We start from the raw sequence: 72,089 nt of genomic DNA on the forward strand, positions 1-72,089 counted from the left end.
GTCTTTTCAACTAGCATCAACACATAGCAGGTAGTCAACTCTTTAGTTCAGGAATTAGTATCCTTTCTGCACTCTGGTGATGTCTTTAATTCCTTAGTCTGCCCTGTAATCAGAATGCCTAAGCTTCTTAGAGCATCCTTTTGACTATTCCCCTCTATGGTAATATAAACTGTTACAAAGAAGCAAGAAGACTAATCATAACCTACACGGAACTTAGAGTAATAAAATGTTTTCTATATGACTAGAATATGAGCATCATAACATAAATGTAATTAAATTTTTTGTCTTTAATCAACATTTTCAATATATTTATGTATTTGTTTGTTTGTTTATTCACTTATCTACATTCCAAAAGCTGCTCCCAGTCCTGAACCCCTTTCACAAAGTCCCTCCCTCTATCTCCCCTCCCATTCACCTCTTACCCTCCCGTGCATTCCCCCACCCAATTGGATCAAGTCTCTGTATTATAAGGCATATCCTCTCCTAGTGAGGCAGGACAAGGCAACCCTCTGCTACATACATGACAGGGGCCTTGATCCAGCCTGTGTAAGCTCTTCAGTTGGTGGTTCAGTCTCTGAGACCTCCTAGGGATCCAGTTTGTTGACACTGTTTGTCTTCCTATCACCTTCAATCCATCCTTCTCCCTACTTTTCTATAAGTGTCCCTAACCTCTACCCAATATTTGGCTGTGGATAACTATGTTTCAGTCAGATGCTGGGTATAGCCTCTCATAGGGCAGTTGTTTTCAACTCCTGTCTGTAAGCATAACAGAGTACCATTAATAGTGTCAGGGCTTGGTGTATGTCCATAGAATAGGTCTCTAGTTGGATCAGTTATTGGTAGTCCATTTCTTCAGTCTCTGTTCCACCTTTGTCCCTGAATTTCCTTTAGACAGGACAAATTTTGAGTCAAAAGGTTTGTGTGTGGGTTGATGTTCTTATTCTTCCACTGAGGGTTTGCCTGGCTACAGGTTCTATGTCTCCACTGTTAGACATCTCCTCTAAGGTCACCTGCATTGACTCCTGGGAGTTTCTCTCATCCTATGTCTCAGGAACTAACTCTATTCCCCCTATGTTTCACCCCCACAGCAGCAGATTTCCATTCATCCTCCTGGGCCTCTGGGATGCTCTCTTGTCTCTTCCTAACCTGATCCTGCTCTGCCCCCTTTCCTCTCTCATCTCCAATCCAAGTCTCTCCCTCTCTTTGTCTCCAGTTACCATCTTGTTCTCCTTTCTAAGTGGGATCCTCACATGGGCATCCTTTCTTCTTTAGCTTCTTTGGATCTGTGGACATGGATATTCTGGAATTTATGACTACTATTCACTTATCAGTGAACACAAACCAATATGTTCTTTTGGGTCTGGGTTATCTCACACAGGGCTAGACTTTCCACTTTCATCTATTTTCCTGGAAACTTAATGATGTCTTTGTTTTTAATAGCTGAATACTATTCTCTTGTGTAAATTGACAACACTTTCTTGACCCATTTTTCAGGTGAGGGAAATGTGGGTTGTTTCCAGTTTCTGTCTATTATGAATAAGGCTCCTAAAAATAGAGTGGAATATATGTCCTTGTTGCATGATAGAGCATCCTTTGGTGTATGTCCAGGAGCACTATAGCTGTGTCTTCAAGTAGAAATGTTTCTAATTTTTCTGAAAGATCATCATATTGGTTTTCTGAATGGTTGTACAACTTTGTACTCCCACCAGCAGTGAAGGAGTGTTCTTCTTTCTACACATCCTCATCAGCATGAGCTGTCACTTCTTAGCCATTCTGATAAATGTAAAGTGAAATCTCATAGTCCTTTTGATTTGCATTTTCCTGATGACTAAGGATGTTGAACATTTCTTTAATTGCTTCTTAACCATTTGAGATCCTCTGTTCGGAAGTCTCTGTTATCTCTGTATCTCATTTTTTAATTGGGTTTTTTGGATTATTGGAGTCTAACTTCTTGATTTATATATATATATTTTTTTCAATACAAGCTCTCTGTTGAATGTAGGGTTACTGGGAAAAAGCCTTGAATGCATGGGTACAGGAGACAATTTCCTGAACAGAGCAGCAGTGGCTCATACTTTAACATCTACTATTGATCAGTGGGATCTTATGAAACTGAAAAGCTTCTGTAAGGCAAAGAACACTGTCAATAGGAAAAAATGGCAGTCAACAGATTTGGAAAATATCTTCATGTTTTCAATTTTAATGAGCTATACCTCTATGTCATAAAATACTTTTGGATTTCACAAATGAGTTCCTGTAGTAAGCCCTTGACTTTAATAACAAGAGACCTATCTTTTGCTAGAGCAAAGAACATGATAGGCTAAATCCTTGTGGGGCTCTAGAAATAAAGATCCTTCAGCCCCGAGCTGATTTTCTTCTGAAATTCAACGCCTTATAAAATAAGAGGTTAACCTCATGCCATTTCTAATAATCTTTAAATAGCTAACATAATGGAGACATTAACATTTAAAATGACAAGTCTATGTAGAAAATGCACATTTCATTTACTTTTACTTTTGCAAAAAACTACAATTCTATTTCAAAAATAAATAGAAGAAATCAAATATTAGAAATAGCTTCTTTTCTTTATACTTCTTGTAGTGACAATAACCAAGAAGCAATGGGAACTTTTGACAAGAGAATTCTATTGATTTTTTTTTTCTCCAATTACATTAGGCAGATTGGGTCCACCCACTCTTCTCAATGGATATGAATATGAATTGTCAGAGGTGTTTTTTAACAAGGTTTCAGGGAAAGGGTTCCATATATTGCACCAACAGGATTTGCATACAGTTGACAGCTGCAGCCCACAAATTAAGTAACATGTTATCGATGTGCTAAAAACATGCCAGTTACATAAAATACAGCAAAGTCAATGCTTTAAAGAAAAAGGAAAGAGCAAACGCCATCCTTAAATATGTATAGTCCATACTGGTATAATATGTATTTGTTGACTCTCATTTTAGTTTTGAATTTGTTATTTCAGTAAGGAAGGAACAAACTAATTTAATGGGGCCATTACAAAATAAATGTTCTTAAATCACACTTTGAAATGGGCTCCCTGGAAAAGGAGTTTAATCATAAGGAAGAAACCATTCAGAATACAAAAGGACATATATACTAGTCTTGTAACTATTTTGCTAAATATTTTAAGTGAATGGTAGACTACTTTCCTATTTTTTTCTGATTGTTAAAATATATGGTTCCAGAAAAAAAATGGTTTGAAAAGCTGTAGCTAATCACTGTTGGGTTGAACTCCCTTGATTATTTTATAGAGCATTTGATATGCCCCAAGTGAATTTTAAATATAATATATTTAGCTGACATAATTATAGTTCTTTTTCCTTTGTCCTCATTGTCTGTCTGTCTTTCTCCTTTTTTCTTTTTCTCAGAATTAAAACCTGCTGTGCTTCTTTAATGTGCTTCTTTTTAGCCTTCCCTCTCTTCTTAACAGATGGCTCCTCTTCTATTGCTTGCCATTCCTCTTCTGCAACCTCCTACCCCACCCCTTATTTTACTTGAGCTTTAATTTTAATTTTGGCTATATCTTCTGGTTTGTTTTGCTTTCTTTGGTCTTCTCATTCTCTTTATCTACCTTTTAGTGTTTTTTTTTTTTTTTTTAGAAAAATTTGAAAATGTAGACTCAGTACAGGGATCATATGTATTCATTTTTCTGGTTTTACTAATGTCATTCCTGTTAAATTTATTATTTTTATAAAAATATAGAATACTACTTCATGACTATAAGGTTTCCAAATGTCCTTCTAGTTATAAAGTTATACAGGTGTATGATGATTTAAAACAGAACAAAATCTTAGTCCCAGAAAAGAATGGTTTCCATTGGAAATATCAGCAACCGGAAGGGTGGTGATCACACCCCTTCCCTGCATTTGCTGTCATCTCCTATGCTTTCAGCACTTTCTTCAAACATGACCCACGCTCCTATCTCAAGTGTTATGATCTTGTATTTTATGAGTCAAAACAGAATTCTACCTCAGTACTGAGCAGGACTCTTCAGTGATTTCTCCAAATAACAAATCAGAAATCCTTTGTTAGGACAATCTCATCATGTGTTGTAGTTAACATAGTCAGTGAAATACTCCTGTGTTTCAGCTGAACAAATGACAAAGCATGGTGGTTGTATAGAGCTTCCTATCATTAACCTAAGCTATGTACATGTCTGCAGTTCAAGAAAAAATACATTGCTAGTAAATGAAGAAAATGTCTTAATATTAAAACTGATATATAATAAGAATAAACAGTCTTCAACACAACTTGAGACTAGTACTACAATGATAAGACTGATAAGATTTGCTCTGAAGTAACACACTTGATTGAATGATAGAAGTTCAGTTAATGGACTTGATAGTTCTTATTTTATAGCTAATACATTTTAGAGAGAATAATGCAGAAAGCATCACACTCAACTTCTGAACAGTCAAATATAGGGAGCAATGATTTAGCAAATCTGTTTACTCCAGTTGTTAATTAAGCATGATGCATCTTTCCCCCACAAAGGAGACATGGACACTTCTATTTTTTCAATATTTTTACTAATATAATACCAGCATTACTATTTGCAATGCTTCTTATATTTTGAAGTATCACATCAGAGAACTGTGTACCACATCTGGATTGTCGGTGTGGTTAAGTAACTGTTAAGAATAAGGGCGAAAGCCGGACGTGGTGGCACACACCTTTAATCCCAGCCCTTGGGAGGCAGAGGCAGGCGGATTTCTGAGTTCGAGGCCAGCCTGGTCTACAAAGTGAGTTCCAGGACAGCCAAGGCTACACAGAGAAACCCTGTCTCAAAAAACCTAAAAACAATGACTAAGATATGCTGGTGTGATGATGGAACAGATCTGTCGGGGTAGCGAATCAGTAGCCAATTTGACCTTCTGTCCAGTCCCTGCAAGGGACTCCATATCTGACCCTGACAATGTAGTCCACATCACCCAAGTCTCAATGATTGTGAGACTAGATTTCCCAGGGACCTTGGAACAAAATCAAACAAACAAATACTTTGGCTCTAAACTTTAAAAACAGTACCAATAAAATAACCCTAAAAGACATTCTTCTAAACTCTTCCATTAGTGCTTTCCTCAGACAGCATCAGAGAAACTTTCTCATGCAGGAGATGGAAACAAACACAGAGGCCCACACCTGAAAAATGTGCAGATAATGACTTTTGGAACACACAACGGGATGACTCCATCAAACCCTCTCCTCAATCCTCTGGGAATGATATAGAACTTTAAAAAAACTGAGGCAAAAGACTGTATTAGCTAATGTGAAAGGCAGACACCAATACAGCAGTGACTTCCAGTCACAAGAGGACAGATGCACATGTGAACTTATACAGATTGTAGTAGCAAGCTCAGAGATGCACAGGTCCAAGCCTTGATATGATGTCTGGTAATTTATATGAATTATAGCTGCATACTAATAGTGCATAGAAAGACACATGTTATAACATAAATGTAAACAAATTTTATGGGACTCAAGAGAAGGGATTGAATGCCTCCTTGAAATAAATCTTTGCAAAAGTGTCTAGTAAGTGGTAAATAACAACAAAAAATTGCTAGAAATAAAACAAAATTCCATTATGTGGGTGGATTCTATCACCCTGCAAAGTATTTTTCCATTTTATTTCTGTTGAGCCATGAGCTATGATAAACAGGATTTTCTGATCATCTTTGCAGCTCCCCTGCCACCTTATCAGGAAGGAGTACCACTGAGTGTTTCCCTCTTTGTGAGTTTTGCTCTCAGCTTGAACTCTGAGAACTCCAAAGCTGCTCTCTGCAAACATCACTGGTACACTTGTAAATAAATAGTGTGTTCCTTGCTACCTATGAGGCCAGTCACGCTCTCAAGCTGCTTCCCTACAAATACAATGTCACAGTGGTAATTTGTCATGAGCTCAGTCCCTAATTCCAAGGTGGCCATGCACAGTTTAGGAAAAAATCATGAAGACAATCACTGAAAAAATCCTAAAAATTAATGATGTAAATGTCCCTCAGTCGGTTAAAATGGGTATCTCTTGCATTTTAATGAGAATGGGGATATGATAGATGTGTTAACTGAAACACTGACACATGCATTTGTATTGAACTTTTAAAAGGACTTAAATGAAACATATTCAATTGCCAACAGAAATACATACATATTTGAAAAAGTACTGACTGAGCTATAAAAGATCACATCCATAGCCTAAACATAGGCAGTGCTGAAGCAGTTGGGTTATAAGTTCTGACTTCTGGGCTTCATAATGAGACCACTTTGCATAACTAAAATAGATAATAGAGTCTGGAAAGTTGGCTCCATGGTGAGAGCACTTGCTCTTTAGAGGACCTACACTCAGTACCAAGCATGGAAATGGTGCCTCATGGTGGTACATTTATGATGCACTGAAATGCATGTAGGCAAAATATCCATACATATAAAATGAATCTAAAACCTTTTTTAAAGAGATAAATTTGTTTCTATTATAAAATTAACTTACATATAAGATTTAAGTAGGAAATAATAAATCAAATGTAGAAGAAAGACAAAACCAACACCATGCAAATAATAGTATCTATAGAATAGAACATTAAATTGTCATTATTTTCAGGTGTTTCTTTTTGTTGATTTTAATCTCATTTTTTTTATTTTTTGAGGAATTTATATAGTGTCTTAATCCTACACTGTTTTCTTATCTCCTCTCAGATCCTATCCCTTCATTCCACATCATGTTCTGTCTCATAAAACAAAAGTATGAAACTAACCCAAAAATAACCCAGAAAAGAATTACAAAACAAAATGAAATAAAGATGTGAATTTTGATTTGTGTTTCTAAATATTCCTGAGGTGGGTGGGGCTTCAGTGTAGTATGGTTATAGATAAAGACTATCTATATAGACTTCAGTGTAGTATGGTTGATAGATAAAGACTATAACTGACTTTCCCTTTTGCCAATTATCAGTTGCAAATAGCGTCATGATAGAGGTAGGATTTGTGCTTAGTTCCATTTCTCACTGCTGGGGAAATGTACAATTCCGTGTAGAACTTGTGTAGGTCTACTGTGTGCTGTCACTGTCTCTGAGTGCACACGTACATGAGCCTTGCTGTGTCTGGAAAAGTTTCTTTGGAGTACACCAGCACCTCTGCTTCTTACAGTCTTTATGCCTTCTCTTCTGCATATCCCTGAGGTCTAAGAGTAGCAATTTCACACCGAGTGTCTCTAAGTCTATAACCTCTTCATGTTGTCCACATGCTGATGTCCCTGTTAGTTACCATACTTCCAAATGAGAGCTGAGAAAAGAAACTGTTATTGCTGTTTTTATGTGACTTTCATAACCCTTCCTTAGATTTAGACCTCATTTTCCTACCCCTGTACTCCTCTATTTTAAAACCACTCCATTTCTTTATTTTTGTGTTACATTTTATCGGTTACTTTCTCTCCATTAACGTGTTAGATCCCTTCTGAATGCTACTAGTGCTTCAAGTTAAACACATAAAGCAAAATATTTGTAGGTACAGTGCACATGGAAGAGAAGCTGCAACATTTGTCTTTCTGGGCCAGGTTACCCCATTCAGTGTAGTTTGTCCCTTTTCATCCACTTACCAACAAAGATCATTGTTTAATTTATCATTACAGGAAAGTAATATTTTACTGAATATGTGTACCATATTCTTTATTAACCCTTCTGTTGACAGGCATCTAGTTTTAATCCTTTTCTTAACTATTGACAATGGAACAGACACAACACAAATGTGCAAGTGTGTCAGTATCATATTATAAAATGCTCTGGGTATATGCCTGTGACTGGCTAACGTGGCAGTTATTATTCTAGAGATTGAAAATTTCAAAACTGATGTCCAAAGTGGCTTCATTAATTTACTTTATTACCCACAGTGTTTAAGATTTCTCTTTTACACACCAAGTCAACTATTTAAGGAAATATTCTTGATGATGGCAATTACCTGGTGTGAAAAGAATCTTCATAGAGTTGTCATATTCACTCCCATGGTGGATAAAGAGGTTTCACTTTTTAGTCAATTCCTAGACATTTTCACTTCTTTCCTTGAAGATTTTCTGTTTGGAACTACAGCCCATTTTAAAACAGGTTGTTTATGTTCTTAACACTGTGTCTTTAGACTTCCTTGCTTTGACTAATTATCTGTCCAATGAATTGCTAGCAAGGATTTTCTCCCATTCATTGAGCTCCTAGTTTCATAAGATCCTAGAGGTTAATTGATGGTTTTTCCTGTGCTACCAGAATCTTGTTCAGAAAGTTCTTACTTTTGTTTATGATTTATTTTATTTTATTATTCACTTTGCATCCAGATGGCAGCCCCCTATTTCCTGTCCTCTGAGTCTGACCCTCACATTCCCTCTCCCCATTTCCCTTTTCCCTTCCTTTTAAAGAAAGGTGCCCCCCCAAGGTCACCTACCTTTCCTGAGATATCAAGTCAAAGCAGGGCTCCGTCTTCTCCCACTGAGCTCATACAAGTCCGACTAGCTAGGGGAAAGGGATCCAAACTCAGGAAACAAAGGCAGAGATAACTCTCATTCCAACTGTTATGGGACACCCCCCTCCCCCGAAGGCAAAACTGCACATCTGCTACATATGTGTAGGGGACACAGGTCCACCCAGTCCATGCTGTTTGATTGGTGGTTCAATCTCTCTTATATCCCATGGGCCTAGGGTAGTTGACATTGTAGGTTTTCTTATGGTGTCATTGTCCCCTTCTGCCTCCTCAGTCATTTTTTCCACTCTTTCATACAACTACCTGACCTTGACCTGTTGTTTGGCTATGGGTCTCTGCATCTGTCTCCATCAGTTGCTGGATGAAGTTTCTCAGAGGACAGTTAAGCTGGGATCCTGTCTGAAAGCATAACAAAGTATCTTTAATAGTGTCACGAGTTTGGCTTTCTCCCATGGGATGGGTCTCAAGTTGGAGCAGTCATTGTTTGGCCATTCCCGAAAACTCTGCTTTGTCTTTATCCCTGCATACCATGTAGGTCAGGCATATTTTGGGAGGAAGGGTTTGTGGGTGGGTTGAGGTCCTCCTCCCTCTACTGGAAATCCAGCCAGGCTACAGAAGATGGTCACTACAGGGTCTATATGTCCCTGCTGCTAGAAGTCTCAATTAGGGTCACCCCACAACCTCACAAGGTCCTCCCTTATCCCAGGTCACCAGCTTCACCCAGAGATGTCCCCAGCAGATTTCCATTCTCTATCCCTGCCTCCCTTCTACCCCCATCTCACCCCACACCTGAACCCCACCCCTGTTCCTATTCATATCCCTTCTGTTCCCCTGTATTCCCTCCTGTTTCCTCTGAAAGTTTCAGGTTATCAGACATTATGCTTAGGTTTCTGGCCAATTTGAGGTTATATTTGTGCATAGTGAGAATTAAAAATATAATTTCATTGTTCTGTATAAGTTTATGTATTTTCATTGTCTCACCATTACTAGTTGAAAATGTTCTTTTCTTCAATGTGTAGATTTGTATTTGGCATGCTTGTTTAAAAAAATCAGATGACTGTCATTTCATGGACTTACAGCTGCTTCAACAATTGTAATTCATTTATCTTTATCTGTTTTTTTTTTTTTTGCCAATAACATCATGTATTTATTACCATAACTCTGTAGTTTAACTTGAAATCAACTCCAAAAAAAACCAAATATACCAATGTCATTCATCTATTCATAGATGTTAGAAAATGTGAGAGAAAAGAATGATAGAAAAGAAAACAATAGAAGTAAACTTAAATATAAAAGTAATTGTTTTAAAAGAAAGTGAATGGTATCCACTATATTTTCGGCAGCTTTTCCAGCTTTTGAATTAAATTCCATCCATTTGTGCCCATATAAAATGTAAACCATTAAATCAATTGTCCTATACATGTTGAACTTTGTGTTGAGTCTTAATATAAGATAAATTTTAAAGAAGCTTCCTAGTTAGCTGAGTGTAAGAATTATTTGATAATTGGGTGTAATATTCTTCAGATATCTGCTAGGTTAATTAATCAATGATATCAGTAAAGATTGTGAGGAGAAAGTATTATAGAGGTGGGCAGGGTGGATGGAAGGAAGATTAAGACTAGGAAAGTTTTAAAATACTTTATGGAAAACTATTATTTTATGAGCTTAGTAAAAATATAATAACAGAAAAACACCAGCTGGAATATAGGTCTTCAACACAGCTATGAAGACAGTGCTCCACTCTTAAGAGAATTTTACAGGAAAAAAATCACTACTATCCATGATAACTCCTTTGAGATGCTGGTGAGGTGGACTCAGATCTCTACAATGTTAAAATCTATTGTCTTTTATATTGCTAATTTAATAGAATTGATCTTAAAATAACTTTTGCTCACGATACCACACACATGGGTAACAGGATATGAAGAAATAAACCAGGAACTACCTTTTATTGTTAGGACTAGCTTTTATTGCACAATGATATTGTATAGGAAAAAAAGCATCAACAGGTTTACTCAACTGTGGACCTTGCATATAACAGTAAAAACTTGATTAGCAACATAGATCATTTGGTAAATTTGTACCATGAAGGTAATGGGAGTACATATTCATAATTTCATACCTAGCTAATCTACTACTCATTTCATCAAAACTTTTTATGATTTGTAAAAATTACAGCATTAGATTATAGTGACCTTAGGTTAAAACAAAAGTATATTTTAAAATTGTTTCTGATATTGTGTTTTTTCAACTAATAAACAAAGAAGCAAATTAATAAGCTCTTTTCTACAAGATAGAAAATAAAGACCAACAGAAAAAGTACCTATCTTTTTACTTGTATAATAGGCACATTTGTGTGTGTGTGTGTGTGTGTGTGTGTGTGTGTGTGTGTGTGTGTGTGTGTATTTGCATGTGTGAGACAAAGTAAGAAACAGAGAGAATGGGTATATACCCACTAAGCAATGTATGATATTTTCTTCAGAACACCTTTGGAGTAGTTTGCCAAATGATTATTTTCTGGAAATGTATATTAACACTAAGTACTTCATACTCTTTCAAGAAGATATTTGGATCAGAAATCTCATCATCAGAAATTGTTTCACAATTTAATTTTGTTTTTAACTCACCTATTACTTTATTACTGCCAGTGTAAAAGTTATGACAAGCTCTGTTCCTTAAATGAATGCAGTTGTTCTACTTACAGTCCTTGGATAAAAGAAGTTTATAATTAGTTTCCTTGGTCAAAAAAAAATGTACAATCAAAACTGATTCTCTCAGACTTCTCAGAAAATTTATGTGTGTCTTAGAAAGAGGAGACAAAGAATGTAAGAGCCAGAGGGTGGAGAAGGCTACCATGAAAGAGGGGCATCCTGACATTTCAGCACATTTGCTAACATGAGAACAGAGCACTAACTGATAATGGCCTGCGTTGGACTCCTCCGCATTGCTTCTGGATTAGAGGAGTGACCGATGAATTATCAGGGTTTTCTGAGGAGCTTCTGACTGGAGATTGTTTATAGAAGGGAGTCATTCCCTTCAATGCTTTAGCCACTGGGTTCTTGGTGGAAAGGAATTCAGGGGGAATGGGGTGGATAAGAGGTTAGTGAGGTTGAATATGTTCGTAACACATTGTATAGGTTTCTGAAACTGTCAAAAAAAAAAAAAAAGCCACTAAAAGGTCCAAGCCACTTTCCTTGAGATTATTTCCTTAAAGAAAATTTATTTGAAGTTTTATTAAAATGTCGTTTAAAACAACAAACAAAAAGCAATAAAAATGTTTTCACTGGGCATGGTGGCACATGCTTTTAATCCCAGCACTTGGGAGGCAGAGGTAGGCAAATTTCTGACCTCGAGGTCAGCCTGGTCAGCTCCAGGAGAGCCAGGGCTATACAGAGAAACCCTGTCTCGAAAAACAAACAAACAAACAAACAAACAAAATGTTTTCATGGAGAGATTACTTTCAAAATTAACTTTCACCTATTAAGATAAACTCAGTACTGACCACAACAGCAAACTAATATAAATGATTCAGATTAAAAAAAGATGCATTTTAACATTATAAAGTTATATTACTCAATATGTCTGTTAGCTAGTATATTTAGTGTCTAACACATAACATAACCAACATGTGATTAGAGTAACTTTAAATGGTTTCTTCTCTATAATTTGGCATGGTTATTCTAAATCCTTTATTCTTCACAGTGTGCATATATCTAATATATATATATGCATATATATGCATATATTTGTACTTATTTTTATTAGTGTTCTCTGTGGTTTTTATAAAATGATATTCATAGTAATATTTTAGATAGCAATTCTTCTTTGCAAACTCTAAAACTTGTTAGAAGTAAACTACAGAGAAGAGAGAATGACATTTGAGCAAAAGAATATAGATTAAAAAATTGGTTGTGACCATTTTCACAAGGCACTATGGATTAATTTGGACTTTCACATCATAAACTTTATATCCAAGTGGAAGAATTCATTGTGTTGCAGGTTAGGCAACATTAAATTTTAAAATACCACCATGATTTCATCCTATGAGTATTTCAGAAACTTTTATATTTTAGCCTAGTTGCATATTTAATGGGCTATACTCTGCTAGGCAACAGCAGCGTTATGAACTTCTGAATAATTGAGGTCTATGGGAGTGACATATAGGAATATTATTAGGATTTTTCATTTTTTATTACAGTCAATTAGACACTGATATGCTAATAACTTTGGAGATTATACATTTATCTGCTTAAGAGAGCAGGCAGCAAAAAAAAAAAAAAAAAAAAAAAAGTTGTGCATATTCTCAGCTATTGAACATGGAAGCAGAGCCAGAAGTTCCCACACCAAGTTCACTTGGGAAATTAAACTAACTCGGTGACAAGAGGGACAAACGGTTTGTTGTTTTCACCAATCCCCTAAAACATCATTCACAGATGCAACATCTAAGCTATTACTCCTAGTAAATTTGTACTGCTCTGATGCTGTGTGTCCTTTTAGGTAAAATATAAGCATGTAATTTCAAGACTGAATGTAAGGCTCTTAATTTCCATAGCCCACATCTGTAATCAGTCTGTAAGACCCATGAATCAGTGCTGTAAAATGTGCTATTGTGTCAGTTAACCACTGAAATATATGTTGGGAGTTTATAGAAACAATTAACCTTTATTCATCAGAAATTGCCCACCAGGTCACATCCTGCTGCGGCTATCTTGAAATATTATCCTTTCTGGCTATCTTGAAATTAAGTCCAAGTGATTTAGGTGTTTAAATCTTACATTCTGTTTTCTTGCCTATGATGCCTTCTTCTCTCTTTAATTTCTTAATAACTCTGGCCACTACACACACATATCACTTCATATAGGAAGAAATATATTTTAGTTAATTTAAGAAAACATTTCTCAAAAATTCTGGTAGCTTATCACTAATTTGTGTTTCTCTATTTATTCTAAGTAAAGATTACTGGCCCTGGTTGATTAAATAGATGAAGATGATTTTGAGATTCTATCCCCAATTTCCCCATTTTTCAGGTGTTGGGAGTTATAGGCTTGGATCATTATTCTCAGTTTTATGCAGAACTAAACATATAACCCATGGGATTATGATTGATAGACACAAATCCCATGTAGGACCCATGAATCAGTGCTGTGCAATGGGTAACCTGACCTACATCCCAAGACATTTAGTACTTTGTTTCACTCTTTTGGAAGGCTCCGTTTAACACATTGAAGTAGACTTCTTTATTATCCTGTATCCCAAAGACATTTACTTAATATTTTTTAAGGGCCAGTGGCAGAACCCATGTTTCCATTAATGCCAAACAAACAATCTACTACTGATAAATATGACAAGCCTTTTTTTTTTTATTCCAAAGAAAACAAAAACAAAAATACTTGGGACATTATTCTTCTAAATGGCCAAGGTGGCTTTTTTAACTTGAAGCCTTCCTTCAGCCTTCTCCCCAGTAGCAAGAATGACAAGATTTTGATGCTAGACAAAGCTGCCTATCATGATGTAGATGGGCACATCCTCCTCAACTTTAACTAACTCTCCAAAACCCTAATTTTACCCTTTTGAGGTGCTCATTGCTATGACTTTATACATGCAAAGGTTACTGAAAAGAAGCCATGATGACCTGAGTATACAAACTAAAATTTAAAATGTGATTAAGATTCAGCATGTTAGAAACTCATGAAGATATATAGAAATTAGTCATAAGAAGCTAAAGGAAGCTGTCTCAAGATGGCTTCATATGTGCATATTCAATTCATAAACTTTGCCAGGACAAGTAGTTAACAAAATCTATATTCTCTTGAGGAGACAGACAAAATCAGCCAATTTTCATTTATTAAATCACATTTTAGCTGCTTTTATTGCAGTGAGTCCTGTTTCCCAGTTTGCCATCACCTCTCTCTCTCCTCTCTCTCTCTCTCTCTCTCTCTCTCTCCTCTCTCTCTCTCTCTCTCTCTCTCTCTCTCTCTCTCTCTCTCTCTCTCTCTCTGTGTGTGTGTGTGTGTGTGTGTGTTTCCCTCTAATGATGTACAAATAACAATTGTATCTGCTTTCAAATGTGCTTGGTTTGGATCTTTAATCTCGTTCACATTTTTCCATTGTCCACTGTGCATTTTCCAAAACTTTCTTCTCTCTCATTGTAGACTTGAGTGAGACCAGGAATGAGAATCCATGCCAGACTGAAGACCAGCAGCAAAAGCTGCACACCATATGGTCAAATTTACCACACTTCTTCATACAAGATGTTTTCATTACTTTGTCTACTGCTTTGACAAAGTGCCTCAAAACAATGCAACTATAGAAAATGTGTTTCTATTTTGGCCTTCAGTATTTAGAGAGTAGTCTAACACCATGGACAGGTGTGAAAGAGCAACGTGATTGCTGGCCACACCACATCCCTAGTCAAAAACAATGAAAGAGGAATGTTAGATAAAAAAATTGTTTTTTTTAAGTGTAAATGTATGTGTGTGAATGTATGTATATATGCATGTTGCATGTCTCTGAATGTATGGACTATATATATATACATATGTATGTATTCGTGAAAGTATGTGCTCATGCATGTGTCCCTATCCAGATAAGATTGGACCATAAAGAGAAATTTTTCCTGTTATTGTTTTTATTTCCTATTTATTGTTTTAATTGGCTTAAATGTTTGTAGATAATTATTTTCTTCTCATAAAACAGTTTTTAATCCTAAATATTCATAATATGTAATATCTTCTTTAAAACATTTAGGGAGAGTTTTAAATATATCCCTTATTGATCTTGTCTGGCTTTTGGAAAGTGTGTTAATAGTATCACAATAAGTAGCTTGTGTGGCATTTAATGATATTTAATTATTGTCAATTGAAAATACAATAATTTATTGTACATTTTATAGATACATGTATATTTTAATCTAAGTTTAAAATCTATTTCATACATTTCTTTTAAATTGCTTATATCTGAAAATAAAAGCAGTTTCAGTATTTCTATACACTTTGCATATTTTACTTCATTTATCTGTGGGTTTTACAATGAGCTATGAAATCAACCTAAAATATAACCTGGCATCTTTTCTTTGCTTTTGCCCTTTCACCACCAGTTATTATTGTTATTAGTTACTTTCCTTGTCATGATGACAAAGTACCTGAACAAGTGAACTTCAGGGAAAAGAGGCATATGGTGGCTTACAGATTATGATGTATAGTCCATCTTAGAGAGAATGACATGGTTGCTAGAGCAGATGATTCTAAGTTAGCAACAGCCTTCCATGTAACTTGACAATATGTTTATTGATTAGGATATTAAGATGAGACCAGAAACTAGACCAGAATATATTCCTATCAAGGTCTATATCTAAAGTTAAGCCCTAGTTCCCAAGAACTTGATAGCCTTCAACCCTGGTAGTACAACCAGGCCCTAGAGAATCAATAATAAAACAATAGTATGCATAAGATATTTTAATTTCATTTTTTAAAATATGCATTTTTAATTTTTCAGAAATATTTTCTATATGTGTCTTTATTTTTTATTGGATATTTTATGTATTTACATTTCAAATGTTATCCCCTTTCCCAATTTTCCCTCCTTACCCCCCCCACCACACTCCCCTCGCCCTGCTTCTATGAGGGTACTCCTCCCACACACACATCCTTCCTCACCACTCTGCCATTCCCCTACACTGGGGAAATGATCCTTCATAGGATTGAGGGCCTCTCCTCCTATTGATGACAGACAATTCCATCCTCTACTACATATGTAGCTGGAGCCAAGGGTCCCTCCATGTGTACGCTTTGTGTTGCTATTGTTGTTCCTCCTAAATTGTTGCAAACCCCTTCTGCTTGTTCAGTCCTTTATATAACTCCTCCATTGTGGTCCCTGTGCTCAGGCTAATGGTTGATTTTGGTCATCAACCTCCGTATTTGTCAGGCTCTGGCAGAGCCTCTCAGGAGACAGCTATAACAGTCAGCAAACACTTCTTGGCACCTGTTTCTGGGTTTGGTAATTGTGTATGGGACGGATTCCCAGTTGGGACAGTCTCTAGATGGCCTCTCCTTTAGTCTTTGCTCCACACTTTATCCATGTATTTCCTTTTGACCAGAGCCATTCTGGGTGAAAAATTTGGAGATGTGTGGGTGGTCCCATTTCCCAACCTCTGGATATGGTCTCCACAGGTTCTCCCTCCCCTTTGATGGGAATTTCAGCTAATCTCATCCCTGTTGATTTGTGGGAATCTCTGGCTTTCCTGGCATTTGGGACTTGCTGGTGGCTTCTTCCAGTTCCCTATCCCCCATTGCTACACATCTCTGTTCAAATTCCTGACCCTCTGTATATCATCCCTGTCTCCTCCCATACCCTCCCCTTCTTTCCTCCCTCCCAATTACCTCCTATCCTCTTGAGCTTCATATGGCATATGAATTGTATCTTGGGTATTCCAAGCTTTTGAGCTAATATTCACTTATCAGTGAGATAATTATTTTGTGATTGGGTTACCTCACTCAGGATGATATTTTCTAGTTCCTTCCATTTGCCTAAGAATTTCATAAAGTTCTTGTTTTTAATACCTGAGTAGTACTCCATTGTGTAAATGTTACACTTTCTGTACCCACTTCTCTGTTGATGGACATGTGGGTTCTTTCCAGGTTCTGGTTTTTATAAATAAGGCTGAATGAACAGAGTGGACCATGCATCCTTATTACAAGTTGGAACATCTTCTGGGTATATGTCCAGGAGTAGTGGTATAGCTGGGTCCTCAGGTAATAATATGTCCAATTTTCTGAGGAACCTCCATACTTATTTCCAGAGTGGTTGTACCAGGTTGCAAACTCACCAACAATGGAGGAGTGTGCCTCTTTCTCCACATCCTCTATAGCATCTGCTGTCACCTGAGTTTTTGGTCTTAGCCATTCCTACTATTCTGACTAGTGTGAAGTGGAATCTAATGGACATTTTAGTTTCAAACTGTATCATGCTTTCGAAGTTTTTTCAACTTCGAAAGTTTTGATTCACGATCTTTTGATTCACTCAGTTTTGATTCACGATCTTTCTTTCTTTCTTTCTTTCTTTCTTTCTTTCTTTCTTTCTTTCTTTCTTTCTTTCTTTCTTTCTTTCTTTCTTACAGGGTTTCTCTGTGTAGCCCTGGCTGTCCTGGAACTCACTCTGTAGACCAGGCTGGTCTCGAACTCAGAAATCCACCTGCTTCTGCCTCCCAAGTGATGGTATTAAAGGCGTGCGCCACCACAGCCAGGCTCATTCATAGTATTTCAATGCAGCCCCTCTAGGCATGTGACTGTTCACCTACTTTTGGCATCTACTTTTGTACTGAGATTACAAGCCTTCCTAGCTATGCTAAGCAAATAATCATTCTTCTGATACTCCATAACTCAGCATAATACTGGCCTCAAATACTTTAATTAAGAATTTTATTACTTAATTATTCATACAAAGCATTTCTTTAGGTTGAGTTCACTCATACATGTATTTTAAGAAGAGTAACCTCTTTTGTGATCTAGTGTGTTACCACAATGGTCACTCTTCTTACTTTTCCACTTCTTTGTTGGCAATAGCCCACCTGTGCTTTCCTGGTCATTCCCCTTTAAATTCCACATATGGGAGAAAGTAAGCAACATTTGTCATGGGAGTGCTGTTTATTTCACTAAACACGATTATCCCCAGTTCTATCAATTTTTCTGCAAACAACATAATTTCATTCTCCTTCACGGCTAAATAAAACATCATTGTGTATATATATGGTATTATTCTTAACCCATCATATACCAAAAGATACCTAGCATGATTTTATAGTCTGGGTAGTGTCAATAGGGTCATAATAAACAATAGAGGAATCTGCACATAAGTAGATTTCAGTGTAATACTTTTGGGTAAATACTGGAATAATTATAACTCTGTTGCATGATAGTTTACTCTTTTAAAAGAAGCATCATTCATGGTCACTGTAGTATTTCTAATGTACAGTCTTTTAACATTATATAATTTCCCTCTTATTTGTTCCTTTTATATTGTTTTACTGACCATATATATCTGAAAAATACTGACAATCTCAAAGTAGTTTGTGTGACTGTGTGTATTTCTGTTAATTTGTAGTGTGTGTGTATGTGTGTGCACATGCGCACACACACATAGTTTTGTATTTCTGAGTGTCTTATATTTTGCAAGTATCCTGAATAAGGTAATATGATTTATAATTAACAGTACATCGACATATTAGAGGTATCTTACATGTTAGAATAATACACTATTTTATTTTTTTTCTTATTTATAACATCTTTAATCACATTTAATTCTGTATTTTATTATTTGACATTATTTTAAATACTGATTTTGCATTTTTTTCTCAGTGATTCAGACTTTGAAGTTTTTCATTGTTTTTTTTTTTTTTTTTCTATTACCTGGAGTGTTTCTTTCTTCTTGTTTCATTATTCAAAGTTCCCAGAAAATATATACAAATAAATATACCATATTCAAAAACAGGACTTGATTAACTAAGTAACAGGTTATATTAATATAGTGAGACTTTCACATTGCCCTTGGCTTTCACAATATTCAGCATGTGAAATTACTAGGCTTTACAGACAGTGATCCAATCTTAATAAGGTGTTTCTAGCTGTTACCCAGAATGCAGGAAGGAATAATATGTTGCAGGCCTTGCTCATCACTTACACTGTGTCTAAAAGACCAATTCCCTGATAGTGCCTTCCTTAAGTGAAATACCCTAACATCTAAACACTGTCAGCTACTAGATATTTTTTGTAAACCTGATATCTTGATATTGGGAATTTGATATGGAAAACTATAGTGAGTTTGACATTGGTTATGAAGCATAATTCTCTGCCTCTAACAACCAGATTGTTTCCACTAAAATCTCAATCTGTGATGGGAGATTAGTTTACTAAACTTTAGTTCTAGTTAAGCATTATTAAAACAGAGTTATAAATAAAAATATGCATATTTATAAGTAAATATATATTATTGGATAGTATTAGCCTACACACACTGTTGATTTTTAAATGAATTTCATCCTTTTCTAATATTGGCTACTGCCTGACAGGACACAAGCATCCTCAATGATTACTTTCAACATGGTTTATACTGACAAATATGGAATAGTGACACTAGAGCCTGAAATAACGCATTCTCTAGGACTCTTTATATAACTCAGTTAATTGTGCTACGTTTGCTAAAGGTTGATGGTTGACTGACATATGTGCCAAAGTTACCATCCACAAATGTAATTAAAATCTATAAATACAAACATGGGATGAAATAGCATCTACAAAGATAGTATCCTTGCAAACTGAAGCCTCCATTCTGACAACATTTGTGATCCATGTTATTTTAAGTTTTTCATTTCAGTGCAGGAATCATGTCTTGGTTTATCTAAAATTAGCTCCACCCAAATTCTTGATATATGTTTTCCATTTGTAGAGGGAATGTCCAAGTATGGTGACCTTTAAAGTATAAGAAAATTCCAGACCTCAATTTTAAATGATGGCAATTTTCCTTGAGAGCTTCTGAAGACTTTTCTTTGTGCTTTGCAAATTTGCCTTTCAGGTATAATGTATTTAAATATCTTTGCCATCCACTGGAATGTAAAACTGGGTTACTATTATAGACTTGTATTTCTAAAGAGTAACACCTGAGCATTTACTGAGAAATGTAGTTGCATGGAGGTATGAATACACTCTTAGAAATTGTGTTAATGTGAGCAAGGGAAAAGAAAGGTTCTTTGTGGTAATAGTAGAAAAAGAAAATTATTATTAAGAGAAAATTTTCGAGGGCCCTAGGGAAAACATTACTTGGTGAGCTTTTTCCAGTACTGAAAATTGTGAAAATTCAGTAATTACTATATTGCAAAGTTGTTACCTGATCCTTTCTGTGAGCTTATCATTATTTATACATAATTTTCTTATGTATTTCTTAAGATACTAATATGAAATATCCACTATAGTTGCCAAACATTTGCAAATCAGGGCATAATGTTCTCACAATATCCAGCACTCTACATGGTTTTACACATTCACAAGTATGTGTGTATGCTATGAAGCCAGATGATAAGAAGCATTTATTATTTTTAAAACATATATTATTAAGTTCCCATGTATGCTTTAACAGATACATTCAAAGATATAAGTGAATAATCTTATAAAAAATAAAATGTTTTTAAATAGCACTCATTTGTTACAATGCATACCATTTTTAAACAACCATTAAAACTATCTAATATGGACCTGTTCAAGCAATAGCATAAGGGCATGTCCATATATGTTTCCAATTAATGTGAAAATGAGATTTGCACAATGTGTGCTCCAGTTCTGGTGTTTTTCTCTACCATCAGTGTTCCTAATGCATAGAACAGAGCCAAACAGGCACAAATACATAAAAACATTTTCTCCAGAGTTCCATTCTTGTTTATCAAACGTTCAATTTACTTTTTGTTTCACTTCATTTGATTCCATTAGGCGTCAGCTGTAGCAGCCTGGGGAAGATTGCCAGCGGTTCTTCCCTGTGGCTGCTTAGGTGTGATGGATAAAACAGGAACAGCAATGGCGGAAACAAAATACAGCTATGGAAAACAAAACAAACTGAAACTTATTCCATCTTACATTTTGCGTTGTTGGTTTTGATGTTGCTATTTCCATGTGAAATATCCCCTGAAACTAAATTTTCTCAGGATATTAGTACTTAAAACTGCTTTGGTCCGATAAACTGTGGCCCAAAGACGTTCACTAAAAGAACGCGGAGAAAGAAAGCGAGGAACAAAGATCCGCAACAGAGGAATTGCATTTAGTTTATCAAGTCACCATATAAATGAATGTGTTTACTCTTCCACAGAATAATATGTATTTAATTTGGGGAAAATACAGAAATAAAAATGAAAATCATCATACTTGAATAATCAGTTTTTATTTCGCATCTGCTCAAAGAGAAGGTGAATAGGCTGCCCTAGTGGTTCCTCAGCACGTTCCTCAAGACCTGATGTCAGAATTTTTTTAAGAGCAAAAATGTTGTAGAGATGAAGATAAAGATGAATTTTCATATCAAGAATGAATGTACCATAAAGTTTGTGTTATGGAATTCATGAAAGTAATTTTACAGCAAGACAATTAATAGATCCTCCTTCTTCCTTTTGTTAGCAAAAGGGCATGAGGAAGAGTACTTTCTTATGGTTTTGGGTCTTACTAAATTCGAAAGTGGTCTTGGGAAAGGGTGCTAATAAGGCACAGAGCTTGCTCTAGCAAGGCCTGGAAGCTGACTGCAGCATGTTTATCAGTTGCAGTTTTCTGTATTTGTCTCCATGTGTTACAAAGAGAAGTTTCCTTGGTGAGTAGCAAGGAGTGTACTTCTCTGTGGGTATAAAGACAGATATTTAGAATGTGGTTAGGATCAATATGATTTGCTACATATTAGAATGTATTAAGGATTTATTCTAATTTACTACATATTGATCTTTAAAGAAAGACTGAAACAGATAGGCCTCTCCATCTCTCTGTTTTGCAAATAAGTATGAATTTCCCTTTTTATAGATAATGTTGTATGTATTTTTCCTATTTAAATGAATTCAGCACATAGAAAGTTAAGGAGTCATGAGTTTGTCATTCTACCAAATGGAATCCTTAGTCTAGAGGCAAAAATCCCTTTCTTGTCTCATTTCAAGTAGGAAGAATAAATTAATCTCCATGAGTCTGATTTAAGTATTTGCCATCTTTACTTTGCTCAGTCTTTAAAATATTTATGCCTTCCTTTGCCCTGAGTGATTTAACTTAAAACCCATAATCTAGAAACTCATTGGATGCTTGTGTTTGGGATGAACAGCAAATTGAAGTTAATTCCACTTTCAAATGTAATCTGTCAAGAGAAAAATCCCAAGTGAAAGTGTCAAAGAGAGATGCTGCCTGGACAAAGGCCAAAATATACATGAAAAGTCTGTATTCAAGGATGGAAGCCTGTGGAGATAACCTTGAGAACAGGCAGCCTGCCTCAGCAGTCAGAGATACTCTAGGAGTGCAGTAAAGGAAGCTGGAAGCATGCATGAGTGCTAAGCCTATACACCTTTGTCCTGCTTAGGGTTGCTCTTGAAAAAAATGAAGGATAAGGATATCTGGTTTTGTTTTTCTTTGGTTTGTTTTATTAATTTATTTTGGAAAAAATATTTGTAACTCTATTTGTAGTTGTAAAATTCAAGCACAGCTTTAGACCTGTTTCTGCATCCAGTGTACGGTAACCCAGATCCTGAGAGTGAGGTCTGCCCTTCTTCTACTCTCTCATTGGAGGTCTTCTGCTTGGGAAATCTTTAGAGTTTATATCTCAAGGGCAGCCTGTGAACTAATGCACTGATCTTCATGCTGTCATATTTTGCTTTTCTATAAAACTTCTCCTATACAATTCACTTTCCTCTAAGTCAGTAAACTTGAACTTATTTTAAACACTCTTCAACTTTGTACATTGGTCATCACAAATATTGTTTGGTTGCATGTAAAGAAACATAATGAGAAGGTGTTCCACAGCAAATATAACTTTTTAGAGCAAAGCTATGTCTTATTATTTTTTTCAGTTCTCTGTGCATATTTGTAACAAAATATACTTTCTAGGTGATTCATGAAGGCTGAAGAGAAACAGGCTGAAGAGAAGGCTTAATAGAGGAAGCACTTACTCCCAAAGGACAGAGACACAAGTTCAGTGACTGAAACACACATAAAGCTGACAGAGCAGAACATGTTTGTAACTGCAGAGCCTCAATAGCGAACTGGGAGACAATGGAGAATACATAAAGCTAAAAGTATTCTCCTCTTTAGATGGATATAGCAAGTAGAAGGTTAATGAGTCAGTCTCCCAATCTACCAGATCCTCAATCTAGGGGGAAAATGCTTTCCTTTACTTGTTTCAAGTAGGAAGAATAAATTAATCTCCATGAGTCTGATTTAAGTATTTGGCTAACTGGAGGATTCTCACTTGCCAGCTAGGCTGACATACAAACCAGTAATCAAAAGACCATTTTCTAAAAAGGTATTAGTTGAGATCTGATATATAACCTTGTCTATGGACCTCTTTACACTGTTCATGACACACACACACATACACACACACAAACAAACACACACACATTGAGTTAACATTAATTAGAATACATATGTAATTATACAAACATATATCCATATATATATATATATATATATATATATATATATATATATAACACACATACATACATATCACACTAATTATAGAAATCATTAAAGAGGTAATTTCTCACTGGTCTTTTGATGGGATAAATCTAAAAACAAGATCGCAAAAGATTTCCATAACGTGTTGTTAACAGAATTATTCAGAGAAGTCTATAGTGGTTTGAATAAGAATGCCCCCCTAGGCTCATATGTTTGAATAACTAGTCCCCTGTTGATAGAACTGTAGACTTAGATTCTACAAAATCTATTTTAATAACTGTTGTTAAATGCTCCAACTGCCCTTCTAGACCACCTACAAGAGGTAAGGGAGAAGAAAGGCTAACAGAAAATGGAGATACGGACCTGATTAGAAGTAATCTTTGAGACCATTACAATCTTCATTGTCTTATATAAGCAATCCAGTCCAAAACTCCAACACAAATCAGTAGCAGTTCTCAATTCAGAAGAAACTGCAAGGTTCCACCACTTGACATGAGTTTGTGGGAGTGGCAAGAAGCAGCCACAATACGAGAAGAAGTTCTCTGTTGCAATTATCTCCATGAAGTCATAACAAGTGAAGTGAAGTGAAGACCAACTAAGCATTGCAAGGTAAACCACTGCAAAAGTGTCCTCTCACTCCCTGTTGGGTTATATATATATCCTTTCTAAATATCCTATGCCCTCTTAAGCATCCAGTCCAGCAAAACATCACATACCCTTTCACAACACAACTCCTGGAAAAACACCACATGTCTGCTTCAGCAAAACATCCTCTCATAAGGCAGCTTTCAGAAAATACATCACATAACACAACTGAGTCTCCCCAAAACCCAGATATTTCTACTTCAAGAACTCTTTGGGAAGAATTGGCAAATGTGTGACTGGGTACAGAATTTGAAGTTTCCCCTGGGAACACTCTGCCTCCTTCTTGAGGTTTTTGAGGATGTGACCCCTCAACTCTTCCTGTCACTCTGCCTAAGATGTCATTATATACTCTAACCTTATGAAACTGTAAGCCCAATTAAACCCTTTCTCCTACAAGTTACCTTGTACTTGGTGTTTTATTATAGTAATATAGAAGTAATTACTATAGCACAGTAGGAGGTAAAATGACAGGAATGGGGTGGGATCTCTGGATTTCTACATGGTCATATGATAGATCTACCAATGTCTTTCAGGAGGAAAACACCTCACAGTCACCTCTCAGAGGTCATATTCTCCAATTTTGGTGAAATGGAGACTATTACAATTAGAATTTTGAATGGAGAATAAGCATTCAAACAATATATAAATGTCTGTCTAGAAATTAACAGTGTCCCAAGGCTGTAATAAGGCTTAGTTATATGGCTATTCAGTAAATACCCATGGGAAAAGGAGAAATTGCTGGTAATCCATCAACCGTACCTAAGCTGATTAGAAGCAGAGAGAAGTCTTGAATTTTGGTAGAAAACTTAAGCCAGAAAAGCTACAATGAGTTTGGGGAAACAGAATGTGTGTTTAAAGAAGAAGCAATATATGAATTAAAAGTAAGAAGAGGGTCTTGTATGCTACCAAACCAAAGCTGGGGACAGAATCTTCTTACATGAAATCCAAAGACAAATTGATTTTATAATGCAAAGCTGGGGACAGAATCTTCTTACATGAAATCCAAAGACAAATTGATTTTATAACGCAAGCTTTCAAAATTAAGAGCAATACATTATTTTATCTGAACCACATAGTGTGGTTGTCTTTTTCTATGGCAATCCTGTACACCAATGCAGAATTGAACATAGGATATTAGAATATGCAGGTATAAGCTTCTGAAATCTAATATATCTAAGGAGAAAAAATGTCTCTCAAACAAATACTTTCATCTTCACCTGAGGAGCAAAATGATCTCAGATTTAAACTTATGTGTGTAGTCTTAAAGAAGGAAGTCAACATGATGCAAAGTCACTGTTTTGCATTAAAATATAAGTGAAACTACAATAAAACCATGTTTGCTTGTACTAGAGTTAGATGTTTAAACAAGTCAATAAATTTTTGGAAACATAGAAAGGAAATGGTTTGTTTATTTTTATTTCCACACTAATCTCAGTATTGACAGAGGCTGGAAACGTGATCGCCTTGGAGACCACTAAAATCATTTCATTCACAAAATGGTTGTTTTATGAGTAAGTGCTCAGCAGATTGCCTTCCTGTCAGGAGCAATGTGGAGGGCTAAGCAGATGGCCACTGGAGTTTGAGAACATCTGTTCACTTTTCCTCCTTTTATTGGTTCAGAATATAAGAAAGATAAGTGTCCTCATATATAAAATGATATTGCCTTACCAACACCAGGAGGCTCCAGCTGGAAAGTGATTGAACATCAGGATATATTGGTAAGTGAAACAATACTGTGGAAGTTCTTTAACTATGGAATAAATGCTACTGCACTAGAGAGAGAAAAAAGGGCAAGTTGTAAATGGAACAGTGATAGAATTTACAAAGTGAATCAAAGTTAGACAATGAGATTGTAAGCATGAGATTGTATTTCAAAACAAATTGGTATTTATCCTTAACCCTGAAAAATAATTCTGCTAATGAAGTATGCAAAAAGAATGTATCATCTTTCATCCTTATGTTAAATTAATATTTCTAAAATGCAAATTTCAGTAAAACACATCTACCAAGTCCCCAAAAAGTATTGAGATGAAAATTTTAAGCACCTGTTTGGCTGATGGATTAACAAAAGTGTAAAGAATAATTCTGTCTTATTAAGCTTTTCAAGAATATTGACACAGAAAGATATACCAGAGGCCTGAGAAATGAGACACCATTTAAAAGCACTTGCTGCTCTTACAGAGGACCTCAGTGGAGTTCACAGTGGATCACAAATGTTTATAACTTCAGCTTCAGAGTATCTAATGACATCTGTTGGTCTCTTCTGGCAACTGTACACACATGGAATACACATACACAGATACAAGGCAAGCTGTGCACATAAATATAATTTTAATGATATACCCAAATATAAATGTAATGGAAGTAAGATGTTAAAAAGTTGAACTTATGTAAACCTTTAATTAATATTTTTCAAAAAGTTAAGACTGAGCAGGTTGTATTTAAATATTTAGTTTTATATTTGTAAACCTAAATTTATATTTATGTTTATTTAAATTTGTTTATATATATTTATTAAATTTAACTTAATACACACACACACACATGTGTGGAAAAGAGGCCATGAATTTTAAAAGGAGAAAGCAGTGTACATGAGATAGTTTGAAGAGAAAATGAGAAGGAAATTGTGATGAAATTATATTATAATTACAACAAAATATTTTTAAAATTTAAGTAAGTGCCGGAAATCCTCAAGAGTCCCTAAGAGGCTTTTCCGTGATACTCATGTGCTGTTTATATTCCCCGTTTGTTTCAATAGTCTGTCTCCTTTCCATTATTCTTGAGTTCTCTCTGATAACCTCCTGAACCCATCCATTACTCTCAGAGTTCTGCTTTGGAATTCAATATGGCAGCAGGGCCCAGTCTTATATCAGTTTTCTAAATCTGTTTTCTCATTAGATATGATCCCTGTCTTTATGCAAGAAAAGATTCTTATCAAGATCTGATTTTCTTGCAGCATCCAAGCATTCTGTGTGAGCAGAAATCAAACATATTTTTATCTTTGTGTGTGTCTATTGACATGATGAACTCATAATGATGGGTTGAAATTTATTATCCAATGACTTCATGACATATTTATGTATTCATATAAAAAGACAGAAAGACACTCTCCTTTTGTTCACCTGATTATACTGACATATTTGTAGAAAATAACAAAAATAGAAAATAATTTAATAATAATTCATAACACCAAAAATTCAATCTAATGACTGTAATTCAATATTTATGATGTGGTTTTAACTTTGGGGATAAAACTGAATTAGAATGAGCATGCATTGAATGCAAGCATTAAAGTGTATTGGCAACTTACCTGTTAAGCTAGAGCATCACTATATTCTTGGGCTGTTACTTGGAACCCTGGTCTCCTGAAGATGAAGACATTGTTACACCATTATAATGTGTTGGTTTGTCTTACTCAATAGTATGTAATTCTTGGGAGCAGAAGTCTGCAAACAAGTTTTATGCCTTGCTTATTTTCTTTACCCTAATTATTTTTTCTGAGATTCATGCATATATTTTCCCGAATTTACTAGCTTGTTTGCTTTCTTCAAATATTCCCTTATACAAAAATATGAACTAAGTACTCATTTTGCTAATTTCCTTTGTGTTAGTTGGCATTTTGTTTGTTTTGTAATTTCAGTCTTGACACTGTTTTGTAGTGTGACTTCGGGACTGAATTTTTATGAACTTGAGGATATTAATTCCTAGATAGAAATTTCAGATGGATAGTCACTTTCATATTTAGCTTTTTAACTCTTATTTTTCCACTCTGATATGAATAAAATTTCAATTATTCCCTAAACAATTCAGAATAGCAATTATCTTGGCGTTATTTACATTGCATCAGTATGTTCTTTTTATCAGTGAAGGCAGGTATTCATATATTTACAGGCACGTATTAACATTAGAAATCTAATTCTGATATACCCTTAGCTATATTTTGCATTAATACATATTTTATTTTGCTGATTTTAGTGCATACATATATTTACTTTGTATCATTTTAACATTTTTGCCATATTTTTCCTGGATATTTATCTGAACTCAAGTTGAAAGTAAACTTTCATGCATATCATTTAGAATCTCTGTGTCTTTCTGTAATAATGAGTTACCATTATTAATACTATTATTATCAACCTAGGGTTTTATTTTGTTTTATTTCGTTTTGCTTTTCACTGGATACTGACTCTGGCTAGGCAAGTGCTCAGAGAGCCATAGAGTGGTATAAATCTATGTCTTCAATGTATTGTCTTAACAGCTGAACTCTAAGAGAACACATTTAAAACAAACCATGTCTGTTATAGATATTGTTTGAATATTTCACTGTTTTCTGTTTTATCATACTTTCTCTTTATTATTATTATCCTCTTTATATAATGTTCTATCAAAATATTTTCTAGCTAAAAAACTTGTATCTACTACAGACTTTAAAAATAATTAACTACAAATACTTTTTGTAAGCTTCTAACATTTTAGTATTTATATTTATATATAACTAAAGAAATAAAGTTTATGTTCATCTCAAAAAATAATTTCAAGCTGCATTTGGTGGGACTAAAGCTTAGTTTATTCCATATGTTTATACATATGCTTAAACAATCTCCTACCTCATTTAAATGTCTTTATATCTTTCCAAAATGTTAACAAATTTCACATATTCTTATATGTGCTGACATTTTATATTTTCCCATGCAGCCACTTTTCCCCTCTACTCACGTACAAACAATACTTTTTAATTGTATAACTTTATGCTAGGATTTTAAGTTTGGGGGTAGGATATGGTGCAGAGGGTAAACATGCTAGTCTGAGAGCCATACTTCATATACTTACACATATAAACTATTTTGAATGAGAAGTATGCATGGTGACATGGCTGCAATCAAGGCCCTAGGTAAGTGAGGAGGTGTGATTCCAGAAGTAAGCTGGCTAGCTGTATTAGCAGCATCATTGAAATGTGGATCCAATTCAGAGTATCTATATCAATAAATAAATTAGAAAGTAATCAAGTAAAGAACTTGACATAGATATCTGTCCTCAACATCTAAACACACACATGCACACATATCAGAGAGTGCATAGATACCAATGCTGTTTAGTTTGTCTATGTGCAAATATACATAAAACTTTCCCTCTTTTCTTGTTCTAATTTTATTTAACACTGGTCTGAAATGTATTATTTGTGTATTTAAAAAAATCCATGACAGAGTATGGATACAGAAAATGTGTCTCATTTACTCAATGAAATACTACTCAGCTATTAAGAAGGAGGACATCCTGAGTTTTGTAGGCAACTGGATGGAACTAGAAAATATCATCCTAATGAAGTAACTCAGACCCAAAAGGACATGCATGGTGTGTACTCACTAATAAGTGAATATTAGCCAAACAATAACAACAACAACAACAAAAACACCAGAATACTGAAGATAAAGTCCACAGAACTCAAAAAGGTCAACAAGCTCAATGGCCCAAGTGAGGATGCTTCAATCCAACTTGGGAGGCAGAGAAAGTAATCACAAGGGGAAAGTGAGGGAAGGACCTGGGAGATAAAGTGGATGGGCAGGGAGGGAGGGGAGAGGGGAGCCTGACATGGGTGCGGGGAGGAGGTATAGGATGTGCAACAATCAGATGCTGGACCAGGTGTGGAATAAAATCTGGAGTGTAAGGAAAAACTAAATAATAATAATAATAATAATAATAGTGAGAAGAGGAGGGAGAGAAGGAAGAGAAGGAGAAAGAGAAAGAAGGAAGAGGAGGAGAAGGAAAAGAAGAAGAAGAAGAAGAAGAAGAAGAAGAAGAAGAAGAAGAAGAAGAAGAAGAAGAAGAAGAAGAAGAAGAAGAAGAAGAAGAAGAAGGAGTCTACCTTTTTTGTTCTATTATGGCCTGTGATCTCTTGTATAAAATGTCCTTCTCTTGAATGAAATGGTTGCATGTGTCAATTTTGATTTAATGTGGAGTTCCAGTCTAATATTCCCTATTGATTTTCCATCTAGATAAGAATCTCCAATTTTTAATTGAGTATATGTGATACCACAGTTTCTATCTCCCCTTAAATTTAGAAAATAACTGCCTTATGTGCTTATACAACATAATAATTTGCATGCACATACTTTAAGTTATTTTATCGAAGATTCCCTGTATAACTTTGCTTTTATTTGTCTATATTTCATGTATGTGTAGAAAATCATACTTTTTGACTTAGATACATGTTAATTGATATTCAAGGTTTTTTATTTCTTCATTCACTTATATATTATGTATCAAATGTAATTATTGTTAAATGCATGTGGAGCTTAGAGAGTAACTTGAGGAATTGATTATTTTTCTTTCCACTTTGTGGATCTCAGAGATCAGCACATATCAGTTGTGGCACAAGACACCTTTAACCTATAAGCCATTTCCCAGGCCCAGTTTTTGTGTTGTCTTTATAGTAAAATGTGTCTTTTGTAGGCAGCAATTAGCTGCATCTTAAAAACAAACAAACAAACAAACAAATACAAAACTACTCAGTTACATAATAGCTCTCTATTTAAATATTTATTTTTTTGTTTTTAATTAATTTATGTCTGGTAAGATTTATAATACCTATATCTCTGTCCATTTGTACATAATTTGTTTCTGTGCTGTCTTGCAGTTTTCTGTCATCACTTGACACTATCTGTAGAGGTATGTTCTGATTCTTTACCTTCTAACCTTGTATCTATTTCTAGAGGTTTCCTTTTTGGAAATATCAGAGCTTCCATACAACACTTTTAAAAAGTCTACTTTAAATATTGAAAGGGAGGTCTGTACTCTTTACTTTTATACTTCTAGCACACTTTATATTCTGATGTAAAACTTTATAGCTTTTAAATAACTTGTTTCTCCTAAAAGAATATTGTAGCCATAAGGTGTTAATCATTTTTAATACCTTAGTACTTTAGTCTTCAAATTATAGGTTACATCCAGTTTTGGATTGTGTGTGTGTATGTGTGGTGTGTGTGTATGTGTGTGTGTGTGTGTGTGTGTGTGTGTGTGTGTGTGTGTGTAAGTAAAATTACAAGCATTTGTAACCTAACTTCCATTTAAAGTAAAGGCAAATCATAAAACAGGCACCAGATAAACAAAATAATTTAAATTATTCTTATTGGGAATAGCAAATATTTGAATGAAACCTTTTGCTAATATTTTTGGCTAGTGCTTATTTAACAAGTCCAGATTTTAATATTAAAATAAACATATAGAAAAAATTGCACTCTTATGCTGTTTTCCTCTATCTGTCCCACTGATGCCATGTCCTATTTGCAGTAGAGCTAAAGAAAAATGAGATCTGTTTAGTAAATGAAAATAGTTCTTATTCTACTGACCATTCAATAATGTTGGTCTTCAATTAAAACCATCCTGATAGAGGATTGAATTTCATCGTCATAGTGTTAAAACATTCAAAATAAGTGGAAAAAAACATTTAAAAGATTTTAGTAGTGTTTTTCTCCAGCTATTGATTGATTCCAATATCTCAAATGGCCCTTATAACAACATCTCAAACAGCCCTCATATATAGCACCCAGACATCCATTTAAGGTAAAGGTAATTATAATAGGGAATGAGTAAGCAGAAAATTGATTCAAAATCACAACAGGCTTGATAAAATCAGGCATGGCCTCTCAAGTCAACAAAAAATTATAAAATATGTCTACAGTTAAATATAATTAATAAATTAATGCCTTGAAAATATCTATGACAATGCATTTCTGAGAACATATCTTTGTAGCCCTTAGCATATGTGAAAGATTTTTTCCTTCATTGTTACACTGATTATATGAAAATGAAATATATATTCATATATATACATATATATGAATATTAAAAAATTAAACAATATGTAAACAGTAATTAAACAATAATCAGTGTTAATTTTATTCTTCAGGATTTATTTTTTATTTAATCATATGCTGACGCTCTAAATCTAGGATATATGACCATGATTGAACTGATGAAGAAATCAAGGCTAAGAAACATTAAATTCTGAATTGCATTAGAGTAATAAGTTCAAACTTGAATTACTATTATATGACTTAAATCAAGCCTCATGTCACATCTCATATGTTCTTTGTTACATATTGCATTGATGAGTAGTAATCCTTCGTGTCCCAGTAATAACTCAATATGTGTTTTACACCAAGGAACTGTTTATCTTTCTACTGGACCACCATTACAAGGATGGTTGTGTATGGAATAATGGTTGGGAATTCTGAAAAGATCAGGTCTCTCTGTCAAATATTGGTTTCCATCTAATTCAGGTGCTTGGCTTTCAGGAGGACAACAGTTTGCAGGTATAACCCAATCCATTGTGTCTATATAGAATTTAACTTCATTACTTCCCGTCGACTTCTTTTCATTTTGAAGGCAGTGCAACCTATGTAAAACTGATCACACCCTTGTTTGTTTCCCTAGGAGTAAGTTCTAATGATGACACTATCCTTATGTATGTTTTTTGAGCCAGTGCATCAGACTGCCTTTTTGACTTAAGTAGTTGAAAATCACATTAGTCTTTATTTCTGGTCACATAAAGCATCACATCCCATTATCCTTTATTTTGGGTTACAAAAAATGGTAGTTTATCATGGTGGGAGCCTGTGGCATGTCAAAGAAGTTATACATAACCTAGAAGACATGGGAGACAATAGGTTAACAATTGTTCTTTTAAACACATGTTCCCTGTAACTTAAGGACTGCATAGTAGACTATACCTCTACAGGTCCGAAGAACCTCCCCAAAGATTCACACAGGATATCTTATATTTAATAAATGGATCTTTGATGAGTATTTATTGAGTCAAGGTCATAGCACGTTGTTTAAAAGCTCAAAGCTTCCATAGATGCTTGCATGATTTTTTTTATGAGATTATAATATTATTTCATCATTATCCCCCTCTCTCTCTTATTCACCAAATGTCTCATATGCCCTCACACAAACAATACCTCTTATCCATCAATTCTTTTTATATGCACATATGTTTACATGCTTTTAGTATAATGTGTAATAGGTTAAAGCATTTAGTAAAATACCAATCCAAAAAACAAAACAACAACAAAAAGTAAATAATGCCATCATTCTAGTAAAAGGTCAGGAGAAGCAAGGCAGCATTTTCAAAATAATTTAGGTATAATGGGTATTATTTTATGTAGTCAGAGATATAATATTATTAAAATCTATAATATTTATTAATCAGGTACATAAGAAAGACTAGTTGTTAAGACTTGTTGAAATGTACAAGAGAAAAACTACCTTTTCTCTTCCAACTGACTTATTTTCAAAACACTTTCACAGTCTAACTATTTGCAATGTGAAGCAATTTTCTTAAATAGTTCATGTGTAATAGATTCTGAGTAACATTTTCTCACACTTTTTGTTTATATTTGTTTTCTTTGTATTCATAATTAGTTTATTGTTAAGAGCTCAAAAAGGATATCTCTTATATTATATAGGCAAACCTTAAAGATATATTCATTCTTTTATGGATAGAGAATACTGAGGCACTGTTAGGATAGATAGATAGATAGATAGATAGATAGATAGATAGATAGATAGATAGATAGATAGATAGATAAAATATGTTGTAGTAACAATGAATAATAAATAAATAATAAAGATTGTATTCTCACAGAGTGTGGTGGTTTAAATGCAATGTTCTTCATAGTCTTGGGCATCTGAATATTTGGTTAACAGTTGGTAGTGCTGTTTGACTAAACCCAGGTAGCATACCCTTGTTGGTGAAAGCATGTCATTACAGGTAGACTTTGAAGTTTCAAAGACTCATGACTTTCCTTGTTTCCTTCGTTCTCAATACCTCTGAATAACGTGTTTTGAAGAATGACATATATCCTACTTACAAATCACACATATATTCATGTCAAATACATTGGTATTTATGCTTCACATATTCACTCACTGTAGTTTAAAAAATGAATGATTCTGCAACATTAACTGATTAGGTCAAAGACAGTTACCTGCTAGGAAATGTTTTGATTGTAGTTGGTTTTCAAAGACAACTTCATCACCATTCCTATCTGGAGTACTTTTTATGGATTTCTAGATATTGAACAAGAGACAAGGGGTTGAGGATCAATAATTTGAAACAATTACAAGTTATTGATTCTTCCATGGAGTTAGAAAATGCTTGATAATGTGGTTGCTAGCCAGTAACTGACTAGTTATATTTCTAAATGGCTAGCCATTGATGACAGAGGTGGTTATTTTTAAGTATGCTTCTGCAAGCCTTTCCTTCCTTTTAAAGACTTACTCAGTAAGAAATCAGTTAATTCAGTATAAATCAGTACATGGAGTTTATATTGTACAAAATCATATAAATCACATAAAAATTATATAATTATATAAAACAAATCCAAATTAAAGGAGCAGAATATAAATCAATAAGCATGTAAAATAAAAGAATGACATATTTATTATAACCAAATAAGCTTCATTTTTCTCCTTGTTCTGTTTTTCATTTTTTAATAATTTCATTTGATATGTACCCATCTAAGTTAATATAAGGGATTTGGGCCATCAACAATGACCTCTTCCAAAAAAAATCATCAAATATTCATCATACAATCACAGTTGGTTCAGAATTAATGCATTCACTAACAGAGGGACTTCCCTTCTTTCTGCAAATTATTATTGATAGAATAATAAAGTGATTGCCACTTGATATTGTTAGTAAATTTGAATTTATTGTATATTGTCTGATACTGAAAACTAAGCTTTCTATCTCTGAGCCACATTATCTTGGAAAAAAATATATATTCACTATTTTGCCAAGTTATATCCAAGAATGCTGCTAGGGCTTTATCTGCACTTATTTAGTCCTCTGTTTCACTCACAAAGAATGAGCGGGTAACATTTACTGTGAATAAATCAATAAGATGGATGCACTAGAATTGAAGTCTGAAAAGGGCAGCCGCCTTCTAAAAGCTTTGGAAGCTAACTTTTAACTTTCGAGAGAGGGCTGAGAGTTGAAATTCACATAGTGACACTATAGCCATTATCTTTTTTTCCTGTTATAAAACACACATAACTCACTAAGACTTATAGCAATGGTGAAGACCTTTCCAGGAGATGAAGAAACATAATAATTGCTCTGTGGTGCTTCACACTGTTTTCTTTACAGAAAAAAAAATCTATTCATTTTAAGAACCTTCCATCTATTGTTCAAGAATTTGTACATACTTTAATACAGGATAATAATTCTAGTAGAAATGGGATTAGAGGAAGCATATTTTTTATTTAAGTGGACTCATAAGACAGACTACCTAATATATATATATATATATATATATATATATATATATATATATTATATGTGATACACATTCACAGAAACACACACACACACAAATCTTTATCAACAATAAGTCTAGTGAGCACACAGAGAATTATCAAATATATTTTTATTTAAGTCAGAAAGAAAATAACCTGATCTCACTCTGTGTTTGCTTAGTCCCTATGGAATTCTTGCGAGGTTCGTATGGAAGACTAAACTTTCTGGAAAGCTGAGTTTAACTCTGGGATAATGGGTCTCATGTTCTCTTACATCTAAAGGTGACTTCCATTTTTATTTTGAACAAATTATCTCTGCTGCCTAGAGAAGGATAATTTTGTTGCCACTGCAAAAATGTGTATATATGTATACTGGGTATATATATATTTATATATATATATACCCAGTAAAGTATTATTTTCTTATATAATTGTAATCCCACAAAGTGTTTGTGTGTGTGTGGATGTTTTTAAATAGTAATGCTTACTAGGTCTCGTGTCTGTGAAGATTCATATGCGTATAATGACTGGTGGAGAGGTTCATTTTCTTCAAGTGTAACACAGATAGTGTTCTAGTGCTGCTACTATATCCCATACTCCTGTAAGTACCAATGAGATTCTGAGAATCATATAAAATAGAAAGAGGAAGGTGATCAGTGGAACTAGGAAAGAGAAAGGGAGCTATCTATGAGCAAATAATTCATTATAAACATTTATAAAATGTCATATATATGTATATATATAAAACATAAGCATATCAATTGGAGTGATTAATATGTACCAATAAAATGAAACAAACAAACAAAACAACCAGAAACAACCCCATTGTAGGTAGCCCTGGAGCTGCTTGTATTTTGATGCTAATTCTGCTTTTCTGGGAGGGGCTGCAAACAAGGAATGAGTCAATACTCAGCTGACTTCCTATGAAACTTCTCCTCACCTTAATTTGTAAAATAAAGGTTAGAGCAGGTGATTGGGTAGGAGAAAGGGAGGTGGAGTGGAAAGTTTGGGGGAGAAGGAGGATGAAAAGAAGAGAGGATAGCAGAAGAGGAGGTGAAGGAAAGTGGAAGAGAAGCACATGGCCTGGAGAAACCACAAGTTGTAAGGCATTTTGTAGATGGGGAAGATGGCATGCAGCTTGTATTCATATCAATTGAGTTGTGCTGTCTTTGCCTGGGCTTATTTGGGTTGGAGATTTACCACAACACAACTGCAATACCGTAGCAAAAGAATTCTAAGTAAATGCATGAAATTATTTTCAGAATTTTAGTAGAAAATTGAGTTTTTGCAGTGGCAACAAAATTATCCTTCTCTAGGCAGCAGAGATAATTTGTTCAAAAAAAAAATGGAAGTCACCTTTAAATGTAAGAGAACATGAGACCCATTATTCCAGAGTTAAACTCAGCTTTCCAGAAAGTTTAGTCTTCCATACGAACCTCGCAAGAATTCCATAGGGACTAAGCAAACACAGAGTGAGATCAGGTTATTTTCTTTCTGACTTAAATAAAAATATATTTGATAATTCTCTGTGTGCTCACTAGACTTATTGTTGATAAAGATTTGTGTGTGTGTGTGTTTCTGTGAATGTGTATCACATGTGTGCATGCCTATAGATGCTGAAGATCACCTGGTACAAGAGTTACAGGTACCCATTATCTGCTCAACATGGATACAGGGAAAATAAATCAGTCTATTTGAAGACTCCATAACTAGTTTTTCTTTTATTTTCAAGTTAATATTTTGAGAGAAACATACTATTGTCATTTCTACTTGTCGCTCCCCTGAGCCCTTAGTGCTCATATGTCCAGCACATTCACTCTTCAATTCTTGTTCTCAACTTCTGTAATTATAAATCCATTTAATATTGCTTATAGCCACATTTAGTGCTGCTCACTAAGAGTAGATAAATTATTAGGATGCCCAGTCTCTAGAAAACTCTCTCTCTCCATCTCTCCCTCTTTCTGTCTTTCCTGCTACCACCTATCTGACCTCTATAGGACTTTTGTTTTTGATCCTGTGTCTTCTGTCCTCACAAGGGCAGTTGTTGAGATTTACAGTTTGCCTGCCCTGAGAGTGAAGTGACACACCTCCTCCATCAAGGTCACATCTAACCCTTCTAAAAGAGTTCCACCAAACCAAAAAAAAAAAAAAGCCAGGTGTGGTGGTGCACGCCTTTAATCCCACCACTTGGGAGGCAGAGACAGGTGGATTTCTGAGTTCAAGGCCAGCCTGGTCTACAGAATGAGTTCCAGGACAGCCAGGGCTACACAGAGAAACCCTGTCTCGAAAAACCAAAACAAACAAACAAAAAAAAAAAAAACAAAAAAACAAAAACAAAAACAAAAACAAAAAACCAGAGTTCCACCAACTGGGAAGCCAACATTCATATACATGAACCTAAAAGGGCTAATTGTATTCAAAACACCATATGTTTACATTGTCAACATGTTAATCCCAACTTTTAAGTTAATATAACTTCTCCATTATTTTTGTTTATCGTATGTCTTATAACATAAAAATATGGACAACACAAAACTGAGGTTCTTAAATTTTTTTTTGTTGATTTTTGTACTCCAGTGATTACTTCAGTGTTTCATACACAATAGCTACTTAATAAATATTTGGAAAGTGAATCACTATAAATTTCAGAGATTAACCTCTTTCTCAGGAAGGCATTTGAAATGATCTATAAGAGATAACATTGAGTACTTGGTAGTCACTTATGCTCTTGTTGTCAAGGAAAACTGAGGGAGAACTGGGTATGTTTGAGGAAAGGAGCTGGGAAAATTATTAGCCACTTAAGAACACATACTCCTGCACGTGTGACACACTCACACTCATTACTCTATATTGTGAAGCTTGATTTTAAGATAAAGTGACTTCCCTGGTATCTTAGTCAGGGTTTCTATTCCTGAAGAAAAAGCATCATGACCAAGAAGCAAGTTGGGGAGGAAAGGGTTTATTCAGCTTACATTTCCACACTGCTGGCTGTTCATCACTAAAGGAAGTCAGGACTGGAACTCAAGCAGGTTAGAAAGCAGGAGCTGATGCAGAGGCCATGGAGGGATGTTCTTTACTGGTTTGCTTCCCCTGCTTTGCTCAGCTTGCTTTCTTATAGAACCCAAGACTACCAGCCCAGAGATGGCACCACCCACAATGGGTCCTCCCCCATTGATCACTAATTGAAAAATGGCTTACAGCTGGATCTCATGGAGGCATTTTCTCAACTGAAGCTCCTTTCTCTGTGATAACTCCAGCTTGTGTCAAGTTGACACACAAAACCAGCCAGTACACCTAGTCTTTTGTCAGATTTGGAAAATGACAGATCAAATAATAATTTTTAAAAAATCTGTAAAGCATTGTCTGAAAATATACAAAACAAAGTGTTACCTGGGAACCAAAACACAGAGATGTACCAAGCCCTCAAACAGGAACTCTAGTTGAAAATCAAAGAAAGATCTGAAGGATTTCTAAATGAGCATCTGTCTGACAGACAAACACACAGTTATAGCATCAGTAAGACATCTTTATTCATGTAGAGAGCAGCACTCTACAGACAACCAGACATCTCCTTTTGGAGACAATACCAGACCACTTTTCAAGGATATAGTTACCACTTTTTATATATTGATCAACCTTTTATAAAAGTTATGATTTTTTTATTTGTGATTATAGTGACTGATATTCATGAAAATATGTGAATAATAAGAGAATATATGATTAAGCCATAGTAGCAATATATTCTACACAGTAAGAGTTTAGACTACTTAAAAACCCATTTGTACAGTTAAAGAATGACCCATTTCCCTTTTGTTTTAGTGTGGAGGATTCACTAATGGTATAGAAGATAGTTTGATTTATGAATTACTTTATGAGGAATTCCATTTATCTGTTGTCAGAAGCTAAATCACTGAAATTATCACCCCATCTAACTCTCCTTCCCTCTCCTCCTTTTTCCTCTCTCTCTTTCTCTCTTCCTGATTAGTTTTCAAATGCTAAGTACAAATACATGAACTCATAATGAGGTACACGCGGAACATGAAAATTTTCACATTTAAAACATTTGCATGTTTATTGTGTTCATACATCTCCCTCACTTTCAATTCTGTATATTGTGAAAATGACAGGTGATTTGAGTGTATTCAGCCCTGTTATCTATATAATTTCTAAATAATAGATATGGCATTCATAATTGTACTCTTACAATTTATGTGACATTAAAAGGGTTTTTAAAATTCACCTAAGGGAGGAAATGTATTCACTGATTTTAGCTAAAGAACAAATATTTTACAAAGACTCCTTAAGTATAACCTTTTCTTTTGTTCTGTGCCAGATATAAATGGACAATGAGAACTTAACAAATAATATTACATTTGCTGCACTATAGGGGTTTTTTGCAGTATGAATTTCAAAATAAATATTTATATTGAGGAAATCATAAGATGCATTAGAATTAAGTAATGATTTTCTTATATTTTCATTAGCCCAGATCATTGTTTTTGCTCCCGCTTGTCTAGATATGCAACCGTCCCTGGTAACAGTTCAGTAAACATACAATATTGACATACTATACATAATTTTGAGAGGCCATGCGAAATACTGGTTCCAGTGCTTCATTTATGCTAAGCAAGCATTCAATACTTATTGCCATATCCATTGCCTAAACCCTGATACATAGGTTAATATTTTTACATGTATAATATTTGAAAATAATGTTTAATGATAATCAGAAAGAGATGCTGATCTAGTGAAAATTTATTTGATGAAATTCCTTTGGATAAAAGAAATACAAAATAATATTTTCTTACCAATCAACACAATTTACAGGTCAAAGAAAACTCTGCTAGAATGTGGCAAAAAGTCAGTGCACATCCCTCAGGCCTGCCAGTACATTGTCATACTCAGTACATTGTCATACTCAGTACATTGTCATACTCAGTACATTGTCATACTCAGTACATTGTCATACTCAGTACATTGTCATACTCAGTACATTGTCATACTCAGCCACTTATGGATGCTGAGACTGCGAGAAACAATCATGCTTAAGGAAGGTCACACCAATTGCTTGCCCTACTCCAAACAGACTCACCCTGAAACATGAATAGAAGCAAGGTAATTCAGCTAGAGCAGTATATATATATATATATATATATATATATATATATATATATATATATGTAATGTGTGTGTATGTGTATGTCTGTATATATCATATATATATATATATGTGTGTGTGTGTGTGTGTATGTGTGTGTCTGTATATATCATATATATATGTGTGTGTGTGTGTCTGTATATATCATATATATATACATATACATGTGTGTGTGTGTGTATGTGTGTGTCTGTATATATCATATATATATACATATATATGTGTGTGTGTGTATGTGTGTGTCTGTATATATCATATATATATACATATACATGTGTGTGTGTGTGTGTATGTGTGTCTGTATATATCATATATATATACATATATATGTGTGTGTGTGTATGTGTGTGTCTGTATATATCATATATATATACATATACATGTGTGTGTGTGTGTGTATGTGTGTCTGTATATATCATATATATACATATACATGTGTGTGTGTGTGTGTATGTGTGTCTGTATATATCATATATATATACATATATATGTGTGTGTGTGTGTCTGTATATATCATATATATACATATATATGTGTGTGTGTGTGTGTGTGATTGTGTGTCTGTATATATCATATATATATACATATATATGTGTGTGTGTGTGTGTATGTGTGTGTCTGTATATATCATATATATATACATATACATGTGTGTGTGTGTATGTGTGTGTCTGTATATATCATATATATATACATATATATGTGTGTGTGTGTGTCTGTATATATCATATATATATATATATATATATATGTGTGTGTGTGTGTGTGTGTGTGTGTGTATGTGTGTATCTGTATATATCATATATATATATGACAATAATTAATTAAAAAGCAGGCCATGAATTTAAAAGAGACAGCAAGGTATAAAAGTACATGAGAAGGGTTAGATAGAAGAATAGGAAGGGGAGGATAATGTAATTTTATATAACCTTAAAGAAGAATAAAAGAATTTTTTAAAAACTTGAAATGATTTCTAAATAACTCTCTGTTTCTAAAATTTTCATTATTGAGTGTTGCTTATAAAATGTCATAATGTAAATATTGTGAAATCTTAACATTCTTAGATTACCCACAAAAAACATCCATTGTTACCTAGACCAGTGACTTCTGCCAAGCTTTTGAAAAGCTTAACTCCACTGAAATGGGAAGGAATTGAGAGAAATCAAAATTACAATAAAAAATATTACAGGAACTAAGAGCGATCACAATGCTACATCTTTGCCCTGGTCTCAGATGTGTGATAAACAATTTTGATATTTGGGTGAATGATAATACCTAGTATTGTATTGTCTAGAGGGGAAGAGTAGACCATGCCCACACTTTTCTTTAAACTTGTTAAAAACATAAATAATTTTGACATCTACACAATACAGTCTACACGTTGGGATATACAGAGACTCCATAAAAGTAAGACATTTGGAACAACCCTTAGCTAAGAGCAAGATCTAGGAAAGATAGGTCTTGACAAGCACACAGTCTTCTCTAACAATCAAAGGGCAGCATAGACACCACATTCTTTAACTGAGATCTCCAAATTTGTAATGAATAGTGTGTGCCCAAGGAACACAAAAGTGCCCCAGGCTTCAACAACTAAGTTCTTCAGATAGCTATTCATAATATTCATCTTAGAAACATCAATTACTTCTTATAGAAAAAAGACCCAGTCTCACTGCTAAGAGTAATGATATACTAATTATCTCATGCATGTATATTAATGTAATAGAACCTATTAGTAGCTAGTGAATTATGTAATAGTACCGAAAACTTAATTTATTTACTTCTGGAATGAGAAGCTTTTGGAATTTGTCAAATTGAAGAAGATATTTTGACAGTCCAAAGATAACAATATCTTAATGTAAATGATGAACAGGTATGATTGATGAAGGTATGGTCATTTCTAGGAAACACGACATCCCAGCAGATTGCCTGTTTCTTTATGTCTTACAGTCTTTCTGCCTCTTCTTCCTCCATGTTCCTTGAGCCATGGATACAAGAGTCGTGTTATTCATATATCAGTTCAGGCCACATGCCCATGATCACTTTTTCTATCAATTTTAACCTCTTGAAGTACACTAATAAGCATGCTAAACAAAAACTATAGACTATTAAAGAATCCTGAGAGTATTCAAAAGAAAAGTCTTCTTTAGTGATGAGATACATTGATTGGGTATCCAATACCAAGGGTCAGCAACTGAATTCATATACTTACAGTTAACTAATAAATGCTAAGCAAGTTCTACTTCGATTTTTAGATGTATATGACACACACATATGTATATATACATATATATATATATACATATACATACACATAGACAGATGATAGATGATTGAGTTGACAGATAAGTATATGAATAGCATAGATAGATAAATGCTAGATATGGAGTTAGGTAAATAGATGATGAGATGATAGATAGATAGATAGATAGATAGATAAAACAAGTAAGCTATAAAGTTCAGAGTGAGCAAGGGAGGAGTAAATGGAAATGTTGGAGCAAGAAAATGGCAGAGAGAAATGTAATTATATTATGTTTCAGCACATATGATTCAATAGGTAACTGGACTTCATATATGAAAATTCGACTACCAATACTGAGGGAATATTTGTTGGAATAATACAATATAGGCTATTGAAAATTCAAGCCGGGTGTGGTGGCACACGCCTTTAATCCCAGCACTCGGGAGGCAGGGGCAGGCAGATTTCTGAGTTCGAGGCCAGCCTGGTCTACAAAGTGAATTCCAGGGCTATACAGAGAAACCCTGTTTCGAAAAACCAAAAAAAAAAAAAAAAAAAAAAAAAAAAAAATTGAAAAAAAAAAAGAAAATTCAAGTACACGCACTTCATTTATCCCTGTAGAACTCAAGTAAAAAGTAATTAGTAAAAAAAAAAAAATAGTATCTGCTTTTGTCTCCTTTTCCTTCTTCTTCTCGTGCCCCCCCCCCTCTCTCTTCCCAGACTGGCAGAAGGTGCACTCTGGCAGAAGGTGCACTCTATTCTCTCCTCTGCCCAGCCATTGAGTGATCAGAATTTAACGAAAGGTCAAAGAACAAACAATAAGAAAATTTTAAATTTTATTTAATCAATTTTATATACTCCAGATTTTATCCCCCTTCAGGTCCACCCTCTGACTGTTCCATATCCTATACCTCCTCCCCCCTCATCTCCATGAGGATGTCACAGAAATTCTTAACATAGAAATACAATGTTTTGTCCAGATTGAAACAAGATATGAGTGTAGAGAAATAACCATTTGAACAACACAAGGATAACCTTTAATTTGTGCACAGAAACATTATGCCTACGCCCCACCCATTTATAGTTGCTTTTATACATGTGTTGTCTCAAACACCTCTCAAGAATGAACGCCTTACTCTCAATTACTTATGCTTGATGCTAATTGTGAGTCTTACTTTTAATGATTTTATTATCTGAACTATAATTGCTGGGAAAATAAGAAGTCTGCTGGTTTGTTCCTGGAATAAAACAGAATTTCATTATCACATTTATTTTCAAGTATGCTCTTCTAGCCCTAAATAAATTCTAACTATATGTATCCATTATTTCCACATACTTCCAGAATATTGTTTCATCTTGAGTTAAACTCATTAAATATCAATATTCTATTCACTCCCTTCATCTAGAGCCTGAAAATAAACACTCTACTTTCTGTTTGCAAAGATTTTACTCTTCTAAGAGTGCATATAAATGTAATCATAAAGAGCATTTCTTTTATTACTAACTTCACTTAACATAATGTACTAAAAGTCCATCTGTGGTACAGTAAAATATTTTCACTTCACTGCCAAAAGTCATTTTCACAAAACTATTTTTTGTTGTTTTCACACCATTTCACATTTCCCCATTTACTGATTTATTTCAGTTGATTTTGGTTACTCTATAGATTCACTTGAAACTTCCACACATATGGCTTTTGTTGAGCAACTTTATTTAATATTTTAGTCAATGCTTTTTGTTACTATTGGTGTTCTAAATGAAACACATGAAAATAAAGGCCAAATGTCAATACGTATACATCTATGATTTGAAAACTTGCATTAGGTTTTGGAAGATTTTGCCTCCTAATAAAAGATATGAACCAAATTGTAAATGCACTGGTGACCAGTGTCAGCCTGGTTTCAGAGAGGAAAGATGAAATTTAATGAAAAGAAAAAATAAACACATATTATTTACAGACTGTGTGTGTTGTCTTTTAAACATTTTCCCATGCAGTTAATTATCGTGGTTCATAAAATTTTAATAGCTAGATAGGACCTGCATGCATGTAATAAAATTGAAACCCTTAAAACTATAAAAAGTATAAAAATCAAAAATAAAACTGTCTTAATGTATATTTCTAAAATATTGCTAGTATTTTGGAGGCAGTATAGCTGATCAAATTTTACTTTGTAGGATTATTTCCAGAATTAAAAAAAATGAAATTAATCTGTCTACTCATAGGCACATACCCTAATTTAGTTAACTTATTATTTTCTTCATTTGTGTATTAAACTATACCCTTCCTGAGGAAAGTTTACATTGTTTATGTGATAATGTTGTTAAAATGAACCCTCCTATTTCAGAGTATGTTTTTAAATTATTTTTTGTCTTGAATAATTATTGCTTAATTATTTTTCCTTGTTCTCTGTGGATATTTCTATAAATGCAAATGTATCTTTGTTAAACATGAGACAAAAGTGATTTTAATTTAATAAGAATTTGGATATACCAGTATCACATGAGTATAAATGCATAACTTCAATTTAAAAATAATTGAAGTATGCAAATTCTTAGTTTACATAAATGTAGTATACTGTTTGACAAACAAATAAAAATATTTATATATTTACCTTTTACAAGCACTATTACAAACATTAATCCATTAACTCAAATGTTTATGCTTCATGGCCTACAGATTGCCTGAAATCCATTTATTTCATTAAAAAACTCTGTACCAAAATAAATAAATAAATAAATAAAACCTCTGTCTCTCTGCAGTAATTTGTTTGAACTTTCTAAGAAACATTAAAGCACATTAACCTTTATTCTGTAGAGTTACATATTAATATCACTATGCTTTATTTATTTCTCAGAGGGCAGAACAGCATGAGTGAGCTTTGAAATTACATGTCTGTCTAAAAAATTCATTCTATTCTCCAGAGTCTACTTTTGTGACCTGGGTAATTCACTCTGGTGTAACATCCACTTTACACTGACATGGAATTAGTGATGAAAACCTACTATTTATATCAGAACTAGCCATGGAAATAATTTTAATTTACATTTATGTATATTTGAATATCAATTATTGAAGTCATTAAGTGTATTCAATTTAACCAATAGGAATATCTTAATGTACAAAAATTTTAATGTGGCAATTGACAAACTATTGGATATTTTAATGAAAATATAAACTTTTGATAAAATACCTATACTTAGGTACGAAAGGCAACAAATTTATTAATTAATAGTATGAGTGACATTTGTTCAGATGAATTTATAGTTTTGCTGGTGTTATTTTGACAATGTCATTATAGAAAATAAACTGGAGGTTTGTTGCATTTAGGAATATTTTTAAAGGAATTATTTAATGTCTTCCAATGTGTTATGCCTTGTGTTTCATTGCATGAAGATGGTTTATGAGGAGAGAAAAGTATAGTAAAAATAATGAAATACATGAATGGATAAATTTTCATTAGTATCTCAAGAAACTGTAGGATGTCTTCTAGTGCGAACATATTAGTATTATAATTATGAATGAATCCATGTACACAGTTTGGGCTTGGATAGTTATGGAAAATACATTCATTATCAAGGCGAAGGTCAGAAGATGAAGCTTCTCATTTGTGTAGCCCTCGTGAGCATAAGGGATTTCCATAGGCTCTGTTCAATTAGATCAATATAAAAGCCTAATTCTGATATGGTAAGAATCGTGTTGTATTTCACATAAACTTTGTAAAGCAGATGGGCAGTTTTTATAATTTTCTGTGAACATTTTGTCATGATCAGGAGTGGATTTCCTGTAATTAATTATTAAGGTGAGATTACTTCAGATTGGTATGAAGACAGTTCATAACATCACATGGTCTTTTCTCCTTGAGCATGTTGTCTTAAATTCCAGTATTTTATCAGAAACTTGAAGCCTGATGGTTACGGGAGCACAATCTAAACAAATATTGTGGGTGAGATAAATCAAAACAAATCGCCCACTGGGTGCTCACATGCAGAAGCAGGAAGTTAGTCTCATATGTAGCACTCTGCCCAAAACATAACTTCAAGTTAATCAAATACCTGGAAACTACTACAAGGAAGTGGACTGTACCCTACAAGATATCGGTGTAGTAAAAATGTTAAGATGGCCTTAGATAAATAATTAATCTAAACACAGACTGTATTATTTTACTAAAAGGTTTTCTTGCCTAATCTTGAAGAGAATTTTAAAGTTTCGTTCAAATATTTTAATGTCATGTTTTATCATTACACGTCTTTTATTTCATTGTGTATAAACTTACTTTCATTCTGACACGTGAAATTCTGGTATTCATCATGTACACAATGGAGTGGAAAATACTGGCCAGTGGATATTGGTATTCAAGTGGGCTTATCTGCCAGCGAGTTCTGACAAATATTTTTCTCAGACTGATCAGCATTTCCATGTCAACTAGAAGAAGGGAAAAAATTTGGTCTGGCTTAAATTTTAAAAAATAATTCATTTATTTTTTAAGATGATATTATTGTTACACCCTTTTTCTCTTTCCATTCCTCCCTCAAGACTCTTCCACTTAGCCCAGCTTGCTCTCTTTCAAATTCATGACTATTTTTTCATTAATTGTTATACATATTTACATACATATATAACTACTTATATATGCATGTATATATATATACGTATATGTGTGTGTGTGTGTGTGTGTGTGCATGTGTGTGTATAAATATATATACAAAATGAATTGATACTACCTGCCTTTTTCTGTATAGTATTACTTACAAGTATATTTTCAAGGCTGACTATTTGGTATTGATTACCAATTTACATGCTTTTCGCTGGGGAGTACATCTCTCCTTTCTAAGCACTCTTTAGTAGCTTCTTGTTCTGTGTCTTGCAGGGTGGCCTCCTGAATTCTAAGGCTCCATAAAAGTGCCACATATCCTGTGGCTAAAGTGCTTTTCAGTCCTATATATCCATAAGGACAGTGTCATCAGTGTCAGCCTCTTCCTTGCTTTTATCTGGAAGTTCCATTCATTGCCTTTCCATAGATTCTGGTGTTGAGCAGAAATTGTTGGAATTCTTTTGCCATAAATACATCATACTACTCTCTAATTATACTTGAACTTCTACTCTTTCCTGGGCCATCTCTTAGCATGGCCAGGTTCTCAATCTCCACCTGTCTTTAAATGACTTTCTTCCTTTGCTTAATAGTCATACTGTATGTAGAGGTCACCCTGCTCCTTCATGGCCTAATCTTCTTCTCTTATTTTCCTTATTCATTAATCATTTTGTTTGTTTACATTTCAAATGGTCTCCTCTCCACAACCCTCAACACCCCCTCCCTCCCCTTTCCCTTTGCCTCTAAGAAGGTGCTCTCCCACCCACCTACCCTTGCCTCACCCCTCTAGCATTGCCCTTCTCTGGAGCATCAAGCCTTTACAGAACCACATTTCTCCCAACTGGATGCCCTATAAGGCAGTCTTCTGCTACACACCAGTGGGAGCCTTAGGCCGGCCCATGGTTGGTGGTTTAGTCTCAGATCTCCCAGGGACTAAACCACGGGTCTAATCTTCTTAACAGGCTTTCTTTGTGATGACTTTTCACAGTTCACATCACATTCTGAAGCACTTAAAATTAGAGAAATTTTTTTAAAGACATTATAAACTCAGAACCTTAAGGGAGTTAAGGGAAATGGACACCAGCAAGGTGGACCAGTCACTGTATTTATCCTTTTAAACATGAAGAAGACAATAAGATAGGTATCAACCTTAAAAGAAGATATATAAGAGTAATCGAGGAAATAATTTATAGAAATACAATGAGCCATTTTTTTTTTGAAATGCACTAACAAAATTTCAAGCTTCTATTTACTGAAATTTAAATTTTGGAGTGAAAATTATTTCCTCATTATTCTGATATACTCCATTTTAGAAACTCCTATGTGCTTATTATCTTGAAAATCTTAAATTCTCATAAAGCAATAATTTTTCAATTAGCAATCATTCTGCCTTTGAGTCTTTGAGATAATTAGCACAATCTAACACGTTAGAAATAAATTGATTACTCATCAAAACTTTTCTTGTGAAGCTAGCAATTAAATTCAGTTTCACTTTTCTTGTTTGAAAGGCACCCTTCTTTTACTGCTCTTCTGTGGAGAGAAGGTTTATTTCAAAAGAAGATATTATAAAGTTCGTTCTGAAAAGGGTTTGAAAAGACACAGTTGTTCCTTGTCAAAAATTAAGTAGAAAAGATGAGAAGTGATTCATTTAAGGCAGCAGCATTGGTGACAATGAACTATGAAGAGTTTTATTTTTATAATAAAACTAATTCACAAAGTAACTATGGAGAAGCTGAAGCCCGAGGAGCTTGTAAAGCACAGTACTGCAATTATCCCTGCATTTCCCTTTCTTTCACCGGAATGAAATCTCTTCAAACAAAACTATTTAACAGAGACAAAGCCTATGCATCTCATACCTTCCCGCCCGGGAACATTCACTTATTTTAGTGACTTCAGAAGAGTCTAAAGAAATGAATGACATTGACTAGTGTGAACATAATTTGCTTTCTTATTTTACTTCTTGCATTCCTTTTAGGAAAATGGCTTTGTACTTTATTAACTGAACACAAACAGACACACACACACACACATACAGTCTAACCTTCTTGTTTGATAAGTGAAGTTAAATTACTGATTTTTGTGTTTAAAGAAAAAAGTTATGTGCAAAATAAAAAAAATAATTTAGAAATTAGCTGAAGGATGGACCATCTAGAGACTGCCATATCCGGGGATCCATCCCATAATCAGCTTCCAAACGCTGACACCATTGCATACACTAGCAAGATTTTGCTGAAAGCACCCTGATATAGCTGTCTCTTGTGAGACTATGCCAGGGCCTAGCAAACACAGAAGTGGATGCTCACAGTCAGCTATTGGATGGATCACAGGTCCCCCAATGGAGGATCTAGAGAAAGTACCCAAGGAGGTAAAGGGATCTGCAACCCTATAGGTGGAACAACAATATGAACTAACCAGTACCCCCCGGAGCTCTTGACTCTAGCTGCATATGTATCAGAAGATGGCCTAGTCAGCCATAAGTGGAAAGAGAAGCCCATTGGTCGTGCAAACTTTATATGCCTCAGTACAGGGGAACGCCAGGGCCAAGAAGTAGGAGTGGATGGTTGGGGGGAGTGGGTGGGGGAGCATGTGGGGAACTTTTGGGATAGCATTGGAAATGTAAATGAAATAAATACCTAAAAAAGAAAAGAAATTAGCTGAAGTTGTCTTTATGTGATACCACTTTCCAGTCAAATTTGCAATATTTCTTGCAAAATTATTGTCATTGTGTAATAGAATGTAGACTACTCCTATGAGTTTAGGAAATCATATAAAGTTGATGAGGTAATAAGAATGACTGTTTTTATTTAATAAATTCTGTCCTCTTTACACATATTTGATTGATTGATTGTTTGATTTTTGGCTATAGGGCTTCACCATGGAGCCTAGTCTGATCTTGTAATAAGGGCAACCCTCTTGCCCCAGGCTTCAGCAACTCAACTGCAAACATTACAGTATCTGAAGTCTTCCATGTCTGCCTCTAAGAAACATTACTGAGCTGTTAATATGTTTGAAAATATGTTTGGAGTAAATTCACTTTGAGATGTTCAGTTGTATGTTTGGAAATTTGAATGAATCATAAAATAAAAAAAATCACTATTTACCTATTCAAAAGGAAAAAATTTCCACCAACTACACAAAGATGCTAACAATCCACAGCCTATGTCTACCATTTCTGCTACCTCCAGAACCAAGCCAGCCACAACAGGACAGCATCCATAACCCCGATTACTCAGAATATTATAGAAATGAGATCATATGAAATGAAGCTTTTAGAGTCAGATTTTCTTCTGGTTTATATTTATTTTATTTATGTTACTTTTTAATTTTTTTTATTTTTTTAAATTAAATCAAATTAATTATTTTTGTTTGTTTGTTTTGTTTTGTTTTTCGAGACAGGGTTTCTCTGTGTAGCCCTGGCTGTCCTGGAACTCCCTCTGTAGATTTTATGACTGCTGCCATCAGAAATCAGAAAATGGTGCTTTATCCACCAGAACTGAACTCACAGATGGTTATGAACTACCATGTGACTGATGGGAACTAAACCTGGGTCTTTTGAATGACAAGTTACTCTACTTAACCATTAAGGCCATCTCTAGGATCTTAGAGTCAGACTTGCCACATATAAAATATTATCATGTTATTTGAAAAATCATATAACTAATTGTTGAACAATATTCCATCTCATGTTCACACAGATTTTTCACTTACTAATTTCCTTTTACTATGTGAAAATATTTCTTCAACTCTCTCACGATTCTAGTGGCTAGTAACCAACCTTCTCTAAAGTTTGCTCTATGTTTTTCTTCTTTCAGATTATCTAAGTAATTTCATATAAATGAGATATCTGGTTGCTATATTTCCTATCAGGTTAAAAATTACCTTCAATCTGTTTTCCTTTACTAAGAAAAATATGCTGCTATTTCAGACAAGCCTAATAAAAGAACCTAATGAACAGTTTGGGGTATAATTTTATATGATAGTTTCTATGTTAATCTTCATATCATTCAATAAAGTTTTATAAATTATAAAAAACACTTAATTTCTTATGAATATAAGTGCCAATGATTTGCCTTATTCTGTTATACAGATACTTCAGCTTACTGGCTACAGAAGATAATATTTAAATGCCAAGTTATTTCTTTTATTTTTTGTACCAGCAATACCAACACTGGCATCAATGCTATTTATCAGTTCTGTTTTATACATCATAACTGTAACTAATCAAGCTGTATAAGCAGGTTATGATGAGTAGGACATTTTTTTCTTAAATTGACTTGATAGCTAATTCATACAAAAGAGTCACTGGAAAATTGATTAAGCTCCCATGTTTCCTCCTTTCTGTGGTATCTTTCTTAATGTCTGAGATTGTGGCTATTATGTCAGGACTCCAGAGAAGTTAACTTGCCAGAGATGTAGGGGTGTTTTGTTCTGGTGTAAAATCAATTTAAAATGCAAGAACAGAACAAGGGCACAGAGATGAGAAATGCTGAGACTTGTCGAATCCAACCAAATTAATTAGGAAAAACTGACTTCATAAAGCTAATTGTATCAGAAGAAGAAATGCCAAACTTCAATATTATTCCAAAGTCTCTGTTTCTAACCTCACAACCATTTATTATTACTGAAGTCTTAGCTAATTCCATGTGAGAAATTTCATACTTTGTCTGATAGAGAGGAGATATAATATTTCCAAGATCATGTAATTGCCACAAATCATAACTCAAAAGGATAGTAACAAAACAAGGGAAACTTATAATTTCTTAAAAAGAAATTCCCACCTGAAGATTCATGTAAGAGGAGAATTAAGTAGAAAAATTGATCACTTGCAATAATTAGCTACCCAGAGATACCAATATTAGCATCCACTAGTTAGGGTAACATCCCCAGTGTCTACACATGAAGTATTCATCATTAGCAATTCCCATGGTGCATTTGCTTGTTTTTGCTTACTCATTCATTCCATCTTTATCAGAAGAAGTTTCTCTGTCCACTAAGAAAAACAACTTAAGACAAACTTGTCATAAGAGCATCCCAGTTTTTACTTTAATAGACTTTTAGTAAAATTGTACAAATATGTTACTTCATAAGTCGAAACTGTACTATCATCAACTTTATCGAATTAAGACTAAATTTTAAACCAGTTAAAGTGGCACAAGCCTGTTGTTCATGGGATGGCAGCCCCTTAGGAAGACCAACAGTTTCAATTAACCCGGAACCCTGCCGGCTCCCAGAGAGAAAGCCACCAACCAAAGAGCATTCATAGGCAGGTCCAGGGCCCCAGCTATATATGTAGCAGAGGCCTGCCTTGTCTTTCCTCAGTGGGAGAGGATGTACCTAATCTTGAAGAGACTTCATGCCCTGAGGAAGAGGAATGCTGGGAGAGGTGAGATGGTGATGTCTGGGTGATTGAGGTGGTGGGTGGGGGAGCACCTCTCAGAGGCAAGGGGATGGAGGATGGGGTAAAGCACCCTGTGAGTGGAGACCTGGAAGTAGAGCAATGTTTGGCATGTAAGTAAGTAAAATATTTTAATAAAAAAGGAGGACCAAGAATTTAAAATCACTTTTCACTACAAAGTCAATTGGAAACTCACTTGGGAAAAAAAGAAAGAAAGAAAGAAAGAAAGAAAGAAAGAAAGAAAGAAAGAAAGAAAGAAAGAAAGAAAGAAAGAAAGAAAGAAAAAAGAAAAGAAAAAGAAAAAAAACTTTCTCAAAAATGTTTTAATACTAGCACCACAAAAGGGGGCATGAGAAAAGTATAAACTGGAAAGTTCTTTATGTAAGAATCAAGTGTGTAGCTCTAGGAAATCAAATAGCAGCATGTGCTAGGGCTGGCCCGGCTTATCCTTTGGTTTGGTTAGTAGATTACATACATGGAAGTGAAAAGAAGGAAAGAAAAGATTACATCCAACCTAACAACTTTTATCCCCTGTAGCTTGCCGTTCACCAATCCATAGCTAAAGAGGTTTATAACAAGCTGAATGTCCATCTGTTAAAGCCAGCTCTGATCCTGAAATGTGCTTACTTTGTCATTTACTCTCTCTGTGACATTGTACAACTATTTGCAGCCTACATCTTATAAAGTATGGTGTCTTTATAATTCCAGACACTGAAAAAACAGGAGGGTGATGTCAGAAAGCAGTGCTTTTCTAGGCTGTGGGGATTAAGGACCAACCCACCTCATCATTTTTAGATTCACTTCTCTCATGGAGTACAGTCTATTTCTTTTGGGTTCTCAATATAATTATAAAAGACATATTGCAAATAAAGGTTTCCTGTAAAGTTTGTAACTACTTCAAACTTTTTACTCTGAATTAACGATATTATAGGGGTTGGAAATGTAAAGATAATAGAAAAAATATTTAATGAAGCCTATCAGATGCTTACCTAAGGAGAAAAAAAAAATGTTATAAGCTGGCCAGTCTCAAAGCTTGAAGTTTTAAGTCAAGCACAAAGTTTTATGCCTTTTCTACCATTTGCTATGGGTCCATGGAGAGTCCTGGGTTGTGCTAGCCTGTAATTATTGTGCTTTAGAAAAGTTGAACAGGGGTAACCCACAGCAGGTAGAGAATTGAAGACCTGTGGCTCCAACACATAATGCCAGCTAATGGTGTCTCAGCAGAGTTGGTCCTGATGTTCACTGGGGACCATATGCAAGATCTCTATGAAGGAAAAAAGCAAATCACAGAAAAGTTGTTCTTTCTTTTACCCTTCTCAATTACCTGTAAATATAATGTCAAAATAGGTACTTAATTATTCTCTTTGATTGATTGGATTTGTTGAATTGCTGTAAGAACATTAATTGTAGGACACTATATTGTTAACAATGATGAAATAGGACAGATGAGGTATCCTAGATACCACCAACATTGTGTTCAAAATTTGCTTTTGTAAATACAGCTGCCTACAGGCTGCAGCAGTCTGTTTCTGCATAGCTGTAAAAGCAGCAGACATTTCCAGAAACTCAAAAGCCCAGAGACCTAGAGTGAAGCAAAATACTACCAGTGTAAATAAAAGGTAAAAGTAATATTAAGATAACTCCAATGATATTTCACTGGAGATTGAAATAGCAAGCACAGGGCCTGCACCAGATCCTATGACTTCATTTATGAAAATTCAACTACCAATATATATATATATTTGCTTTTGTCTCCTTTTCCTTCTTCTTCTCCTCAGGAGAAATCTTGAATGAGTGAAGAGTGGGTCTCTGATTCTTGTGCCTTCTCTTGTACTCCTTTCTTTCAGCTCATTTACTCATAGAACTTTGATTTGAGGGTTTCTGCTTCATCTTTTTTTATTATTTGTAATTTTATTTATTTAATTTTGCCATTGAATTGTCCTATTTTAATTTATACTTTGACTTCTAAATAAAGATTTATCAAAGTATAGTAAAACAAGGTAATCATCCAACACTTTGTTTTTTCAATTAAGTTTATAACAGTACTATAGAAAACATTTAATTGTAAGAATATTTAATGTTCACTATGATTTTGCTCATTAAGAGAATATTTGCTAGAAGTTTCTAAGATATGTATGATCATACACAAACTTAGAATTCTAGACTAGAGAGGTGGCTCAGTGATAAAGAACATGTACTGGCCTTACAGAAGACCCAGGCTTTGTTTTCCTTCATCTTATAATACTGTATTTTGTCCTCTTTACTTGTTAACTGTTAGAAGTCTGTTCTTTTCTAATGAGAGGCAGAAAGAGAGAATGGATCCTGATCAGGGTAGAGGTGGGGATGAACTAGAAGGAGTGGAGCCCAGGGAAACTGTTTTAAAATGTACAGAAAACAAAAAGAAAACAAATTTTGCATACATAATCTATAAAACTTCTCCCAAAGAAATAAGAAACACAGAGATTATTTTTGTCAGCCTTTCATCCTGATAAAGATGTAGAAATTTGTATCAGAAGACAGTCTCTAAAAGCTAGGTGTTGCATATGAGAGGCAGAGGCAGGGGGATTTCTGAGTTCGAGGCCAGCCTGGTCTACAAAGTAAGACAGCCAGGGATACACAGAGAAACCCTGTCTCAAAAAACCAAACCAAACCAAACCAAACAAACAAACAAACAAAGCTAGGTGTCCAAAATGATTAATATCAATTGGTCTTATGCCCTCCTCAAACCACACTCACAGTAGTATATATCTACAGAGTTTTTTTGTTGTTTTGTTTTACTTTATTTTATTTATAATAAAACATTGAGCTTCACAGGACAGAGGTCTATAATTAGGGCATGGAAGATTTCAGAACATTACTCGTTTATCTGTGTGCAATGAGATATTTATACCAGACTACAGCTACAATGGCTTGTAGGGTCTCACACTATTTTAAATATAACTGCTCCCTCTATATTCTCAGTTTCCTTGCTCTCCCTGACCCTCTATTCTGAATGTTTAAAAAACAAGGTTGACTTCCCTTCTCTCCTATGTTTAATACTCAATACAATAGAAGACTTTATCATCTAGCCAACTATAAAATTCTCCTACATTTATCCTTTCTGTTCAAACTTCCTTTCTTTTAATCAAAGTTACTAATAATGTTGCAATCAAATGATGTCCCCCAAATGATTTCCTACTTACTTCCTGGGAAGTTTTCAGTACACCACAAGATATTTCTGTGAAAATACTGAGCCTTCTTCACCATGATCTATCCTCAAATACTCAGACTATTTGCTTTTCCATAAACATATTTTAGTATTATCTACTATCACAGGTAAAGTTTTTTAAAGCATGTGAAGTTTAATTAAATAACTAATGAGCTAAATTGTAACATTTTGAGACCTGTGCATCATTGCATCTTGTTCATACTTACCACTTCCATTACCTGTGTCATCTCCTTCTACTACCCAGTGTAACCTTTCTTCCTCCAAAAGAATATAACTTCAGTTTCCCCCCTCACACACACACACATACACACACACACACACACACACACAGAGAGAGAGAGAGAGAGAGAGAGAGAGAGAGAGACAGAGACAGAGACAGAGACAGAGACAGAGACAGAGACAGAGACAGAGCAGATATTGAGGTATCTCTATGGTCTGCTAACTCCAATTGGGTATGCATGCAGGAGAGAAAGACCATATTACATAATTTTTCTTCAGCCTTTTGAGAACTATTCATACTTATTTCTATATGACTGTTTATAAACTCACCATCAGTAAACAGAGAGTCTTCCTTTCCCTTACATAGATGCTGGCAAGAGCAGCACTATTTTTTCCATTATAATCATTTTGGTTCAAGTGTGATTGATTTTTGATGTAGTTTTGATTTGACTTTTCCTGATACGTAAGGACACTGAACATTATTTTTCAGTTATTAACTAGTCATGTGTGATTTTTTCATGGATTTATTTGCCCATTTATTGTCCTATTTTGTTGTTTGAATTTTGGAATTCTATATAAATTCTAAGTAAATATTGTTTTTATCCTTGAATATGTTTTCAGGTGACTCTACAAAACTCATATTGCCCATTTGTCTTTAATTTGGACATTTGGCACTATCTAAAATCACTGTACTTATTATCAAATTTGCTACTTTCATTCTCATCCAGAATGATCCCTTAGAGACATCCGAAGGTTCATTTGTCTTACAGCTTCACAAACTTATTAGAACAGAGCCTGATATTTTATATGTGATAACCAATATACTCTTTATGAACCTATCCATTGGAAGACTTAAAGTAAACATTATATAATTGTATAAATTTCCCACTTGAAAATGGAGCTACAAATGTATCTAGTGTTTCTTTGGCCAAAATGTAACTTGGGGAAGTAAGTGTCATTCAACATATTAACAGATTTCATAATCTGTTATGAGAGTTTTCTCTCTAAAACTGCAATACATATTTTACAAACTTTACAAAGTAAAATATTCCACAAATTCAAAGCCAAAGAAAGAGCAACAAAAAGCCCATACTCATTCCCTAGTTGCTTAGTATGTACCTTCATTTTACAGAATGCTGCCAATTAATTTATATAATCCCTCCAAACTATTATATGCAGTTTAGGAGAGGGAAACTTGTTCCAAGATAAATTCAATGCAGATACAATTTCCTGGCTAAAGACATCCTTGTAGATTAATTTTCAATAAATTCCCTGAAGTCAAAGAGTAAATTATTAAAGTTCATTAAACCTTGAAGGATACATGTGACCTGGATGTGTATGGTGTGATTATTTGGGGGGGGGGGGCTCATCTGATGGGCCTATGTGTGCCCCCTGTGTTAAAGGAACTAGCAATCTTCCCCAAACCCTTCTGTGAATCAGTGTCAACACTATCACTTGCAGGAAGTTTAGAAATTGAATAGTTCAGCAAGCTAAACACTCCGGAGGAGTTTGCCTAAAGTGAGCAGTTTCAAATTCTATTGAAAACAAACAAAAACAAACCTAATGCCACTAAGTATCTGGATTCATGGGGAGAAGAAAATATTTTATTGACTAAAAACAGCTTTTGACAAAAGATAATTTATAATGCAAAATGTCAGTTTGTTACTTCAAAGGTCTTAAATGCACGAACTATTAGCTATTAAGCCTATTTCCATTTTTAAGAAACCATAAAAATTAATATGAGCTTCACAGTAAGGAAATTGTCGAAGTATTAAATGTAATGAAAAGCAAGTGATTTAAATTGCTTTCCCTTTTTATCACACAATATAAAACAAAAGCTTAATACCACTATAGGAAATGATTCTGTGAAAACCATCAATAGAGAAGGGATTATTTAATGTGAAACTACGCATCGCATGTTAATACTCCTGTGCTACAGGTGTAGATTAATTGACCAGGATAAACTGATAGCTTACTTGTTTCTTGATAAGCATTTTTCTATATGCAATTTGGTCTTGAAGTACTAACACTGACAACTTGGTTTGTAAGATGTTTCCAAGTCTTATGCTAGAATTTGAGTTTGAGAACCTACATAAAAAAGACAGATGTAATAGTTTCCCTCTGTAATTCCAGGAATCTTATAATATGATGGGAGATGGAGAAAAAAGAAATCACCTGGATGCTGGCAGACGAGCAAGCATGGAGTATGCAGCAAACAACAGAGACAAGAGGGACTCTGCCTCTTAAAGTGGAAGACTAATGAACGGTTTTCACTGACCAACACATGTGTACCACACACACACTACATTAAAATCATCAATAAAACTAATATCTAAATTTAGACAATACCGATGCTATCTGTGACTCTCTGTTCCACAGGGAGCTTATATGTGTAGTGAGAACAAAGAGATTATTCTATATATTAACACTTTTCCTAAGATATATTATAAAGATTACATATATGTTATCATTTTGATAAGATATATATGTGATATTCTTTTTTTAATGCCTACTTTAATGGAACTGAATGCACAAAACAATTCTGGTGACTTTTTTCACAGAATTAAGCAAATTTTAAGTGTGTGTGTGTTTTAAAGAGACTCACACAACAAATTAGTTCCCTCAGGAATGATCTCCGACACCATGTCTGAAGTGTCTATCAGGTAGTTCTTTTCAAGAAACATAGTATTCTAGGCTATTTATTGAAGTCTAGTCATTATTATTTTTTGAAAATATTCAAATACACTGGGAAGCTTACCTTATTTATTTGGGTGGAAGGGAAAAAAAGAATATTGCATTGACTAAACCAGTAAGTTCCAGACACGGAAACACATATTTGGCTTCCTAACTTTTAAAATCTGTGTGCATCTCATTTTATATACGATTTCATGGCAGAAATGGTTCAGAATCTGTAAAACTGACTTAAAGCTGTGTGCCTGCCTGATACTCCAACAGTGTTTCTATGAAGTTTTGTTTCATTTTGTTTCGTTTTGTTTTGTTTTGTTTTGTTTTGTTTTGTTTTGTTTTGTTTTGTTTTGTTTTGTTTTCCTGAATGAAGAAAACAAAATTCAGCTTCTGGTCATCTGGCCTCCTGCTCAGGTGAATGTGGCTTATTGCTAAGGAGGCACAGGTAAGTCTTCATCTAGTGGGACCAGGTAGCAAACAATTGCAGTCTCACAATTCTTTTGAACTAAGGTCCTTCAAAATTGCTTGCCTCGGTTCCATCATCCTGTTGAAAACAAATCTTCCAGTGAATCTAGTTTTTTCAGTGTCTTAGATACAGTTTCATGTCTTTCTTCTATAGGACTGGACCAGAGTCTTTTACATGACATAAAAGGTGCTGATTCTGAAAAAAACAAAACAAAACAAAAAACAAAAAACAAAAACAAAAACAAAAACACTTCTAAAATGGAGTGGTTAAAGAACTTCATAAGAGCTATCTCTTCTTTCTTGGTAAAGAAAGCTTTACCAAGTTGAGCTTTGCATATTGATATGTTATTCTACATTCAAGAATATGGCAAATAATTCCTTCAATAGAATTTTTGTGCCTTTATTAAGACAGTAAGAACAAAACAATTCTCAAAGTGCCCTAAGAATTAAAAAGAAAATGAGGCTGTATAATATATCTATCATGTAGAATTTATAGAAATATTTATTCCTTGCAATTTCTTCCAGTTAAATTAGCTATTTAAGAATACAGCATATACAAAGTGCTTATCTGAATTGTAGCACAATGTTGCAATTCATTTTGATAGGCACACGCATTTAACTCACCTCAACTAAGTAGCTCACTGAGCTTCCTCTCACCTCTGAGATTATGTTTGTGTAGGCTAAGCTTATGTGACTGTAAATGGAGGACTCTGTTGGCATTTCCACAAAGAAGGAAAACTTTCCTCTCCTAGATAATGCCAGGAAGATACAATTAACATCAGAAGCATCACATTAAACTAGAAGGCAGAAGTACTGACATAAATCACAGGCAGATTACTTAAGGCTTTTACAAGCAGCCATTTACACCTCCCATTAACAAATTATAGTGGAAATAGCTTGTGTAAAGAGAGTGAGAAGACAATGAATCTACTCAGATCCTAGTGGTTTGATATCCTATTGATTTTTCTATTTCACAGATGGCTACTTGATGCGTAATTTGCTCCATGATCACCAAACATGTGTTGACTGACTTGAGATGCCATTATTATGCAAATTATATGACAAGATACTAAAGGCACACTTTAACATGGCTCGTGTTTCTCTTTGGGATGTTTTCTAGTAATGCAGTGTAATCGTCACAAGTCATTCTCAAACAGATTTATGGCCATCACAAAGCAAAACTATTGCTGACTTGATTGCAATAAAGTGGCAAAATAAGGGGGAACAAATAAAAGATTTTAATTCAAAACCCAACTGTTGTACCCACTCTTTGTAGAGGTGATTGGATTTATTTGCTATATACTTCCAAGTTAAAGAAAAATTTGGCGATAGCACTGGAAATGTAATTGAGAAAAATACGTAATAAAAAAAAGAGAGAGAGAGAGAAAAAAAAAAGAAAAAAAAAAGAAAAATTTTAAGCACCGAAGACTGGCTCCCCAGTAGTTACTTTCCCAAGTTGAATTATTTCTATTAGTCAAATATCTACTTTTAGGGGTTTAGCAAAGCTACTAATGCAAAATACATTAACATGGATGTTTCATTTGATGTCTATTTCAACTCCTTAGTGAATACTAAGCATCCTTTCACACACATCAATTTTGTGATTCACACTGTGTAGTCGAAGTCTTTGTATGTTCTGTATGAGTTCCTATCACTGTGCCTCTCCCTGACTCCCGATATTTTTAATACATGCAATTGTCCTGAAGTTCTTGTTTCTCCTCATCTATCTTCACATGAAGTAAACTATCAATGAGTTAAGAGAAATCTGTTTTGAATGTTTTAGCTTTTCTATGTTCCTGCACTTAACAATGTGGCCTCTTCTATGCACTGTAGTTCTCTTCAAGCTTTATACCATGGATTTACAGTGTATTGTGGATACTCATGAAGCTTATTTGATTCTCCTTTTAGCTTTTGCTAGGGTGACAATCAAACCATCATCTGGTCAATAATTTTAAGACATGTCATGCAGAATTTTAAAATCATTAGAATCTGAAGTTATTAAATCTAATATATGCGTACATAATTTATACATACTATATATTTTCAAATGCAAGTAGTGAAAAAACATTAACAAAGAGTCTTAATGTGAACAGATGGTCATATTTAAATGAAGGCAGAAGTTACTGTTGTATAGATGTTGAATACAGTGTCTAAATGTAGAAAGTGTAGTTGATTGTGATGTGTCAGACAAAGACGATAATACATTTAAATTTTCCTCTGTGGTGTAGGTGAAAAATAAGAAGGCTTAATACTAAGAGTGGCATAAGTTTCTGAAAAATCTCTTCAAATTTTGCTCATTTTTCCTGTGTACCTAAAAATGTTCTGAAAAATAAAGTGTTCAACAGAAAGTCATAAACCCTGGGGAAGAGCCTACATGGTTATTTTGCTAAATGATCATGTTGTCAAAGTTCCATTTAAAGATATGCATTGTTAACCATTGAATTGGGTACTCTCAACTGGTCAGAGAAGTTTCTCATTTGTAGCAAGTAGTGGTTAATGCAGACATTCAAACTAAAAATATACGGAGAATAACTGAGTGCTGAACTCTATATTGGACATCTATAGTCACCTCATACCAAGGTTTAGGAAAAACAAAAACAAAGAAGGGGCAGAAAGAATACAAGAAACAGTGCTACGCATACTCCAGTGAAGTCTGCTTGGCAGGCAGAGAGTCCTGGAAGCCCTCACAAGGCAAAGACTTTCAAGGAAACTCAACCTCCTGGAACCTTGGCATTCTCATAACCTATATACTCATACCCTATCCCCGCGTTAGTCTGGTGTATGGATCCATGTGCTCTCTTTTAGTATTATTTTATTATAAATACCTTTAAAGATTGAATTCTGACATAGGTAAGCCTCCACCAGTGTTCCAACGTCCTAGAAAAACCTTGAAGCCCACGCGCTTGGAATTCAGTCAGAATGTTACCTATTCAGTAACATTCAAATTTACTTCTAGTAAAGAAGGTGAAACTAATTAGGCATTACAAAAAACGGAGCTAGAATAACTCAGGACTAGTCTGCAGAGTGATTACTTAGGACAGTAGCCAGTCTTACCCAAACAAGAGAATACAAAATGGCCTAGCTAATAGGTGGGTTTACCATGTAAGAGTTAGGGAATCCCACTGATACAGGAATCTTCACTACAGCCAGGTATAGCAGGATATTACCTGGTTCCTGTAAGTCCTTTTGAAGTCATTCCTTTGTTTTGTGTCAGGTAACTTCAATGTACTTTGCCTGCTGTGTCATCCTACTCCTTTGTTTTCTGTATTATATACAGACTGGTGTTCACTTTATGACAATACATTCAGATTCTACACAATCTCTCCAATCTCTCATGTTGATTCTGTCTGTCATTCGCTGACTCTTTATCCACCTGCAACCAGAGATGTGATGCAGTTTACAAACACTCATTCTCCCTTATGGAACTGGCCAGTAGGAATGAGACCATTCCCCAACAAGTATGAGGTCTACACAAAATGGACTATTTTTCTTTTGGGAGAGTGGATAGAAGACAGTTCAAAGGGTCTGGGGGTGCAGATGTGGGAAGACTGGAAGATGTCCTCATTGGAGTGCATGGTATGAGATTTGCAATTAATCAATAAAATAATTTTAATAAATCGGCATAAAGTAGTATATAACCAAGATACAATCCATAGACCTAGAGAAACTAAGTAAACAGGAGAGCTGGAAGGGTACTCTTGATTCTTACTGAGAAGGAGAAATAGAATAGACACCAAGGGTGTTTGGAGGGAGGGAACTGGGTCTAGAAAGGTGTAGGAGGCATCAAGTGGGTGTAAGATGGAGGGAGAGAGTCCTGGGAGAGAGAACTGGAATCTGTAAGGGAAGAAGCATCTGTATGATAAGAACTTCAAGACTCTGAAGAAAGAAATTAAAGAAGATCTCAGAAGATGGAAAGATCTCCCATGCTCATGGATTGGCAGGATCAATATAGTAAAAATGGCTATCTTGCCAAAGCAATCTACAGATTCAATGCAATCCCCATTAATATTCCAACTCAATTCTTAATCGAATAAAAAAGGGCAATTTGCAAATTCATCTGGAATAACAAAAAACCTAGGTTAGCAAAAACTCTTCTCAAAGATAAAAGAACCTCTGGTAGAATCACAGTGACTGATCTTAAGCTGTAGTACAGAGCAATTGTAATCAAAACTACATGGTAATGGTATAGCAACAGACAAGTAGACCAATGGAATAGAATTGAAGACCCAGAAATGAGCCCACACACCTATGGTCACTTGATCTTTGACAAAGGAGCTAAAACCATCCATTGGAAAAAAGATAGCATTTTCAACAAATGGTGCTGGCACAACTGGTGGTTATCATGTAGAAGAATGCTAATTGATCCATTCCTATCTCTTTGTACTAAAGTCAAATCTAAGTGGATAAAGGAACTTCACATAAAACCAGAAACAGTGAAACTTGTAGAAGACAAAGTGGGGAAAAGCCTCACAGATGTGGACACAAGGAAAAAATTCCTGAATAGAACATAAATGGCTTGTGCTATAAGATCGAGAATCGACATATGGGACCTCATAAAATTGCAAAGCTTCTGTAAGGCAAAAGACACCCTCAATAAGACAAAAAGGCCACAAACAGATTGGGAAAGGATCTTTACCAATCCTAAATGAGATAGGGGACTAATATCCAATATATATAAAGAACTCAAGAAGGTGGACTCCAGAAAATCAAATAACTCCATAAAAAATGGGGCTCAGAGCAAACAAAGAATTCTCACCTGAGGAATACCGAATGGCTGAGAAGCACCTGAAAAAATGTTCAACATCCTTAATCATCAGGGAAATGCAAATCAAAACAACCCTGAGATTCCACCTCACACCAGCCAGAATGGCTAAGATCAAAAATTCAGGTGACAGCAGATGCTGGCGAGGATGTGGAGAAAGAGGAACACTCCTCCATTGTTGGTAGGATTGCAAGCTTGTACAACCATTCTGGAAATCAGTCTGGCAGTTCCTCAGAAAATTGGACATAATATTACCGGAGGATCCTGCAGTACCTCTCCTGGGCATATGTCCAGAAGATGTTCCAACTGGTAAGAAGGACACATGCTCCACTATGGTCATAGCAGCCTTATTTATAATAGCCAGAAGCTGGGGAGAACCCAGATGTCCCTCAACAGAGGAATGGATACAGAAAATGTGGTACATTTTCAGGATGGAGTACTACTCAGCTATTAAAAAGAATGAATTTATGAAATTCCTAGGCAAATAGATGGACCTGAAGGGCATCAGCCTGAGTGAGGTAACCCAATCACAAAAGAACTCACGTGATTTGTATTCACTGATAAGTGGATATTTGCCCAGAAACTTAGAATACACAAGATACAAGATACAATTTGCAAAACAGACGAAACTCAAGAAGAATGAAGACCAAAGTGTGGACACTTTGCCCCTTCTTAGATTGGGAACAAAACACCCATGGAAGGAGTTACAGAGACAAACTTTGGAGCTGTGAAGAAAGGATGGACCATCTAGAGACTGCCATATCCAGGGATCCATCCCATAATCAGCCTCCAAATGCTGACACCATTGCATACATCAGCAAAATTTTGCTGAAAGGACCCTGATATAGCTGTCTCTTGTGAGGCTATGCAGGGGCCTGGCAAACACAGAAGTGGATGCTCATAGTCAGCTATTGGATGGAACACAGGACTCCCAATGGAGGAGCTAGAGAACATACCCATGGAGCTAAAGGGGTCTGCAACCCTATAGGTGGAACAACAATATGAGCTAACCAGTACCCCTGAGCTCCTGTCTCTAGCTGCATATGTATCAGAAGATGGCCTAGTTGGCCATCATTGGGAAGAGAGGCCCCTTGGTCTTGAAAACTTTATATGCCTCAGTACTGGGGAATGCCAGGGCCAAGAAGTGGGAGTGGGTGGGTAGGGGAGTGTGGGGGGGGGAGGGTCTGGGGGACTTTTGGGATAGTATTTGAAATGTAAATCAAGAAAATACTTAATTAAAAATAAATTAAAAATATTAACAAAATACAACAGCAAAAAATAATAAAGTAAAATAAATCAGAAGAGTGAAAGGTTTCTGAAAGTGCAAACAAAATTATTTTCTTAAAAAATGAGAAAACTAAAATAAAATGAAATTTCAGCCTGGATGGAAGAGGGGCTCATGAGGATTCTCTTTAAGCCGAGTCGCTATGGGCAGTCAATGTCATCTGTAGGATGCACAGCTATATTTTTCTTTGGGCTATGGTCACTGGCAAGTTGTCCATGGTCCAGTGGATAGCCCACATCCATGAATAAATGGGTATCATTAAGTAGATGCTGTTGGATTAAAAAGGAAGACGGGAGTCATAAATCTGGAAGAATTTAGGGAATTAAGAGGGAAATAAAGAGTATATGATATGATACATTGTGCATATATATGAAGTTCTCTGAGAGAAAATTAATATATTTTTAAAATACAGAGTATAAAGATGGTTCAATGGTTAAAAAAGGTACTACTCTGGCAGCAGACCTTAGGTCTTGAACACCTGTATCTAGCGGTTTACAAGTATTTGTTAACATCAGTTACAGAACTTCTAATACTCTTTTTTGGTCTCTATGGGCATCTTCACTCAAGTGCTAACACCTAGAAACAGACACTCACATAAATACATAGTTAAAGAGTTAATGTGAGGATACATCCACTCAACAGATAATGCATCACTTAGATATACAAAGCACTCGCATCTCAGTAGAAAGTACAGAGAGATTCTTTCTGAAGACCAGGATGCCTGTGGCTAGACAGCACCTTCTAGATCTAATAGTGGAGCTGCACCCATGAAATCTCCACAGTCCAGGTATATGGAGGTTTACAAACAAACCTCCATAATAAAAACCTACATGATAAATCCTACATAGTAAAAACACCAGTTGGCATGTCAAAGTACATGGGGAAATTTCACATTGCCCATGCCTAGGAAGAAAGCTTTAGTCAATCAATGTCTGTAGGGGAGAGATGAGTTAGCTTTCTCCAAGATTGAAATCTCTGAAACATTTATAATCCAATTTATTCATATTTAAGCATATGCACATATGAGCACCATAAACTCAGTATATATACATTATTAACAATAATATCTAAAGAAGCAGATGCCATTATAAATTTGAAAGAAGGGGGATTCATCTGAGGAGTAGAAGCAGACTTTGGAATGATGTTAATACAGTAGGAAATATTTTACAAAATATTTTAAACTTTAAAAAGAGAAAACAATGAAGGCAAACTGAAATGTATTCCTAATTCATCATTTTTATCTGGCTTTATCTCTTTTCAATTGATCAATCCATCAACAGTTGTAAAACATTAATATACAGAGTTTTACAGGAGTCTCCTTTTAGATGGGTTAAAACTATAATTAAAATTTAAAAGGGATTTCTCTAAGAAATGGCCATCACCAAGAAAAACTTGCTAAGGGCTCTCATCTTCCAAACAAGATGTAAGAGAGAAACACACAATACTCTTACATAAAACCGTGAAACTCATTTAAATGCAAAAGAATTTCCTAACCACAATACAAAATTGCTCATGGAGCTTACACTATTAATTGCAGTCTGTTCACAAGAAAATCAATTAGCTGAGATAAATTAGCCAAATAAAAATACTCCAGTAGTTTTTCCAATTTTTATCAGTTAAGACATGACTTTGAAATTGAGTGGAGCTTTGGGCACAAGGAGTCAGTTAAGATAGAGGCAGAAGGTTTTGGGATTTTTGCCACTAGCATTATTTAATCAAAGAACAGCATATCTCAAACCATGACCATTTTTCTGGGTGCTCTGCCTTTCAACTCAGGGTAAAGTAAAGATTCAAAGCTCTCCTTGCTTATTGATTGCCTCACTTCCAGGCTTCCACCTGGGATCCATAACTACAGCCTAGTTCACAGGCAGAAAGAAAGCAAGAAGATAATACTAAGTACAGAGGGTTACCATCTGTTATTTGCCTTCTCTTCCACTCTCCTGTGGTATATGCTATGCTTACAAACCTATAAACTAGTTATTGATCATTTACTTTGACAGGCACTCACACTTAAGTGAATAATGCTATATTAAAGAATATAGGCCATCCAGAGACTGCCTCACCTGGGGATCCATCTCATATACAGGCACCAAACCCTACACTATTGTAGATGCCAACAAGTGCTTGCTGAGAGGACCCTGATATAGGTGTCTCCTGAGTGGCTCTGCTAGTGCCTGACAAATACAGAGGTAGATGCTCAGAGCCAACCATTGGACTGAGCACAGGGTCCCCAGTGAGGAGTTAGAGAATGGACTCAAAGAGCTGAAGGGGTTTGCAGCCCCTTGGGAGAACAACAACACAAACTAACCAGTACCCTCAGAACTCCCAGGGACTAAACTACCAACCAAAGGGTACACATGTAGGAGCCCATGGCTATAGGTGCATGTATAGCAGAGGATGGCCTTATTGGAAATCAATGGGAGAAGAGGGTCTTGGTCCTGTGAAGGCTGGATGCCCCAGTGTTGGGGACTGCCAGGACATCCTGGAGGAGTGGGTGGGTTGATGATCAGAAGGAGTGGGATGGGATAGGGTGTTTTTGGAGGGGAAACCAGGAAAGGGGACTATCATTTGAAATGTAAATAAAGAAAATAATAAAAAACTCTATTGAAAAAAGGACATTCAACTTCTCTATTATGGGAAATACGTGGCTATAAATATTTTTGCCCAGGATTTTTTTCTTGTAGATAAAGAAGTAATGGGTTTGTTGTTAGGCTATGTAACTATGAGTGGAACTCATAGGAAAATAGAATTTACTTCTTAAAGTTGAGGGACAAATTTGCATTTCCACAAGCTAATTTGATTTTGATTTTATCACCCTAACCTACCTCTTGGCTTTTTATTTTACATCCCCCATAAAAGGATATCAACAATAATATTCCATAATTTTGATTAACATTTCCATTAATAACTAATGAGGTTGTTATCTTCTTGTATATGCTTATTTATCTTTCATACACAAAACAAATGTATACGCACACACATACACATACACACACCTAAACATAAAACTTTATAGAGCTCTTATATAATATATATGTTTGTAAGCTATATTTTGTTTAATTTAATTTCATATATTAAACATATTTTCAGAAGCCAAACATGCATTGTCTTTATTATTCAGCATTTTTGTGTACCTGATAAATGAGTCAGTATAACTCTATCAGTATGATTTTACTGCTTTTTGGAGAGTGGTCTGAGCCTTTTGGGTCCAAAATGTAAAAAATCCAACAACTTCAAATTCAAGGCACTTATATTCATCAAATATTCACCTAGGCTAGGGGCTCCCATTTCTTCCGTGCTTCTCTAGATATATACGTGGGAGAAACAGGCTTTCTTAAATAAAATTGCAGAAGACTGAGAGATGAGGCAATGTCAGACATCAGGGAAAAAGAAGAGAGTCCTGAGAGTAGGGAGATTTCTGTGCTGGTTTCAGTGAGAATGAACCCAATATGCTCATATTTTCAAATGATTGGTCAACAACACCCTGGCACATTCCAGTTAGTTAGTTCTCTCTCTCTCTCTCTCTCTCTCTCTCTCTCTCTCTCTCTCTCTCTCTCTCTCTCTCTCTCTCTCTCTCTCTCCTGTGTCTCCCTCCTCCCCTCGCCCCCCCCAGCACATGCTCACTTGTTCTCGCTCTCCTCCCTCTCCCCTCCTCCCTCTCCCCTCCCTCTCCTCCCTCTCCCCTCCCCCTCCCTCTCCTTCCTCTCACCCCATCTCTCAGGTAGTTTGGCTAGAGACTTGTTTATCTTGATGATTTTTCAAAGAATCAACTCTTGGTTTTGTTGACTCTGTATTGTTCTATTTGTTTCTAATCCGTTGATTTAAGCTCTGGTTTGACTATTTCCTGCTTCTAATACGCTTGGGTATGTTTGCTTCTTTATGTTCTAGACCCTTTAGGTGTACTGTTATTTTGTTAATATAGGATCTCTCCAATTTCTTTATGAAGGCATGAATTTCCCTCTTAACAGTGCTTTTATTGTAACGCATATGTTTGGGTATGCTGTGCCTTCATTTTTACTGAATTCTAGAACGTCTTTCATTTCTTTGTTATTTCTTCCCTGACTATGTTATCATTGAGTAAAGAGTGGCTAAGTTTCCATGAGTGAGTGGGCTTTGGGTTGCTTCTGTGATTGTTGAAGTCCTGCCTTATTCATTGGTGATATGAAAAACAAATGCAAGGGGTTATTTTATTCTTTTTGCATTTGTTAAATCTTTTTCTGTGTCCAATTATACGGTCAATTTTGAAGTTTTCATGAGGTGTGGATTTTGGGGGTGTGTGAAATGTTCTGTAGATAAAAGTTAAATCCACTTGGTTCATAACTTCTGTTAGTTTCACTGTGTCTCTGTTTAGTTTCTGTTTCAATGGCCTGTCTTTTATTGAGATTAGGGGGTTCAAGTCTCCCACTCTTATTGTGTGGGGTTCAATGTGCGTTTTAAGCTTTAATAAAGTTTCTTTTGCAAAGGTGGTTGCTTTTGCATTTGATGCATAGATGTTCATAGTTCGTCTTCTTGGATTTTTCCTTTGATAAATATGAAGTGTCCTTCCCCATCGCTTTTGATTGCTTTTGGTTGAAAGTCTATTTTATTGGATATTAGAATGGCTGGCTACTCCAGTTTGATTCTTGGGAGTGTGTGATTGGAAAAATTTTTTTCCTAGAGTTTTCCTCTGAAGTAGTATCTGTGTTTGTTGCTAAGTGTTTTCCTTTTATGTAGAAAAATGATTGATGCTGTTTACATATCAAGTCTCTTAGCCTGTATCTTTTTACTCAGGGAATTAATGTTGACACATATTAGAGACCAATGATTTTCAGTTTCTCTTGTTTTATTGTTGGAGGTGATAAGATTGTATATGATTCCTTTCTTTTGGGTTTGCTGTGACATGATTAATTTCTTATGTTTTATTGGGTATAGTTACCTACCTTGATTTGGAGTTTTCCTTCTAGTATCTTCTGTAGGTCTGGACAAGTAGAAAGATGTTTAAATTTGGTTTTGTCATGTAATACCTTGGTTTCTATATCTATGGTGATTGATGGCTTTACTGGGTATACTAGTCTGGGATGGTATCTGTGATCTCTTAAGGTCAGCAAGACATCTGTCCAGGATCATCTGACTTTGTCTCTGTTGAGAAGTCAGGTATAATTCTGATAGGTCTGCATTTATGTTAGTTGGCATTTTTCCCTTACAACTTTTCACATTCTTTCTTTGTTCCATACATTTCATATTTTGCTTAGTATGTGGTGGGAGGAATTTCTTCTCTGGTCTAATCTATTTGGTGTACTGTAGGCTTCTTGTATGTATATGATCATTTCTTTCTTTAGGTTAGGGAAGGTCTATGATTTTGTTGAAGATGTTTTCTGACCCTTTGAATAGGGAATCTTCACCCTCTTCTATTCTTATTATTCTCTGGTTTGGTATTTTCATAGTGTCCCAAATTTCCTGAGGATATAAATAATTCACTTAAAGAGATAAAGGGAAAGACAGACAAACAGGGATATGCATTTAAAGAGGAGTCCTGCTCTTTAGGAATTTTTGCTTTAGGAATTTTTTATACTTGCATTTTCTTTGAGTGATAAGTCATTATCTTGTTTTGTATCTTCTACCCCTGAGTTCCTCTCTTCCATCTCTTGTATTCTGTTAGTAATGCTTGCATCTGTAGTTTCCATGTTTTTTCCTATTTTCCTTCTCCAGGGTTGCCTCCATTTGTGATTTCTTTATTGTCTCTATTTCCATTTTTATGTTGTAGACAGTTTTGCTCACTACCTTCACCTGTTTGATTGTATTCTCCAGTACTTCCTTAAGAGAATTATTTGTTTTCTCTTTAAATGCTTATCACTGTTTGTCTGTCTTTCCCTTTATCTTTTTAAGTGAATTAATTATATCCTCATTCGTGGCCTCTGTCATCTTCAAGAGACGGGTTTTAAGGTCAGAGACTTGCTCTTCAGGTGTCTTAGGGTATCTGGAGCTTGTACTAGGAGAGCTTGGTTCTGATGGGGCCAAATTGCATTATCTTCTGTTGATTAGGTTCTTGCAGCTTTTCTTTCACCATCTGGTTGTCTCTGTTAACTGGGCTGAGTATCCTAGATTGGCCCAGCCCTCCTGGGAGACAGGTGAAACTGTGTGTCCTGCATTAGAGCAGGCATCCTGGGGGCATGCAGTGCTTGTCTCTAGATAGAGTAGACCTTCTTTGTGGCTGGTCAGAGCAGGGCTCCTGGGAGATAGGCAAGGCCGTTCTATTGGGGAGGAGGTCATCTGATTTGCCTAGTGGATAGATAGAGGTGTGAACTAGAAGGGTGATGGAACTCTGCCAGGGCTGGACAGGTCCTATATTTGCTGGGCTCCATGGGGTCCCATCTGGCATTGTATTGAGGTTTGTCTCTGGTTAGAGAAGTCCTCCTGGGAGACAAACAGAGCTGTGAGGTTGGAATGGGGGCAAGCCAATCTGCCACTGATTCAGGTGAATGTGAGGACCAGAAGCTATAATTGTTTCTTTAAA

This window comes from Mus caroli, unplaced genomic scaffold, assembly GCF_978045245.1.
Source record: "Mus caroli unplaced genomic scaffold, Mus_caroli_1 scaffold_16, whole genome shotgun sequence".
NCBI lineage: Eukaryota > Metazoa > Chordata > Mammalia > Rodentia > Muridae > Mus > Mus caroli.